The sequence below is a fragment of the Bos javanicus genome, chromosome 17 (genome assembly GCF_032452875.1).
Source record: "Bos javanicus breed banteng chromosome 17, ARS-OSU_banteng_1.0, whole genome shotgun sequence".
Lineage (NCBI taxonomy): Eukaryota > Metazoa > Chordata > Mammalia > Artiodactyla > Bovidae > Bos > Bos javanicus.
Genome location: NC_083884.1, coordinates 55,235,811 through 55,307,113, shown reverse-complemented (window position 1 = coordinate 55,307,113; position 71,303 = coordinate 55,235,811). Strand labels below are relative to the sequence as shown.

Below are 71,303 nucleotides of genomic sequence, written 5' to 3'. Positions count from 1 at the left end.
TAATTTGCTTATTTATTACACTTATCATCTATGATCTCTTATCCCCTACCCTCAGCCAACAGATCAGATCCAGGAGGTAAAAAAATTTTTGCCTATATTTTCCCCTGTTGATTCCCAGAGCCTAGAACGGATTCCCAGGCTTGGAGCAGAGTAGGAGCTCAATAAATACTTGAGGACTGAATGAAATATAAGCAAGCAAATGGTTTTCCTGCACGGATACCTTTGTCCTTGCCCTTCTGATTTTCAGAAATGGTATGGATGAGGCACCACATTCCTGCTCCCCTCACTTGCCTGAGAGCAGAGGTAGCTGCGCTGAGCCCTAACTACCACCGCCCCCTGCCGGGAAGTTTGAAGAACTGCAGAGCTCTGCTGTGACCCCAGACACATTTGAAAAATGATGAAACCTGGGAGTTTGAAGGAAACCAGGCAGAAAAGTTATGGGGTGAAGCCCCCATGTTTTCCTCTGGCAACCAGATAAACCCGTGGAGGCCTTTATTAGGCTGGAAGAGGGGTTGAGAAGGAAACGGGGTTCACTTTCTCAGCAGTGGGGTCCTGAGGAGTCCTGACTCAGGCAGTTTCTCTCTCAGGGTGGAAGGAATGCTCCTGATGAGAAATTTGGCGCGACTTAGCAGCAGCAGACCTTAGTGGATGGGCTTCCCTGGTGGCTCAGTGGTAAAGAATCAGTGCAGGAGATGCAGGTTCGAACCCTGGGTCAGGAAGATCCCCTGGAGAAGGAAATGGCAACCCACTCCAGTATTCTTTCCTGGGAAATCCCATAGACAGAGGAGCCTGGCAAGCTACAGTCCAGGGGGTCGTAAAGATTCAGACACAATTGAGCAACTAAACAATGACGACCTTAGTGGATATCAACCATAATTCAAAGTCAACTCTCAAGGGATCTTTTTTTTTTTTTTTAATTTCTGGCTTTCCTGGAGTTAGTTCAAGTACAGGGTTTTTCTCAGGTTTTGTGTTTACCATGTGTTCTTTTTCTCCACCCCATCCCACAAAAGGAGAATTTTGAATCCAGTTTTTATCCAGACCTTTAAATGAATGCGCAAGTTCAGTTACAGAAAGAGGAAATGGAATGGTCACGTTTGCTTACTGGCTTAGCATTTTTAAGGAGCGGTTACCTCTAGCCAGGCAGGGTTCTAGATGCTGGGAAAAAACAGAAATCTCATCCGTCACAGGGTTGATATTCTGGGGAGGGGACAGATGCTTCACCCAGAAATAAATTCAAATACCTAATTTAAAACTGTGCTAAGTGCTCTGAAAGAGAATATGGTAAAGAAGAGTAATGGGATAGACTTTGATTTTGGGAAATCCACACAAGAACAAGATATTTAAATTTGAATTTTGTTGCCAATAGTCAGGGGCCATCTGGGGGCCTCAGTCTTTCAACCTTGGCAAAATACCTCCCCAGAGAACAATAATTTGCTCATTTTAGTAACTGTTTGCTCCATAGCACAGAGTATCGCACAGTGGTCTAGGATCAGAATCCTGGCTTCAAACCCTGGCTCTGCCCTCTTCTTCTTACCCACCCCTCACCCAGCACCATAGAACAAGGGTATTAGTTCCCTGACCAGGGAATGAACCTATGTCCCTGGAGTGGAAGTGCAGATCTTAACCACTGGACGACCAGGAAAGTCCCTGCCATCTTCTTTAGTTTCTACTTTTTTGGTCCCATAGAGTTGTTATACGGAGAAGGCAATGGCACCCCACTCCAGTACTCTTGCCTGGAAAATCCCATGGACAGAGGAGCCTGGTGGGCTGCAGTCCATGGGGTCGAGAAGAGTGGGGCACGACTGAGCGACTTCACTTTCACTTTTCACTTTCATGCATTGGAGAAGGAAATGGCAACCCACTCCAGTGTTCTTGCCTGGAGAATCCCAGGGACAGGGGAGCCTGGTGGGCTGCCGTCTATGGGGTCGCACAGAGTCAGACACGACTGAAGCGACTTTGCAGCAGCAGCAGCAGCAAAGTTATTATAAGGACTTAATAAGATAGAAATAAAGCAACTGATATAGTACCTGGCAAGTAGTCAGTATTTTAAAAAACACCAATTGTAATTGTTAAAGGCTCTGAGAAGTTCTGCAACTGAGAAACCTTTTTTTTTTTTTAATTTACCACCTTCACTAATTTAAAAAAATATTTATTTAGATATTATTTGGCTGAAGCAGGTCTTCGTTGTGGCACATGGGACCATTTTTTGTTGTTTTTGTTTATATTTACTCTTTTTTAAAAACTTTTTACTTTGTATTGGGGTATAGCTGAATAAGTGTTGTGATAGCCTCAGGTGAACAGCCAAGGGACTCTGCCATACATATACATATTTCCACTCTTCCCCTAACTCTCCTCCTTTTCAGGCTGCCACATAACGTTGAGCAGAGTTCCCTATGCTATACAGTAGATCCTTGTTAGTCATCTATTTTAAATATAGCTGTGTATGTATGTCCATCCCAAACTCCCTACCTATCCCTTCTCCCAGCACCAGGGATCAACCCTGCATTTAGAATGTGGAATCTAAGCCACCAAACCACCAAGAAAGTCCCTAGAAACCTCTTTAACTAGATTCATTCTTCAGCTATAGAAAATTTTTGTTATATTTTATATTCCACTATATATTTTGGGGGAAAACTATTTCAGCTTTTTTGGAAAGAGTGGTAAGCAGACATTCTTCACTGCCTTACCCCAAATCACTTGCCATCTTTTTTCTTGTTAACAAAACTCTAAGTTTAGGATTTGACCAAAGACAAAATAGTCCTCCAATGGTTTAAGCTCCTGCTAATGGTCTTCTGCAACCCAAAGCATACCTCGTGCATCTAGGGGCCCCAGGTCTCTGTTCAGAACTAAGATCAACCTGGTTTTCTCCATTTGTGTTAATACCTGCATGTTCACGCTTAGGACAGTCTCTGGGCATTGTTACAGGCAGAACCAATTCTTTCCCTGAGGCCTGTTCCCTCTGTAAAACCATGACTCACTTCAGAGACTCTCGCTGGCCTCACACCTTCATTCCAGAGTGGATTCCATGATCTATCCCCCTTTGTCTTCCTCATCTCTCCTGTCTATTTTTGTCCTTTGTAAAAAGCCCTGGCCCCTGGCCGGGATACAGAAATATTAGCACACACTCCCCCTTAATCCCGCAGGCTCCTCTTCCCTTGTCCAAAGTCACCCAAGACAAGAGGGCAAACTTAGCTTTCTCTGTCTGACTTTTCCTGGGGAAACAGACGTGCTCCATTGTGGGTCCCACCCTCAAAGTCTCCTATTCTCCTCACGACATGTAACTCAAGGACCTTCTTTCTGTCTCAGAAGATACATACAAAGGATGAATAGCAGATACATGGCACGCAGCATGCATACACAACTCCCTAATCCAGCACCCTAGGCAGACATTGCTAATCAATCACAGTACTCTTTTTTTATTAAGCCAGGATAGCCATGCTCAATTGAAGTTGATAGGTGAGATCCTTAACCCCTCTGACATGGATGGTGGTAAGGGATAAAGAGCAACATCCACACTCAACTCAAATAAGATTCCTCTGATGCCTGTCACTGTGATACTCTTGGTGAGCCAGAAGGGACCCACCTTGCCTGAAGTCTTCCTTTTATTTTTGAAGTCTTTCTTTTAAAAATATTTATTTTTTTTCACTGCAACATGCAGGATCTTTAGTTGTAGAATGTGGGAATCTAGTTCCCTGACCAGGGATTGAATCTGGGGCCCCTGCATTCAGAGCTTGGAGTCTCAGTCACTGGACCAGCAGGGAAGTTCCTGGCCTGAAGTCTTGGACAGGACAGGTGTGGGGACCACAGACTTCAGCCTCCAGAGATACTGCATAGGAAGTCTGTCCAGGCCTTTTACACATGTGTCCTGGACTCACTCTAAGACCATCCTCAGTCCCTTTTGAATTCAGTTCCATAGAACAAGTCTACAGTGATCACCTACTGTGTGCCAGGACTGAGGGCCCTGGGAAGATGAATGAATCCTGGTTTCCGATCTGGAAGGTTCTGGAGAAAGAGAGAGACTAACAGAATGATAAGCCAATAGAGCATTCAGCAAATACTGACTGAGTGCCTACTATGTGCCAGGCACTGTGCTGAGTGCCACAGGAAGATGGTCAGCAAGACAGACACGGTCTCTACGTTGTGGAGCTACAGCCCAGGCAGGGAGGCAGTGCTCATCAAATAATCAGACAGAGGAGTATGAAAAGTGACTGTGATGAGTGAGGGAGAGAGGATTCCAGTGCTAGAAATCTTCACCTGGGCCACTGGGGAAGAAGGAACAAGTTAGTTAAAGAGTAAGTAACTGCTAGGTAGACCAGTGGCTCTCTAATGGACACAATTTTGGGGCCACCCCTAGGGGACACGTGGCAATGTCTGGCAATGTCTTTTTAAGTATCTCTATTTATTTATTTGGCTGTGCTTGGTCTTAGTCACAGCATGTGAGATTTTTGATCTTTGTTGCAGTATGCATAATCTTTAGTTGCAGTATGCCAACTCTTACTTGGGGCATGTAGGATCTAGTTCCCTGCCCAGGGATTAAACCTGGGGCCCTCTGCATTGTGAGCATGGAGTCTTAGCCACTGGACCCTCACAGAAGTCCCATCTGGCAACGTCTTTGATTATTACAACTGGGCGGTATCTAGTGGGAAGAGACCAGGGATGCTACTCAACATCTTCCAACCCACAGGTCAGCCCCCAACAACAAAGAATTATCTGGCCCCAAATGTCAATAGTACTGATGACCTCACGATTCCCCACCTCCAGCCATGGAAGAGAGGTCGAGGGTGTCAGTTCATCTCCCTTGCCATCTCCAACCGAGCATGGCCATCCTGGCTCACTGACAGAGTGCTGTGATTGACTGGCAGTGTCTGCCATGGGCACTGGGTTAGGGAGTGGTGTATGCATGCCATGTGGCATGTATTTGCTAGTCCTGCTTTGCAGGTATCCTCGGAGAACTGAGACAGAAAGTTCCAAGGCCATGCATGGTGACACTGAGAAACTCTGACCTAGATAAAGAGAGATGGGAAGAAGGGTCCAGATAGATGGAAGACTCTTTGTCCTCAGAGAGTAAGCAACAATTTAAAAGAATGAGTGGACATAACTGGCTGTGAAAAGGTTCCCCTTGCTGCCATGTGGCAAGTCTGTGGACGGTCAAGGACAGGAAGCAGGGAGGCTATTGGAGTCATCCAGGTGAGTGGTCGCAGGGATTTGATCGGGACAGCTGTGCACACCCTGCAGGCCTGAGCTGAGGGAAGACAGAAGACTGGACACGAATTCACGGAAGAAGTTTTGAATTCTGGTTTCCATTTGGGGTTAGATATTCTAAATATTGGAGTAAGATTGTCTTTAGGATTAAATGACCATAGGACTGTCTTTTACCTAAAATGAGCAGAAAAGTCATGCACAGAAAACTCAACTTTTCATCCAAGGACGGGCGTAGGTTACCCCAGAAAATAGGATTTAGGAAGACACTGGAAGGCAAAATCCAAGCTGTGTTTTGTTCAGTGTTCTTAATCAAGCTGAACAGCGCCCCATGAGATTGGTGTTCTTACCCACCCATTTCACAGGTGCAAAAAGGGAGGTTCCACAAAGAAGAGCCACTTGCCCTCCAGGAGCCAGGCAGCAAGCGGCAGAAGTGGCGTTCTTCCCTCTTGACTCCAAGTGTCCCTCCTTCCCCACAGCCAGGCCAGGAGACGGCAGGAGGAAAGACAGGATTGGCGGACTTCAGCACTCCGAGGCATCTGCATGCTCTTCACTGGCGGAGAACCCATCTCTCCCAATGTTGTTGTTGATGTTGTTTAGCTGCTAAGTCATGCCCAACTCTTTGTGACCACATGGACTATAGCCCAAAAGACTCCTCTGTCCATGGAATTTCCCAGGCAAGAATACTAGAGTGGGTTGCCATTTCCTTCTCCAAGGGATCTTTCCAACCCAGGGATCAAACCTGTGTCTCCTGCATTGACAGGCAGCTTTCTTACCACTGAGCCACCTGGTAAAGCTCCATCTCTCCTATCTTCATAATAATTCTCAAGATCAGTGGTTCTAACCCTTGTATAATTTCCCCCCACAAGAGGAGAATTGGCTGCATCTGGAGACATTCCTGGTTGTCACAGTCTGGGAAGGGGTTACTCCTGGCATCTACTGAGTGAACACCAGGAACACTGCTCAATGTCCCGCCATGCACAGGACAGCCCCTATCCCATTAAAAAAAAAAAAAAAAAAACTACCTGGCCCCAAATATCAAAAGAGCTGAGGCTCAAGAATCCTGCTCCAGGATCAAAGCCCTGTGAATACCCATGGCTGTGCCGGAAAGGTGCAGGGGCCCCAGCCCTGCAGAGCCCTGTGAGCTGAAGACATGCTGAAAGGTCCTTCACCCGAGAACCCTGGGTGGGATGACTAATGAGCCAGGAGCTCAGCCTTTATACAGCTCCAGAGCGGGGCCTAAGTGACAGGTTCGGCTGTCATGATGCCACGGTTTCAACAAAGGGGACTTGGACAGGCGGGCAGAGGAGTGTGGAAAGGCTGTGGGGGAGGTCAGGGCAGCAGCTGTTACTGGAATCTGGGCCTCACAGAAAGGAACAATGCCCCCAGAATGCCAGGCGTGCCACGGAGACAGCTGAGCCCGCAGGGCGGGCGGGCGTGGGCAACGGGCATCTGAAGGGCACCAGTAAAAATGGAATTGTCTGGGTGCCTTGGTCCCCCCACGCAGGCAAGGCAGATGACTGAGGGCTAAAAATACCAGGAGAGGAGAAGCCACCAGAGGCTTGTCTGGCTGCCTGGGACTGGGTCTGACCTCTAGGCTCCCTGGGGGTGGTAAGAGCTGGGATCCCTAAGCCCCCAGATCGGATAGCAGGGTGAGGAAAACTGCAGTGGTGGAGTCTGGCATGCAGGCTTCAAATGTGCCAGGCACTAGCCCTGGAGAGTGACTGCTCTTCTCTGAGCCTCAGTTTCCCCATCTGGAAAATGTGTCTAATACTAGTACTCTCCTCCCAGGGCTGTGAGAATGAAATAAGATGATGGTTAAAGCTCTCAGGTCAGTGTCTGTCACATGAGCTCTAGATAAACAGGACAATAATGATTTGATTTCTCTGGGGACCTCAGTTTGGGGAGATCATGGGACAGTGGCTGGGAGGTGGTCACGGTGGGCAGGCCTGCTTTCTCCAGGCCTTATTATCTACCCCCAAGAATCCAGCACAGGCTTTAATGTCCCCTCCAGACCCAGCACTTCCCCCTCTTTCGTGTCCTTCCTCCACCAGGAGGCTTCATTTCAGCCACGCAAACATGTCCAAGTGTCACAGCTCACCTTCCCCCAGCACCTCTGCCTGAGGGTGAGGTGGGGGCTGGGGTAGGAAATGAGCTGCAAAGATAACCAGTAGTAACTCCTTTGCGCACGCGTGCACACACACACACAGGTACTCATGGTGCACATACTCTGGGCAAAGCCATTCAAAAGAATTCTATGAGTTACTATGTGGATGGTACTTGGAACAGTACCTGGCACAGAGCAAGCACACAATACATGTTAGTTGCCATCCTTAGCATCTCAATGATCTAGTTTTACTTTTAAAACAATCTTCTAAGGCCAGCTCTATTGTTTTCCTCCATTTATAAGTAAGGAATCTGAGGTTCAGGGTAGTTAAGTCACTTTTCCAGAGCCCTACAATAAAGGAAGTGAAGGAGCTGACCTGGAATCCAGCTTTCAATAATTGTACCACTCTGGTATATCAGGGTCAAGTGGTAAAAGATCTTAACTATTGGACCAAATCGGGGAGCGTTCTTCCTCAGGTAGTAGGGAGCCACTGAAAGTTCTGAAACACGTATAGGTCATCATCAGAACTGGGTATGTCAGGAAGTACTGGAGTTGGGGTATACGGAAGGCATAGGTGGAAAGGCAGGAGAAGAGGGGCCTCAAACAAATCAGGATCTACTACCATATGCCAGACCTAGGACAACATTTAGGAGAAATGATTTGCAAGACATGATAGGGGCAGAACAGACTTATTTGCCAGTGGGACAGAATCAAGAGGACTGAAAATTTTGGTCTGGTCGTTAATAAGCAAAGAGTTTGGTTGAGCGAGAGAAAAGAAAATAAATTCATGTTTGAACATGTTATCTCTTTTACCCCTCTTTTTCCCCTCTCCCTGGACATGGCTGACCTCCAGTGCTCTGGAAAAAGAGCTGACAATTACTGAACACTTATTGTGAGCCCAGAGCATTCCAGCACTTTGCAAGCATGAGTTAACTCATTCAAACCTCACAAGAATGCTTGCAACACTTGGAAATTAGGGTCTCTATTATCCCCATGTCACAGATGAGGAAACTGAGGCTGCTTGATCAACTTGCGCTCACTACACAGAGGGTGCCCCGTCACTGTAGCTGCCCCATCTCCGCTGGGCACAGAGCCTGTCTACCCAGGTCTGACTTGCTGGAGAAGCCAACTTCCCCACCTGGTGGCTCTCACTGACGCCTGGGGGCCCTGACACGGGGAGATAGGCTATCACTTGGTGACGGAGCCCATCACCCACCCGACTTTGGGCTGGCAGGGCCTGGTATGCCTTTGTTCTATTGATGATGGCTGACTTCACCACCCTCCTTAAAGAGGTATTACGCCCAAGGCAAGGCGACCCGCTAGACCGGTTTGTTTTCAATGATAATATGGTGAGCACATATATGTCATTTTCCTGTGCCAGGTTTTGTCCTAAATATTCATGTGCTTAACGCTTTAAATTTAACGCTTTTATTTACTGATATTAATGTACGTATTTGTTAGATCCAGTGAAGTTTTATAAAACAACCACACAGAGAAGAGCTTCCTTTTCACCTTACGAGGAATATAAAGGCTTAGACTTGAATTCCAGGAGCTAAAGAGGAAAAAGTACTTACTAAGGGGATGAGTTAAAAAATACCCCTAGCCAGAGCTGGATTAAAACCTTTAAAAGACTCAAGAAGAGCAAAGACACTAACTCCCACTACCTCATATGAAATGCAAGATAAAAACAGTACGAAACGGTCAGACCAGTGTAAAAACATCTCACGATGTTCTGATTTTTCCCTGCGGTGACTATTTTAGTCCTTTTTAAAAATATATCTAATCTTTTCCCCAAAGAAAGTTTGTCGGGTTTTCCTTTGTTTTGTTCCTGGCACTCCTGCTCAGCTGGTGCTCTGAGTGTGTATTAAGTGTGTCTGCTGCGTGACCTGGCTCTGCCTCCAGCCTCTTGCTCAGTCACAGACAAGTGGACAAGCATCTCATCCCCGTGGGTGAGGAGAGGGTGGATGACGTTTCAAAAGGTTTCAAGGCACATTGTGGAGTAGAAAGGTCCAGGTGGCTGGTGTGTGTGTGTATGTGTGGGTGTGATGATATCATTCATGTGAAAAAGTATATTAGTATGTGCATGATATGATATTAACACAAAAAAGTACAAGTGTGTGTGCCAATAAGAGAGACTGAGAAAGGGAGAGGGGGAAATTGAGATACAATCCTGAAATAGATCCTGGAACAGAAACAAGGGCAATGGTGGAAAAACCAGAGAAACCCAGATGGAGTCTGGAGCTGAGTCAATAGTAATGCACCAACGTCAGTTTCCTGGTTTCGACCAAAGTCCCAATGACAGCATAAGATGTTACCATTAGGGGAAACTGAGTGAGTGGGACCTCTTCAACTCTTCTATAAATCCTAAAGTTAAAATTTTCTTTTAAAAAAGCCTGGAAGGAACTTCCTGAAGTTCTAGAATAGCAGAACTAATCTCCGATTGTTGTGTTCTTTAGTTGCTAAGTTGTATCTGTCTCTTTTCCGATGGACTGTACCCTATGGACTGTAGCCCACCAGGCTCCTCTGTTCATGGGATTTTCCAGGCAAAAATACTGGAGTGGGTTGCCATTTCCTACTCCAGGGGATCTTCTCGACTTGGGGAGCGAACTCGTGTCACCTGCATTGGCAGGCAGATTCTTTACAGGGAAGCCCAATCTCTGGTGCTAAAGGTTAAAAAAAAAACAGTTATTTTTGAGGAATGTTGACTGGGACAGGGCTCTCAGAACTGGGGTGTTTTGGGTCTTGATACCTGGGTGGTGGTGATGTGGTGTGCACATATGAAAAACTCACCTCACTGGGTACTGAAGAGGTATGCACCTTTTTACAGGTGTATCTTGATTTTTAAAAAGCAAAGGAATAAAAATATAGTCTAAAAGACTTTACATCAAGCCACACACACTGGTTTCCTCTGGGGAGGATTTGGCTGGAGTAACAGAAAGGAAGATTTTTAGTCAAATATTTCTGTAGCATTTCAAACTGTTTGATAGCAAGAATGTATTCATTCATATTGTACTAATTTAACTTTTTATAGAGATGCACACAGAAAAGGGCACAGATCATAACACTGCAGCTCGACAAATCTTCCCAAACATAACACAGTTGTGTAGCCAGCACCCAGATCAAGATACAGCACATTCCCAGTGCCCCAAAGATCCCCAATTATTCACTGTGTACTTCAAATTCCAGTTTAATTAGGGATTCTATACATACATGCTAAGTCACTTCAGTTGTGCCTGACTCTTTGTGACCCTATGGACAGTAGCCTGCCAGGCTCCTTGGTCCATTGGATTTTCCAAGCAAGAATACTGGAGTGGGTTGCCATTTCCTTCTTCACTATATGTGTGTGTGTGTGTGTGTGTGTGTGTATTGTTGTTGTTTAATTGCTAAGTTGTGTCCAACTCTTTTAAGACCCCATGGACTGAAGCCCGCCAGGCTCTTCTATCCATGGGATTTCCCCAGGCAAGACTACTGGAGTGGGGTGCCACTTCCTTCTCCAAGGGATCTTCCTGACCCAGGGATCAAACCTGTGTCTCCAGAACTGCAGGCGGATTCATTACCACTGAGCCGTAAGGGAAGCCCTGTGTGTGTGTGTGTGTGTGTGTGTGGGCGCACGCGCGTGCACACACATTTTATTTATTTTTTGCTAAACCTGGTAACCCCAGAGGCCCCTACACTTACAAACTCCCACTGTTCTGACCCCTAACAGCAAGGATTCATTTTACCTGTTTATCCACACACTGTTTTGAAATTTAAAGTCTTAATGTTTACCTTAGAAAAATATCAGAAGCAGTGATCAGCAAAGTGGGAATCACAAGTTTATGTCTCCTTTATCCATCTCCCCTCATTCCAAGCCCCTGAAAACAGTCAACCCAAACAAAGGTGTTGGATCCAAGTTCAAACGGGAACTTTGACTCTGAGATACCCCATGCTCCAAACGGTCAATGGAAAAGAACTGTCCTTCCTTCAAGGATTCCCTCCACCAGGTTAGATCACCTTTCCCAAGCCTGGGAAAAGGTAAAAAACTTCCTGGCCCCAAGTTGGGGTTCCAAGGTCTAACATCTAAGTGCCCCAAAGACAATCACAGTGGCTAACATTTATCGAGGGCTCAAAACACTCTATCCTATTTGATCCTCATGACAACCTTATGAGGCAATGCTATTATTACCTCCATTTTACAGATGTAGAAACTGAGATTTAGAGAGGAGAAAAAAAAAAAACTTCCTGAAATAATACAGCTGGCCTGAATTCAAACCTTGGCTTATTGGATTCCAAAACCCAGAGCAATCACACAAGGCCATCTCGTGAGGAATCAAAAGCAAATACTCCTCCTGTCCTCAGTCTGGCAGATGACCAATTCCTGGGACCTAGGGTCTGGGGTCTGCAGTCCCCTGTTCTCTGGCTCCTCGCTGCCAGCATTGCCAAAGAAAAGTCTGATGCCAATTATACTTTTTCCACAGGAGCTATATTCTTTCTGCCTAGAAATATGTCAGATTTTCTCTTAACCCTGGAAGTTTTTGAATTTTGCCAAGATATACCTTGCTGTGTGTTTTTTCTCCTCATCCATCCAGCATGGAGGAGCTTGGGAGTCCTTTCAATTGGCAGATTTCATTCTCTCCTCGGCTGAAGACAATTTTCTTATGTGTGGTCAGTCATGTCCGACTCTTTGCAACCCCATGGGCTGTAGCCCACCAGGGTCCACTCTCCAGGCTCCTCTGTCCATGCAATTTTCCAAGCAAGAATACTGGAGTAGGTTGCCATTTCCTACTCCAAATTTTCTTGAATTATTTATTTTCGGCCCCTCCTTCTGGAATGTGTATCATTTGCTTCTCTTTATTTTCCTCCAAGATACTCTCTGCGGGTCATCCTCCAGACCACTGTATGGATTGCAATGACGCTCCTTGTTGACAAGTCATCTAGTTAAGTTTTTATTTCAGAAATCAGGTCTTAAAGCTCCAGGAAGTCATTTTTGGATTTCACTGGCATTTCTGTGTGTTTGTTTGTTTCAGTTTTTGTTTTATGTAGTAAGCCAATACATGGGTTCTAAAAAATAATCAAATTAACACACTGCTTCATTTTCAAAACAGAAGACTATTATGCCATAGACAGTTGGACATAAATTCCTACTTTTCTCAAATTGAAGCTTAGTATGTACATCTCTCTCCTTAACCAAACAAAGTTTTACTGACATACATCAAGCCCTAAGAACAGGACCACACACTGAGTGGGGCACCAATAAATATTTAAGTAATTCATGTCCTTTGCAATTGGGGTTGATACCATTCTTGCTTTAAAACAATGTACATCTCTAAGCACTACTTATATTTTTTTCTCTCCTCACGCTTTCTTTTAAAATCATCAATGGGTAATTTTAAAAATTACCATTCGATAATATTGACCTTTTTTCATGTACAGTTCCATGAATTTTAATACACTTAAGTTTTATTGTTGTAATTAATATTACTTGGCTGTTGCTCTGTTTCCTTCTGTGCTCACTAGATGTGGAGGACAGTATAAAACTTCTCGGAAGTGTCCATGTTCCTGTAACTTGTGAGTATGTTACCTTACATGTAAGGTCCCCTGACAAAGGGGACTTTGCAGAGGTGATGAAAAATCTGGAAGTGGGGAGATGATTCCCCCACCGAGATTACTGGATTATCCATGCTGGCCCAACATAATCATGGGGGTCCTCAGAAGATGGAAAGGAAGCAAGAGGATCAGAGAGGTTGAAGCCAAGAGCCTGGAGTGATGTGTCCACGAGCCAAAGAGTGTGGACAGGCCTTAGGAGCTGGAGAAGGCAAGGAATGGATTCTCCGCAAGACCCTCCAGAAGGAATGTTAGCCCTGCATTTTCAATTGATTTCTGACCTCTAGAACCATGAGATGAATAAATTGGTGCTCTCTTAAACCACCAAATTTATGGTAATATTTTTATAGCTGCAATAAGAAACTAATCCAATAGATTCGTTTTTTGATTGTTCTGCCCGATGTTCTTCTCTCTGGCTTCTGTTCAGGTGAGCAGTTATTTTTCTCTTTGGCTCCATGGAACTTAGGTCCGGTTGTTGGATACTTCTTGACCATAGGAATCCCACCAGCAGTGAAAAGCTCTCAGGCCTGGTGGAGCTGCATTCTCAGGCAAGGTGCCTTAGCCGCACCAGCATCAAGGACAGAGAAGCTTCAGCCCACCCATGAAGCTCCCTCCCCTGATATACCCTTGAGGTTGGGGCTGAATCCTACCCCTGAACACCTACACAGATCCAAACCCCAAGTCTTCTCAGACTGCCACTCCCAGGGCTCTAGGGGCTCCCCAGTGCCAGTCCAGCTCATTGAGAAGAGAGGATACTCGGTTCTCCAACAACAGAACCTAAGGTCTAACACAGCCTGTGGGCCCAAGTCCTGGTGGCCACAGGGCACCATAACCTACTCAAGGTGCCATGTTCCCAGGATTTCCCTGACACACATAATCTCACTTAATCCTCTCAACAGCCTTATGAAGGTGTGTGTATTACTATGGTCTCCATTTCCCAGGTGAGGAAACTGAGGCCCTGAGAAACTTATCACCCTGACCAAGACCCGCCCCCGCCCCCCACCTTGAGTTAACAGAGCCAGAACTCTCTCCCCAGCACCTTCTCCCAAAGGCCCAGTTGAATAAAATATGTTCTTAGAGGGTCCAGCTGTGCAGATGCCCCTCTGGAGGGGCCTCAACCAGGGACCTCTACCCCTACCATGCATTCTGTACGTCTCCTGTGGCTGCAACAAACTCTTTGTTTAGCCATTTATAGCTACTGACTGCTCACACAAGCGTTGTAATGGAAATCCATGGTGTGCCTATTAGCTCAGGAAACATTTGTTCTGGTGTTGTCAGAGAATCTTGGGCAGAAAAGCTCTTTTTGATCTGTCTGCGTGCAGGTACATGCGCGTGTTGAGTGTGCATAGATGTGTGTTATTCTGTGCCTCTGCACAAGTGCATGGGTGGGTTTTGTCCGTGTGGGCGGGCATGGGTGTGGGCGCATGTGCCCGCTCGGTGTGTGTACCTGTGCCTGCACACAGACAGGAAAATACATTTTTTGTTATTAAAGATTCTTTAGAATCGGCTCCTGGGTAATTCTAACCCAGATGTGACTGCAGAGAGGAAATAACGTACCCTTTTTTTTTTTGCCATGGCAATAAATGATTCTTGGGTTTGCACCCCCAAAAGTGAAATTTTTTTTCTGAGAAAGAAAGTTGAGTGATTACTGCCATTTACTGAGGACCTGCCTGGGCCTCATAGTTACTCACTCTGGAAAAATCTCATAAGGAAGGTCTTTTATGGTTCTCACTTTATGTGCTCAGAGAGGTAAAGTCACTTGTCCAAGGTCACACAGTGCCCCCACCCCCTGTTCAAGTGCAATTTTGTCTGACCTCCCAGCCTGAGGGCTCAATCACTCCACTCCACTGCCTCAAACTGCCTAAGGTTGAATGAAAACTTTATAACAATCCCTACTCAGGCCCTTGACAAGGAAAGCAAAGTCTGTGTTACTTGTTTCTTTAACTACCTTGTTCTTTCCTAGGGGTCAAGGATCTTCCAATTTTCTCCAGCAATATCCACAGAGGTTTCAGCACATCAGAGCAACTGAGAACATATTGGTAGACTGATTTGGTTGATAGGATCTCGTTTGCTGGCCTTGCTCCCAGTCAGCTTGCCCGTCATGGGCACCCTAGGGGCTGGTTCGACACAGTGTCTCCTGCCAGGAACTCCTTATTACTCCCCTCGTTTCTGGTATGAAATCCAAGGCCAAACCATGCGATCTGCCTTGCACACCTTGCCGTTGCCTCACCTTGTGCCCCTGGCTCCCTCACTCACTCAGCTCAGGTCACATGCTCCTTCTGCTCCTCAAGATTCCCAGTCTGTCCTCCTCTGAGGCTCTGCTGTCCCTGGGGCCAGGAGCACTCTCCCCATCTCTGCTCAGCACTGCTGCCTGGCACTACCCTCTATTTCGTCCCTCTGTCGTATCTGTCACCACTGGAAATTCTCTGCCTTGTGCATTTGTATCTTTTCATCCATCTACCCCTTGCACCGTGTCATGAGGCATGCAGTTGTCGCTAGGCGGCTGTCTCCCCTACACTAGCCCCACGCCTGGCATGTAGCAGGGCTCCACGAGGCGGTGACCACCCACCCAACCATTGACTCTGTGGCCATACCACTGGGGTGGCTGAGGAGATGCTCTGCTTCTTAGAGGCAGATGTTCTGCTTCTTGGACTCTGAAGCCCGTCACCCACAGCCACTGAACAAGGCCACGACTTTATTCCAAGCCCTCCCTTCTCACTCCTTGGATCCCAAGGCTGCCTGCAAGGCCACAGGAGGAAAACCATCCTGAGAGAGATTAACCACCACAGTGCCTTGAGTTCTGAGAGCAAACTACCTTTCCCAAGGCCCTTTAAGAGCCTGGACTCTGGAAGCGAATGGGCCTCAGATCCACTCCCAGCTTCTGTCTGATCCAAGGCATCTCATTTTGCCTCTCAGGTCAGTTTCCTCATCTGTGAAATGGGGACACAGAAAACAAGGGGGTCTCTCCCACACAGGGTGATTAGATTTTAAACAGGAGCACAAAACATATACATAGTTCCTGGCACACAGCAGGCACTTGATGAGAGCTGTTACTTCTTCAGTCAGTTAACAGACTTGCTGAGCAGCTGCTGTGTGCTGGCCAGTCAAGAGCTTGGAGCCGAGGAGAGTGTGGTGAGGACTCACCCTCCTGAGCGGCCCACTGAGAGTGAACAAAATAAGTGAACTGCACGGTATGTTGTTGTTGTCCAGTAGCTCAGTCGTGTCTGACTCTTTGCGACACCATGGTCTGCAGCATGCCAGGCTTTAGGAAGTGGTAAATGCTGGGGAGAAACACAAAGCAGAGAAAGGGCTCTGCAGGGCAGGGGCTAAATGGCTGTTTTTAAAAAATATTTATTTGGCTGCATCAGGTTAGTTGTGGCACTCAAGATCTTCGCTGCGTCATGCAGGATCTTTCATCGCAGTACACAGACTCTCGAGTTACAGGAGCACTCGGTCTCTCTAGTTGTGGCCCACGGGCTCAGTAGTTGCTGCGAGCAGGCTTAGTTGCTCCGCAGCATGCAGAATCTTGGTTCCCTGACCAGGGATTGGACCCATGTCCCCTGCATTGCCAGGCGGATTCTTAACCACTGGACCTCCAGGGAAGTCCCTAAAGGGTTATTTTTAAAATAGCGTGCTGAGGAGGTCTCACTGAGAAGGTGAGCAAAGACCTGAAGGAGGTGAGGGAAGGAGGTTCACAGGTGTCAGATGGAAAAGCATTCCTGGCCGAGGAAACCACAGGTGCGAAGGCCTGAGATGGGACCCGTGACTGATAATGTAAGAGAATTTTAAGTCTGCTCTCCCCGCCATTTTCCTCCTCAAAATTGACAAGCACAAGTGCCGACTGCCCAAGCGCTGCAGCAAGCGAGCAGCATCTCTCCCTGTGCACCAGCCGCCCGGCTCTTTAACCTTGAATGCCTTTCTGGGTCCCACGTGTCACCGGGTGGCGACTGAGCTGCCCTTACTTCAGAAGAACGGCATGGGGTGGGGAGGCCTTAGGTGGTGTCTGCCTCACCTACCACTGCCAAAAGTGGTCATGGGGTTATTTTTAAACGTGGGGAGGAAGTATTTATTGTTCCCAGGCTGAAGAGAGCTGGGCAGACTGTGGGATTCTTCTGGGGGAGCAGTGCTGTGTCCTTTCCACCATGGTGAGTACTCAGGGCCCCCGGAGGAAGTAAGTGATGCTGGGTGGCAAGGAGGGGACACCACCTACAAGCAAAGGACCAGGCGGGAAGGGGAGCACGGCAGCTCTCTGGGGCCCCAGATCCTGGAGGAAAAAGCACTGCTTGCTGCGTGCACACAGAGGAACCCCAATCAATGCCCCCGATAAGCCACAAATAACAGCAGCTCCCGGGGACTCGCAAAAACAAAATAAGAGAGTTGGCTTTTTTATGGCTTGTCTACTGACCTCTTGAGGAATCAATAACTCCCAGGGCTTGCAAAATGGGATTGAACGCTTTTAAGGATCAAATTGTAATTCTTTTCTCTTGTTCAGGCAGCTGGGGAAAAGAATCTTTTTGTTTTCACCTTTTGAACTTGCAAATTTAAAACCTCTCTCCCTGTGTTGTTTAGTTAGGTGTCCCTCTCCAGAAGCAGGAAGCCCCCAAAATCAGGATCAGTGTAAGGCTGTGGTTAGGGGCACAGATTCTAGAGTCAGTCTGCCCGAGTTCAACACTGGCTCTGCCGTTTTGTGACTGTGTGACCTTGGGTAAACAAGCCAACCTCTCTGAGCCTCGGTTGCCTCCCCGGGAAAATGGCAATGGTAATAATAGCATCCACTTGACAGAGCAGTTATCAGGACTGAATGCAATAACATATGCAGTGTTCAAGCGTTTGCTTTAACTCAAGTCAGAAGCAGGTGGGGAAATGTTAACTCACTCCCCTCTGCTCTGTTTGCATGGTGCAAGGACAGAACATTTAGAGAGGAGATGTTGCTGCCATTTGGATCAGGGGAAAATCGAGGGGGACAGAGCAGTTGGGTTTTAACACCCTGAAAATGTGTCATTTCATCTCGCATTCTTCATGGTTTAGTGAGCCTGACTTTTTTTTCGCCTCCAATCAATTCTCCTTCTGTGCATTACTGAACTTTTTTGTGAAATGCATCGGAACAAAAGCAGCTGAGTCCTGCTGGAGCTGATCCGAAAGCCTGGCCTCCATCCCTGGAGACACACCTCTACCTCTCCTAGTTTGCAAAGGAGCTGCTGCAAGGCCCACAGTCTTTTACAATCCATCAGAACCAGGCTGATTTTGAGAAGTCTTATTCCATGTCCTTTTAACTTTTCAGCACCGCCCTTTTGAGATGAGTGTCGGTACCATACCCCCATTTCACAGATGAATGGCTGAGGCTTACCCAGAGATGGAACCTGATCTAGTTTTCTAATTCCCAGCCTCTGACTCTTTTAACTGATGTTTGTTTGTTTGTTTGTTTGTTTACCCTCTAGTCACCTAAGAAAGCCAAGAAGAGAGCAGAGGGAGCCAATTCCAATGTGTTCTCCATGTTTGAACAGACCCAGATCCAGGAATTTAAGGAGGTGGGTGCAACTGGGTGGAGATTCCCACATGCTAGAAGGAGCCTTTCCCTCATTCCATATTCCCTGCAAGGACCTCTCAGTTATGTTGTCTTTGTTTTCATTCTGTTGTTGTTGGCCGTCCCATGCCATGTGTGGGATCTTAGTTTCCCAACCAGGAATCGAACTCACGCCCCTTGCAGTGGAAGTGCAGAGTCTTAACCCTTGGATCAGCAAGGAAGTCCTAGCTTGTCTTTATCCTCTCCAAAACACCCCAAATTCGGTCTGAACATGTGTGTGAATGACTTAAAGAAATTAACTTTTGCTGATCATCAAAACAAAGCCTATGTCTTGTTGAAAATGTAGGAATGAATTTCAGAAATGCATGAAGAATAAAAATGACCTGACTTATATATAATTCTATGACCCAGAGATGATCAGTTAACATTTTGGTATATGCCCTGCCAGTGGTTTTTGTTATGTATGCACATATTTGTTAAACAAAGTGACCATCTTCTATGCACACTAATCTGTACCTGTTATTTTCTCTTGAGCAATTCAGCACCAACATTTTCCATCATTTATTTAAATCACTTCCTATGGTTAGATGTTATGTTTAGAATGTTTTACTATTATAATTAACACCCTTTGCTTGTATCTCTGGTTATTTCCTTGGGGTAAATTCCTAAAAGTGGAACAGTTGGATCGAAGGAACATTTTTTTTTTTTTTTTTACAAAAGGAACTAAAACCAAATACAACCACTGGTCCAAGCTGCCCTCCAGAAATCCTGTGCTCATTCTGACTCCCATCAGCCCCAAGAGGAGAAGGTGCCTTTCCTGCCACATCTCCATCAACACTGGGTGTTAACATCTCAAACATGATTTCTGCCAGTCGGAGAGATGTCTGAGAGTATTTGAGATTTTAATTTTTACCATCTTAATTGTTGACTGCTAGCTGGGTCTGAAACCCTACCCCAGTCTATGGGGATGTGCCTTTGTAAGCAAACCTAAGTATCAATTATGTAAAATTAAACCACTGCTGCAGGCTCAGGATACACTGAATTAATTTTCCAGCCATCCTGATGGCTCACACTGAGTTATCCACTCTCTCACCTGGCCCTTCAGAGGAAAACACTCTAAAGCTATGCCAGAGAGGCCACAGTATTTTATATAAAAGGAGAAACCACTGGGGGCTTCCAATGGGACATGAAGACTTGCCCCTTCTGTCCCCACCAGCATTCAGATCACAGGAACATCACTCCCCACGGGCTGCCAGGGAGAGAGGAATTCCTGGGATGAAATGTCACATCTGAACCTGAAATAGTTCTCTTTCCCGGAGAAGACTACATCCTCCCTGCTCCCTCCCTCTGTCCCAACTTCTGGAATGAGATCAGCTGCTGGGGGCATGACCTGGGGGTGCAAATACTTTCAGGAACCAGTTGTTAAAAGAACTCAAGAAACGCAGATATGATATGTCATTGGTACAATACCTGGGCATTCACAAAGCTCTTGGAATCTCCCTCAGAGCCAGCTGGAAAAGATCACTGGCTTCGTTTTACAGATAATGTGGGCTTGCAAGTTGGTGAGCAGACTCCAGTTTTTAACTCATTTTTTTTTCAACAACAGCTTGATAAAGTTATAATTCACATACCATGTATTCACCCTTTTCAAGTAAGTGTACAATTCAGTGGTTATTTAATATAGTCACAGCATTTTGCAACCATCATCACTTATCTAATTTTAGAACATCTTCATCGCCCCCAAAAGAAACCTCATACCCATTAGCAGTCACTCCCAAGTCCCACCTCCCCCCAGCCCCTCATAACCACTAGTCTATTTTCTGTCTCTAAGGATTTGCCTGTTCTGAATGTTTCATAGAAATGGAATCGTTCCCTATGTGGCCTTCTGTGTCTGGCTTCTTTCACTTAGTATCATGTTTCAGGGTTCATCCATGTTGTAGCATGTGTCCGAATTTCCTTTTTATCGTTGAATGACATTCCATTGTGGGGAGAGACCGCATTTGTTTATCCATTTATCAGTTTGGAGCTGTTGTGAATAGTGCCGATGTGGACGTTCACACACAGGTGTTTGTATGGGTCCATGTTCTCATTTCTCTTGGGAATACACGGGAGCATGAAATTGCTGGGTCCTGTAGTAACTCCAGATCTAATACCTAATATCCCTTGATGCTCCTTGAAAACCCCAGAATCCCACTTCCCCCAGCCCTTGGCACAATCTCTGGGGGCTCCTTCCCACAATTTCTCCTGGGCTGACCAGACAATCGCCTCCCTTTTGCAGGCCTTCACCATCATGGATCAAAACAGGGATGGCTTCATCGACAAGAATGACCTGAGGGACACCTTTGCTGCTCTTGGTACGTCACCCCGCACCACCACCCAACACCAGCTAGGAAGGTCTTCTTATCCCACTCCCGTGAGGGGCAGGAGGTGAGGCTCTCAAAAAGGTCAAGAGCTTGTCATTTTGAAACAGCTCAACCAAGATCGATCTTTAAGGCAAATTTCAGAGGATAGGAAAGAAGTGTTTAGTCTTTGAGTATCTTAACATATATTTTTCTTTTAAAATCATTTTTATATGTTTTTGAATACAATGGCAGTTTACAATAGAAAACTTGGAAAATTCAGAAAAGTATAAAGGAGTAGACAGTGTTGACCACTAGGGCATATTCCACTATTAACATCTGAGCCTCTAATTTTTTTCCTAGGCATCTCGTGTGCGTGCATGCTTAATAGTTAGACTCATTCTATTTTGGATTCACCTTTTAAAATTTAACATCTCGGTAGGGTGATCATGAGCACCTGGAACTGTTTCAAAATATAAGTGTCCAATCTGTCATCTCCTCCTGCATTCCTACCCCCAGACCTCAGGTCCGTGAACAGCTGGGCAGGTTTTGTACTGAGCAGTTATACAGAGTACTATTCGTATTTGTAGCCACTGTAGATTATTACATTTAAAACATAAGTTATCTTAATAAGGGGTGGCTTTTTCTAATTTATACAAACGTACTATATGGGCTTGTGACAGTGGCTAGGACAGGTATATCAGAATCTCCGAGGCTGTGCGGGTTAGAGCAGCTATAATTTGAAAAATTTCCCTCAAATTCTGATCTGTTTCTCCCACCTCCAAGTGAGAAGGGCTAATTTTATAATATGAGGATTTCTTATTTGAGTAAAACATTAAAACATCTGTATAAAATGTTCCAGGTCCTGAAAGCACAGTTTTAAAAATAACTAAACCCTCTGTGAGTTGTTTCCAGTTGTCTGGTTATTATAAATAACACTTTTGAGAACATCTCACGTGAATCTCTGGCCCCGTCTACTGTGTCTCCGATTATTCCTAGACAAGATTCCTTGAAGTAGGATTACAAGGGCAAATGCCAGTGCCCTGACAGCTGTTTCTGTCCCAGCTCAGAATCGCTGAGTGTCTGCCTCCTGCTCTAGGGCGTGTGAACGTGAAAAATGAGGAAATTGATGAAATGCTCAAGGAGGCTCCAGGTCCCATTAACTTTACTGTGTTCCTACAGATGTTCGGGGAGAAACTTAAGGGTAAGTTCATGTGTATTTCTGTTCATCTGTGTCTGTATAGGTATATATCTGTATATGTGTGTGTGTTGGTTTGTGCACCTGTGTGTGTCTGTCTTTATGTGTCTTCATCTTTGGGCATCGATTAAAAGCACTAGGAGAACATACAGGAGTTGGCAGATGAAGGCAAGGTAACATAGGAGAGGGAGAGAATAAAAAGAGCAGTTAATAGTGCTCCAAGGTTGGCCCTCAAACAGACCTCATACCAAGCACTTTAAATGCATTATATGCATCACCTTAGTCGAGGACGTAGCTTCTCTTCTTATCCTCGTCTACAGAAGGGGAACTGAGACTCAGAGACGGAAAGTCACGTGCCTGAAGCCACACAGCTAACAAATGCTGGAGTCAGGATCCAAATCCCAGTCTTTCTAAGTCGAGATCCATGCCTGACCTTGGGTTTGCTCCAGAAATAACTGGATTCTCAGCCCACGCTTTCAAAACACCAAGGCTCGGTGCTCAGAAGTGGTGAGGCCTTTCTTCCTTACCCAAGATTCTCAGCCACCCATGGCACATCAATCCCATTTTCTGTTTCAGGAGCAGATCCCGAGGAGACCATTCTCAACGCGTTCAAAGTGTTTGACCCTGAAGGCAAAGGAGTGCTCAAGGCTGATTAGTGAGTGGGCTGTGAGTGGTGGGAGGGGGACATGAGGGTTCCTTGCTTCTCCCCACAGCCCTCCCCACAAAGCCGGGGTCAATATCTGCTTTTCTCTCTCTGCAGTATCAAGGAGATGCTGACAACGCAGGCGGAGAGGTTTTCCAAAGAGGAGGTAACGGGCCCCTTCAGACACCCTCTGTACCCCAGTTACTGGTCTCACTTACTGGCCTCACTTACTGGCCCCAGTTACTGGAGAGGGACTCCCCCTCTAGACTCCCTTACATAAAATATCCCTGACCCCACACTGAGAGAGAATCTGCTCTGGTTTACTGAGCCCTTATCTCATTTCATTCCTTCAATCACCCTGTGAGGTAGTGACTAGCACTATGGTCATTTTACAGATGGCGAAACTGAGGCTCAGGGAGGCAAAGTTACTAGCCTAAAAGGACAACACTAATGGGAAATGCCGGGTCCTAGATCCAAACCTCTGTCTGACTCCAGGTTCTGCCTTCCTCGTAACACATTGAGACGGTGACAGCATCAATTTCCTGATGGACTGAAAGTGTCATGCAGGGTGACCATGTATTGTTGTGTAGGTTGTACACCGCACAATCCTCCTGGATGCCCTTAATAATATATACTGCAGAGTATATATTCGTTGCAAGTTTTTTCCAGCAGATGGCAGTAAAGTGTCTTGCTATAATTTTCTAAAAATCAGAACACAAGACTTTCTGGCAGGTGGCGGTAATGTGCCTGGAAGAAGGGGCACTATTGTTATCAATAATTCATCAAAGGCCCTGTATGAACAAGCAACTGTCTTGTCAACATTGCCAATTAATCTTAATGAATCTATTTAAAATAGTCCCTTGTCGCCTTTCAGGCCTGATTCCGTGAAGTTTCACATTTTACTAAAAATTTTATTTGAATTTCCTCCTTAAAATTCAAGCAGTTGAAAGAGCCTGCCTTTAAACTCCCACTATCTGTGACTTCGGACAAGCTCCTTAACCTCACTGTGCCTCAATTTCTTCATCTGTAAAGTGGAGACAATAATAGAATCTACTTCATAGTACACATGACGATTAAATGAGTTCAAATGTATAAAGTGCTGATACATGAAAAAGGTAATATGTGTTAGCTATTATTAACCCCAAATTAAAAAAACAATAATTAGCCAATATTCTTTAAGGACTTCCTGGTGGCTCAGTGGTAAAGAATCCTCCTGCCAATGCAGGAGACTCAAGTTTGATCCCTGAATCAGGAAATCCCTTGGAGAAGAAATGGTAACCCACTCCAATATTCTTGCCTGGGAAATCCCGTAGACAGAGGAGGCTGGTGGGCTACATTCCATAGGGTTGCAAAAGAGTCGGACATGACTTAGCAACTAAACAACTAAAAAAATTTTTAATGTAGAAATCACACATTAAAAAAAAATTAAATTTCCCTCGAAGAATCAAATTCCTCAAAGAGTCTGACTCCTTGCCCACATGGCCACAATGGCTGGCCCTGAGGAGTTATAATCTCTGTAGATGGACTATGTCTCCATTTAACCACAGTCCCCAACAGGCCCATCATGCTCTCCTACATAACCTGCCCACCCCTTTGCACACACAATTGAGTTTGCAATCCCTGCTTTCCCCATTGCAGGCTGGGTACCTAGGAACATCCCTGCAGGATGGCCCTTGGGGTCAGCACCTGGGGAAGGAAGCAGGAGGGCAGGGAGGGAGATGCCCATGGCACCCCATATCCTCCAGGCCCCAGCTGCCTCTCCACATGGGCCGCCCTCCCCCCGAAATCCTCAGTATGTCTTGCTGGTTCGTTGCAGATTGACCAGATGTTTGCCGCCTTCCCCCCTGATGTGACTGGCAACTTGGACTATAAGAACCTGGTGCACATCATCACCCACGGAGAAGAGAAGGACTAAGGGAGTGGCTTGCCTTTGGGTGGGCAGATGGGGGCATCCATGCCCTCTTCTCACTTTTCCCAGCAGTGCACCACCCCCAAACCTGGCCAGTTGGTCATGTGGCTGCCTCATTTATCCACCTCCATCTTCTTTGCAGCCTTGGTGCCCTAGAGCTACCACGTGACCACACAGCTGGCAGATGGAAATTCACCCAGAGTCCGTGTTCAAATAAAAAGGAGGTCGTGTATTTGCTCATGGTGTGTCCTTGAGTAAGGAAGACCCTTTGCTAGTTCCCATGAGGCAGTATATGAGTTAGGGATGGCCCTGCTGCTGTTATTATTGAATTTTAGTGACTCTTTACTTAAAACAGATCTTCAGGGACTTGGGACTCTGCTTGTGGTCCAGTGGGGTCACCAGCAGTTCCTGGTTCTTGTCTATCCCTTCAGCAATCCTAGTGGAAAGAGGACACCTCTCTCTCTTTCTCCCAGATCCACACAAATCCCAAAACAGGGCCTGTGCAATACGGGAACCAACCCTGAAACAGGTGCAGTACTCTGACTAACCCCCTCGCACGGGGGTTGAAATCAGCCCCTTCCAAACCTTACATGGCCTGAGGGTGGGAAGGGCCATTCCCAACGGAAAGTCCAGATGTATTTTAGGAGGAAGGGGGAGTAGATGTCAGGTAGTCTAAGTTTTCAAGGGAACCCCAAGAATCTGGGAGCTAGCCAAAGCGAAAGATGTACTGGGAACAAAGAGCTGAAGCTGGGATCAAAGTGGCAGCTGGGGTCACCTAGAGGGAATGAGATGGTCTGGGTAGTTGGAGGAGCCAAAACTGAAGTGAGTCTTTAAGGTTCAAGAACAATAACAGAGACCCCCCAGAGGAGAAACTCAGGGTCTGCTCCAATGACATCACTTGCTGGGAAATGGGGTTCCTTTTGAGCCAACTGAGAAGGCAAGGACTCAGGACCCCATGCCATACCATGATGACCCTTCATGATCCACACCCTGTGATGACCCATGCCCCCCTCACATCCAGAACCTGTGACCTGGGGCTCCTGCAGAGACAAGGCCAGGCCCAGGAGAGGCCCCAGCTCATGGCACTCAATGGAGTTTGTGTTTCAGGACAAGACATCCTGGACACAGCTCTACAGTGACACACTCATCCATGCGCCCCTCCCACACACAGATACAGACACAGGGCCTCCACGGCTCCCGGTTCCCACCTGTGAGTCTGCTGCACCCTATGTGGTTCTAGGACGTGAAATCAGTATTTTGGCTCCCATGTGGCCCCTACACTTCACCTGGTGAGCCGTGATGGAGGGTTACCATCTCAAGGGTTCTCAAGGGCCACGGTGACCTCACACCACTCTTGCCACCTGTGCCAGCTTTGGATCTCCACCCTCCTGCTCCTCTACCCCATCCTGGGGAGGTGCCAGCGCCCCAGTCTCTTAGAAATGAGTGTAAAGAGGCACTGGGGTTACAGAAGACATTTACTCTCTCCAGTTATGTACAAATGGCCAGAGCCGCCTCAGACTGTTACCTTCTTCTTGGACTTCAGCTCGTCCCCTTTTTCAGGCATGCTGTCCCTGTTTCGAGACTCTCTTGTGGCATAGTGGCTGAGCACCATTTGCCGAAGGCTGCTGTGGTCCAGGGGCTGCTCCACTGCACCAAAGACGGGACCCGTGTGAGGAGTTCAAAAATCAAATGCAGCACAGCAGGAGGGTGGGCTTCCTTCCCAGGGCTAGTGCCCCTTTGCCCTGTTCAAGGAACTTCAAGCCTGGTTTGGTGATGCTCCACAGCACTGGGGGTGGGAGTGTGAACATTCTCCAAGTTCAGGGAGAGGGAGGACAGGCAGGGATGTGCTGCTCAGGGATGGCCAGACAATAACTGTCTTTTTCCTCCCAGACGAGGATGTGAAGGTGAGTTGGATTTAATATCAAGGAGATAGGGCTACCACGTGCAGTTGCTCAGGATGTAGACTGCACAAAGATACCTGTTTCTGCAGGACTGAAACCCACGCACCCCCCCCCCCCGCCACACACACACACACACACACACTTGATTGCCAAGCCACGTCTATCCAGCAGGGGTGGCTTTTTCTAATTAATCTGCCTAGAGGGGCTTCCCTCTTCTAATTTATACATGCAAGCTATAGAAGCGAGTGGGCTAAGAAAACCTTTATCAATATTCCCTTGAACAGAAATGAAGATATCATCTGTATATTCCTGACCTTGTGAGGACAGTGTTATCAATGGCTGTTCTCTGACACCCTCCTCATTTAAGAACTCAAAGGGTCAAGGGAAGCTGTGCTAAGGTGGCTGACACCAGCCCTGGTTTTCACTCCTGCTAACTTTCAGTTGCCTTGAATAAGTCAAACAGATGGGTGTACACCTGTGCATCTCTGCATATGCACATATTGGCAATTCCCTCCCTCCATTCTTGGCACACCTGCACACTTGAAATGCTGCTCACAGAAGAGGGGAAACTTTTTTAAAAACCAGTTTTTCCCCTCTGGTTACTGAAATCACACAAGGTCACTGTAAAAGAAATTCTAAGCAATGACAGAATTAACTCAGAAATACAAAGTTCTCTGCAACCCACCACCCAGAAATACCCACTGCAAGTCAGCATATACACCCTCTTCATTATTATATATATAATCAAGACACTTTCCTTCCCTTCTTCCTCCTCCTCCTTCCTTTTCTCTCTCCTCTTCTCTCTCTCTTATGTACCAGATTGTGAAAGGCGGTCTTGTGCACTGTAGGTTTTACACAGCATCCCTGGACACTAGATGCCATATACACACATGTCACGTGTGTATCATACACACATAAACATGTCAGTTCATGTCAGCCCACAGCATTCTTTTTAGTGGCTGCAGAATATTCCATCACACGCATGGGTGAACTGTAACTTATTTAACCAATCTCTAACGGGCGAGCATTTCAGTCATTTCCAGTTTGGCTGCCCTCCTACTTCCACCTTCGACCCTTGAGTAAGTTTTTCTCTGAAGGACCAATCCCCACAATCAAGATTACAGACTCTACGCATGTATCTGAAATCCAGGGTAATTATTAGGTAAGCCCATTTCACCTGTAACCTGCCTTCACTAATCAAGGTCATTTTCTTATTGGTACAAACGTCTTGCTTGTCCTCCAGGCAACATGTAGCCTAAACAATGTGTCTGCCTGAGTTGTTTTCTAGGAGCTTGGGTTCAGCTGTGTCTAGTTCCAGCTGAGCAGGTTAACCCTGGATAGAGCCACAATCCTTCCACTGAGCACACATGAGTGTCGCTGGATGACATCTTGAACACACAGAGGCCCATACTTAGTTACACCTCTACAGAACCAGGATTAGGGCACCACTTTCCAATCGCCTTTCCCCACATGTTCCATGCCTCAGATCACCAGGCATCTTTATTCTTTATCCCATAAACACCAGAGCCCCTTGCTTTCTGGGAGGCGGATCTTGGAGATTTGTCTCCCCATCTCCTCTCCTTGGCTTTGCGGACTTGCGAATGAAGCACCCTGTCTCTGCTGACCCTCCGTGTCTTGGCCTGGCTTGCTGCGCACAGCAAAAATGCAACCTGGCTCAGGAACATAACCACTCCTCAACCTTCCCGAACATGTTGCCAAATTGCCCACCAAACACCATGTGGGGCCAGAATTTACCCCCACCTCCAGAGAGAAGGGCTAGTTCCCTCAACCCCCACAAACCGCAGTACCGCCAGCTTCTGCTTCCAAAAGTAAAGAAGATCCATGTGCCTGCGCCCGCAGGGCTACAGTTTATCTCTGGTGTGAACCAAGCCTCAGCTGCTTCAATCATGGGATAGGGGGACACAGATGGGTTGGGGAAAGGAGATCACAGGTGGAGCGAGACTCAAGAGCATACGGTGAGGGTAGGAAATGGCATCAGGGAATCTCGTCTGCTCATAACTTGCCATCTTGGAAATTTTGGCTACTTTAAGGTTCATGAAATGGTCACAGAGTAGTTGTAATTTTTTAAAGTATCCGAGATAACTAAACTTCAGAATCTGTGGCTTTGTCATCATGCTGTAGAAAGAAAACTCCAGGTAAGAAGAGAACTCACCTTCATCCAACTTGTCGCTAAGGGGGTCAGCCCCCAACACTGGAGGGATGACCTTGATGGGTTCTGCAGGCTTGAGGAGGGCGGAGCCGCTCCAGAAGGGGTTGAGGAAGGATGGCTGGACCTCCGCCTCTGCTACTTCCATTTCCATAAGCCGCTTGTAGGATTCTAACACCAGCAAGTCATTGGTCTTCTTCTCAATGATGGCTGGAAAAAAGGTGTAACCAAGAAGTTTGCCAGAGACCTGGGTCCTAGGGGAACTAGAGGTAGCGCTCCCTGCTGGAGAGGAAGAGAAGTAACAGGACGGGGGCAGGTGATGAATGCCTATAAGGACAAGGGCTTTCTCTTGGGTTACATCATTCATTCCCTAGAGAGCGCAATTTGGTTCTTGAGAGGCAAAACCAATCTGACTCTTTGATGTATAAGGCACGATATACATAAAAAACATGAACAGTTATATGGTATATCAACTGTATGAAAATTCCATAAGGAAGAGCAGGCTCCATAGCGGACAATAATAAAAAGAAGGTTGAGGAACTTTTTTTTAACCCTAAAAATTGGGAGCCGTGGGCAAACTCTGCCTTAAACTACTGATCTTTTCCTCAGTGCTCTGAGTTTGGGGGAGCTGTCCTTCCCACTGTGTTTCACAGCCCCATGGAGTCATCAGAATAATTCATTCATTCATTCATTCATTCATTCCACAAATGATTATTGGATGCTTATCAGACCAGGCACGGTGCCTGAGACGCCACGAGGCATGGAGGGAACACAATGACCATAAACAATAACAGAGACGCAAACCCTGAGGAAGCTCATGAGCTTCAGTGTGAATGGGAAGAAGGAGAGAAGGGCAAGTCAGCAAATAAACACACACACTCCTCACTATCCAGATGCTTGTCATCTGAATTCAGTAACTATTGGGTTTAAGGGTTGTTTTTTTTTTCAATTTTCATATAACACATACCGTTTCTCTTCTCTCTGAAAATCAGGGACCAAAAAGATTCACATCTGAAACTTGCTATTGGTTCTCAAGAACCTCCTCAATTCACACAATGAGAATTACCTGTATATAGAGACAAACTAGGCAAGGATTAAGTAATAGAACTGCTATGAGATTGAGTACCAGACCACCTGACCTGACTCATGAGAAATCTGTATGCAGGTCAGGAAGCAACAGTTAGAACTGACATGAAACAACAAACTGGTTCCAAATAAGGAAAGGAGTACATCAAGGCTGCTTATTTATTGTCACTCTGCTTATTTAACTTATATGCAGAGTACATCATGAGAAACACTGGGCTGGAAGAAGCACAAGCTGAAATCAAAATTGCCAGGAGAAATATCAGTAACCTCAGATATGCAGGTGACACCACCTTATGGCAGAAAGCGAAGAACTAAAGAGCCTCTTGATGAAAGTGAAAGAGGAGAGTGAAACAGTTGGCTTAAAACTCAACATTCAGAAAACTAAGATCATGGCATCTGGTCCCATCACTTAAAGGCAAATAGATGGGGAAACAATGGAAACAGTGACAGACTATTGTGGGGGCTCCAAAATCACTGCAGATGGTGATTACAACCACGAAATTAAAAGATGCTTTCTCCTTGGAAGAAAAGCTATGACCAACCTAGACAGCATATTAAGAAGCAGAGACATCACTTTGCCAACAAAGGTCCATCTAGTCAAGGCTATAGTTTTTCCAGTAGTCATGTATGGATGTGAGAGCTGGACTATAAAGAAACTGAGCACCATAATTGATGCCTTTGAGCTGTGGTATTGGAGAAGACTCTTGAGAGTCCCTTGGACAGCCAGGAGATCCAACCAGTCCATCCTACAGGAAATCAGTACTGAATATTCATTAGAAGGACTGATGCTGAAGTTGAAACTCCAATACTTTGGCCACCTGATGGGAAAAGGTGACTCATGTGAAAAGGCCCTGATGCTGGGAAAGACTGAAGGCAGGAGGAGAAGGGGACGACAGAGGATGAGATGATTGGATGGCATCACTGATTCAATGGATATGAGTTTGGGTAAACTCCGGGAGTAGGCAATGGACAGGGAGGCCTGGCGTGCTGCAGTCCATGGGGTCGCAAAGAGTCAGACACAACTGAGTGACTGAATGTAACTGATGAGAGTGAATAACAGTGGGTACAGCAGGACCAGCCTCAGATGGAGCAGCAGAGAGGGGCCTTGCTGGAGAGAGGACATTTAACCTGAGATCTGAGTATGAGGAACTGGGTGTGGGATAAGTATCCTAGGAACAGCCCATGCAAAGGCCCTGAGGTAGAATTAGTTGGGGGAGAGATTTGGAAATACAGAGAGGAGAACAGTGTGGCCACAGGAGGTGAGCAAAGAGGAAGAGCAGGACAAGAGATGATGAAAAATGTAAGCAAGGGGACTTCCCTGTGGTCCACTGGTTAAGAACCCACCTGCCAATGCAGCGGACACCAGTTCGATCCCTGGTCCAGGAAGATCCCACATGCCTGGGGCAACTCAGCCTGTACACCACAACTACTGGGTCTGAACACCCTAGAGCCTGGGCCCCACAATAAGAGGAGCCATTGCAATGAGAAGCCCGTGAACTGCAATTACGAGTAGCTCCCTGCTCACCACAAGAGGAAGCCTACACACAGCAGTGAAGACCCAGGGCAACCAAAAATCAATAGTAAGTAAATAATTTTTTAAAAAATGTAAGCAGGGGCCAGGCTATAAAGAAGTTGATAGGCTGCGGGTAAGAAAGAGTTAATACAGCAAAGTCTGACTTCTCTCCTTTGAAAAGGTTGCTTAGCAGTTTGGTCCTTGGACAGTATCAGGGAACTTGGATTTCAGGAAGGTCCCCATCACCATTAACTGTTAAGAGAGGCTCATCATGCCTTTGTTGCTGTTTCAGTCCCTCAGTCGTGTCGGACTCTTTGCGACTGAGGACTGAATCACACCAGGCTTCCCTGTCCTTCACTATCTCCCAGAGTCTGCTCAAACTCATGTCCACTGGGTCAGTGATGCCAGCATGCTTAATCTGTCTATTAAAAAATGTAGCTTATGCTATAAATACTTGCTGTTCTTTCTGGGGTCTGGAACTGGGGTATGTGCCAGGCTGGAGGTGCCTGTATAATCGGCCTCCCCACCGCCAAGCGCTGAGTAGACAATGAGCTTCCCTGGTTGACACCATTTCACTTGTGTTGTCACAACTCATGGCTGAGGGGGATTAAGCACATCCTGGGAGACGACCCTTGGAAGCTTGCTCTTGATTTCCTCCATGCTTTCCCCCAAGCTCCTTTTTCCTTTACTGATTTTTCTCTGTACCTCGTGGCTGTAATAAATCATAGCCATGAAAATATGACTATATGCTGAATCCAGGAGCCCTCCTAGTGAATCCCTGAAACTGACGGGAGGGAGGCGTCTTGGGAACCTCCCAAACACAGATGGTATTAAGAACCTTCGATTCTATTCTAAGAGCGGTGGAAGTCATTCATTCTAAACTGGCATGATCTCTGTGGGTGCATCTCCCTCTCTCTCCTGAGCTCAAGGCCTAGAAATGTGTATTACAGTTAATAGGCATTTGCTACATGCCAGGCACTGCTCTGAGCACTTTATTTCTTTCTTCCCAATCTGAATGCTTTTCATTTCCTTTTATTGCCTTACTGCATTATCGAGGACCACCAACATAATACTGAATAGGAGTTGTGAGAGCAGACATCCTTGCCTTGTTCCTGATCTTAGAAGAAAAACATCCAGTTTTGTTTTTTTTTTTTCACCACTAACTATGAGGTTAGCTGCAGGTGTTTCTGGAGATGCCTTTTATCAGGTAGGGAACTTCCCTTCTAGTTCTAGTTTGTTGAGAGTTTTCTTATTATGAATGGATATTGAATTTTGTCAAATACTTCATTCTGTATCTATTCACATGATCATGTAACTATGTCTCTAAGAACTACTTATTTATTTAACCTTCCCAACATTTTTTAGATGAAAAAACTGAGGCACAGAGAGGTTCAGAAGATTTCCCAGATAATTCCCTGATGGTCCAGTGGTTAAGCATCTGCTTTCCAACACAGGGGATGCAGGTTTGATGCCTGTTCAGGGAACCAGGATCCCACATGCCACGGGGCAACTAAATGCTACAACAAAGATCCCAATTGCCGTAACTAAGACCCAATGCGGAGAAGGCAATGGCAACCCACTCCAATACTCTTGCCTGGAAAATCCCATGGGTGGAGGAGCCTGGTGGGCTGCAGTCCATGGGGTCGCTAAGAGTCGGATACGACTGAGCAACTTCACTTTAACGCATCGGAGAAGGAAATGGCAACCCACTCCAGTGTTCTTGCCTGGAGAATCCCGGGGACGGGGGAGCCTGGTGGGCTACCGTCTATGGGGTCGCACAGAGTCGGACACGATTGAAGTGACTTAGCAGCAACAGCAGCAAAACCCAATGCAGCCAATAAAGAAATATGAAACACACACAGACTCAAAAATCCATGTTTAAAAAAAAAAAAAAAACAGTTGCCAAAAGTCATACAGCTAGTAAAAGTAGAACCACGATTTGAACTCAAGCAGGTTGGCTTTAGTGCCAAGGCTTTAGTGCCAGGCTTCACCACCAGGCTCACTACCTCCAAAAGAACAAGTCCTTGTGCCTGCTCATAGAAATCTCTGGAAATGGTTGCTAAGAGTCTAGTGGGCTTGACTCACCAAAGTACTGTGGGAGGTTGATATCCGTGACTTTCCCCGTCTCCCCTAACTGCACCAGGATCTTGGTGGCATCACAATTTATCTTCTTAAACAGGTTCTCCACTGAGTTCTTGAGATACTCCAAGGTCTTGGTGATCTCCCTGTAGTCGTTCTCGTACATGTCTGCCTCCTCCGTGGTCTTCTTCAGTTTCTCCTATGGCAGACCCCCAGTTCCCATCCAGGTCATCCAGGTGGCCACTCTGGCTGGGCTCAGCCCTCATATGTGAGAGTCTGAAACAGGGTCTCCAAACTGCAGGTTTGCAAACCTCTAAGGGGCTTCCCTGGTGGCTCAGACAGTAAAGAATCCACCTGCAGTGCAGGAGATCCAGGTTCGGCCCCTGGGTTGGGAAGATCCCCTGGAAAAGGAAATGGCAACCCACTCCAGTATTCTTGCCTGGAGAATCCCCATGGACAGAGGAGCCTGGCTGGCTACAGTCCATGGAGTCTCAAAGAATCAAACACGACTTAGAGACTGAACTGAACTGAACTGAGCGACTAACACTTTTCATACAAGGGGTTGCAAGAACAATTTAATGGGCCTCAATCCACATTTTTTAAGTGAAATAAAATAGATCAGAAAATAAAGAAAGAGAGGAGAAGATGCTAGTATGCACTGGAAGTAGTGAGGATAGATATTATTTAATGTAAAGATTTGTTTCACTTACATATGTGTATGTGTGTGTCTGCATGTCTACTAGATTGCAGCATTTTTTAAAAGCTGTTGACTCATTTTTTAAAAATGAAGGCCCATGGGAAGAAATATATTTACATTGCAGTCCAATACATTCACACACTGTTGTTCAGTCGCTAAGTTGTGTCCAACTCTTTGTGACCCCATAGACTGGAGCATGCCAGGCTTCCCTGTCCTCCACTGTCTCTCAGAGTTTGCCCAAGTTCATGTGCATTGAATCAGTAATGCCATCCAACTGTCTCATCCTCTGCCGCCTTCTCCTTTTGCCTCCAATTTTACATGTGTGTTGCTGCTGCTAAGTCACGTCAGTCGTATCCGACTCTGTGCGACCCCATAGACGGCAGCCCACCAGGCTCCCGTCCCTGGGATTCTCCAGGCAAGAACACTGGAGTGGGTTGCCATTTCCTTACATGTGTGTATTTATATACATTTATCTAATCAAATGAAATTAAAGTTTCACAAATCAATATTCTTATTGTGTGTTCTAATATTTTCCATTCTGTCTGTTCTATTCCGTCTTGTTATCTTTAAACGCTGTGGCAATCCAACAAACCGATTTCACCATTCAGTTTAAATCACATTACTAGAGACCAGCGGTTCTCAAAGTGGCGTCCCAGGACAAGCAGCAGCAGCTCCATCAGGGAACTTGTCAGAAATGCAGGTTCCTGGGCTCCAGTCCAGACCAACTCAATCAGAGGCTCTAGGTGTAGGCTCAGCAATCTGTGTTTAATGAACCTCCAGATGGTCCTGACACATGGTAAAGTTCGAAAACCTCTGTGAGTCCACTGATCACAATTTCAGTTTCACATTGGTATCACCTGGGAGCATTAAAACATTGGCTGCCCAGACCCCAGCCTCAGACATTCAGACATCCTGGTCTGGAGTGCCGCCTCGGCACTGGGAACTTTAAAGCCTCAAAGGTGATTCTGACTGGCAGCCCAGACTTGAGAATCGCTGCTCTAGGGTAAGTGCTTTGACGGCTTCCCACCTCTCTCCCTGGTTCTCAGCTTGCAAAGGTGAACTGGGCCCTGGAAGGATCAGCCTTGTCCCTACTAGCTCCATATGGACCATTCCAAACAAGGATCCCAGAGGGCCCTACCCACACTCCCATTTCCAGGTGAGGGAACTGAGGTTCTGAGGCAAGGGAGAAGGAAGCCGTGATTTGAACTGTCCCTCAACCACCACACCGGGCAGCTTCCTCTGTCCCAGCCACTGGAATATTCAGTTCCCAGGGCTGAATTTCCTCAGATGTCAGCCAGAGCCCCTCCTCTCATTCTAAAGGTGCAGTAAAAGATCACATGGTTAAAAACGCTTTTTAACAGCCTGATGTGATGTTGATAACACATGTATGTGTGTGCATGCTCAGTCACGCCCAACTCTCTGTGACCCTCTAGATTGTAGCCCACCAGGCTCCTCTGTCTATGGAATTTTCCAGGCAAGAATACTGGAGTAGACTGCCATTTCCTCCTCCAGGGTATCTTCCCGACCCAGGCATCGAACCCTCATCTCTTGTGACTCCGGCATTGGCAGGCAGATTCTTAACTGCTATGTCACCTGGAAGGCTTGGTAACACATGTCCGGCACCTAAAATGTTCCGAGCACTTTACACACACCTTCTTAACTAATCCTCACAATTGCCCCAGTTTCCAGATGAGGAATACTGAAGTCAGAGAAGATAAGTGAACTTGTGCTTACGTCATTTGTGTTGAGTTGTCTAAGAACCTGACCTTGGGCTCTTTATTTAAGCAATTATTTAGTAACAAGATGATGGTGACTTGAGGCTTTATTGACTCACAGGATAAACAACAATAATGATAGTTATGTTTATAGTTCTCTGCCCTGCAGTATGCCAGGCATGTACATGCAGGATTTTATTCAATCTTCACAGCCCTACAAAGTGAGTACAATTATTATTCCCATTTCACAGGTGACAAAACTGAGGTTCAGAGAGGTTAAGTCAACTTTCTCAAAGTACTAACATCAGGAAGTAACTCTTCTGGGAATCATACCCACGCCTTTGTTCCCAGGACCTGGTTGCTTAATTTCTATGCTAAACCTCCGGTGAAAGGACTGATTCCACCACTTCTCTCAGAGGGGACAATGAATGGAAGGTGAGTAGAAAAGGTTCCAAGAGTAAAGGAGATGGGCGTGATCTTTAGTAGGGGGTAAGAAAAGTGGTTCTAAGTGAGCCCATTGCTATTAAAACAAATTCTTTTGCTAAGAGTATTTGCATTTGAAAAGAGGCTCCAGGAAAGCCCAATGAACAAAGAGTTACTGGAGGACTTCAGACAGAGGTTGGGCGATGCTTGGGGTTGTCTGATCAGCCTCTCCAAGCTGTATCCCCCATTAGGCCTTCAAAACCCCACGATGCAGAGCAGCAACAGTCCCAACCCCAAGGAAGCATGTGAACACTGAGTGGCCAAGAGTCAAGGATGTGGGATGCCAAGTATGTGTCCAACTTGAGGGGGGTCTCCTTGAACTTGGGCCCTGCCTGCAAGTCTACTTTCCCCATTCCCGAATCCTGGGAGAAGTTGCTGAGCCTGAGAGGTGCTTTGCTGCCCTCCAGTGGTGCATTAGAGAATGGCAGGGCCGTCCCTGTTCACCACCTGCAATGCCAAGAACAGAAATCAGCTACAGAAAAAGGAAGGGAAATGACCCGTGAGCATAGTTCCTGGGACAGGAACTATTGGATTAGAACAGGGCTTTGCAATCAAACTCTGTGGTTCATATCTTTCTCAGACACTTGCTATCCATTCTCCCCTTATACCTTAATAACAAAATGGTTATCATTTCAGTGTAGCAATGTGCCAACTAAAAGTTGTATTTCCAACCATCCTTTGAAATAGGAATGGCCAGTAAGACACAGATACAGATGCTATTGACTGAAAATTCAAGGAAAGAATTTTTAAGCTGACTAAATCAATTAGCAAGGCCTTTTTTGCCCTCCCTACTTTCTCTCTGCTTGGAATGTATATGTGATGGCTGGACCATAATACAACCATGAGGCATCGTTGGGAATGTAAGCCACACACTAAAGATGGCAAAACTGGAAGGAGAAGCCTGATTTACTGATAACATCATGACCGGCCCTAAAGTGCTAATCTCCAGATTTACATTTTAACAAAGTAAATAAACTTCTATTGCACAGACAGTTATTTTGGGTCCCTATTATTAGCAGCTGAATGCAATGCAAAGCTCATACAGTATTGCAACTCCATGATGATGGGGATTGCTTCTCTGAACCTCAGTTTCCTCATCTGTAAAATAGATCATATCACCTACTTCATAGTGTTGTTGTGAGGATTAAATGAGATAGTGCAAGCCAAGCCCTTAGCCCAGTGTCTTGTGCATAGTAATTGCTCAGGAAATGCTCGTAATTACTATCATTGATTGAGAACAGGCCACAGCTAGGACAAGGGAGAGAGAGAAGTAAAGACAGAGGCAGAGATCTGTTTGGAACTCAGGGATGAAATTACCGGCACAAGGGCCTGGGATAGGCTTCCTGACGTGGGAGAGTCTTTAAAATGGAAAAAGCAAGCCTTTGTCTTTTTTAGGAACAAAAGTTTGCAGCAACATCTGCAGCAGAGGCTGCCTGTGACAAGGGGTCATAACATGTCAAGACATGACTCAGGCCAGTAGTCACAGGACAGACATCTTACTGCTACTGAGAATCAACTGACAGGCCATCAGACAGACAAGAGAGACTCCCAAGCCCTCCCTCCCCAGGCTGGTCTTACCTCCAGCTCTCTCAGGATGGAGTAGCTGTCATCATGGGATGATTTCTGCTGGGATCGCAAGCGCAAGATCTCATTCTGCTCAGGAGAGAACCAGACCATAAGGAAAAGTGGAGTCCCCCTTCCTAGCACACCTCAAAATGAGCCAGTGCCTTGAAGAGTTCATGAGGACTTATTTCATTTTTTAAAAAATATCTAGAATATATTTTAATTTATTTTTAATTGGAGGATAATTGCTTTACAATGCTGTGTTTATTTCTGCTGTACACAATGTGAATCACCTATAAGTACATATATATCCCCTCCCTAGAGAGGATTTCGGAGAAGGCAATGGCACCCCACTCCAGTACTCTTGCCTGGAAAATCCCATGGATGGAGGGCCTGGTGGGCTGTAGTCCATGGGGTCGAAAAGAGTCAGACACGACTGAGCGACTTCACTTTCACTTTTCACTTTCATGCATTGGAGAAGGAAATGGCAACCCACTCCAGTGTTCTTGCCTGGAGAATCCCAGGGACGGGGGAGCCTGGTGGGCCGCCGTCTATGGGGTCGCACAGAGTCGGACACGACTGAAGCAACTTAGCAGCAGCAGCAGCAGTGAGGATTTAAATTATCCATTTCAAGAAACCCCAGAACCCCTGGACCCCTCTTAGGTCAATGGAAGTTTTCTGATGCTTTTTAAATTAAAAGGAGGATGAGGGCATGAGTGGGTGGGTGCTTCTTCCTTTCTGGAGAATTGCCTATAATCAATAGGATTTGCTGCAATGGTGGCAATGTTCTATCTGCACTGTCCAGTACCACAGCCATTAGCCACGCACAGGCACAGAGCTCTTACAATGTGGCTAGGACCAATGAGGAACTTATTTTTGGATTTAATTTAAATTGATTTAAACTAAAATCTCCCATGTTGGTGGCTACGGTAATGGACAGACAGCTCCAGAGCAGGGGTTCTACAACTCTACCGTGAATCAGAATCACCTAGGGGTTTGTGAAAACAGATATCTGGGCTCCACACCAGAGCTTCTGATTAAGTATATCTGAGTGAGGCCCTGTGCTGTGCTATGCCTAGTCGCTCAGTCATGTCCAATTCTTTGCAACCCCATGGACTATAGCCTGCCGGGCTCCTCCATCCATGGGGATCCTCCAAGCAAGAATACTGGAGTGGGTTGCCATCCCCTCTTACAGCAGATCTTCCCAACCCAGGGATTGAACCCAGGTCTCCCGCATTGTAGGTGGATTCTTTACTGTCTGAGCCACCAGGGAAGCCCAAGAATATGGAGCTTATCTCTTCTTCAGGGGAACTTCCTGACCCAGGAAGTTCCTGGGTCTGAGCCACCTACTGTCTGAGCCACCAGGGAAGCCCAAGAATATGGAGCTTATCTCTTCTTCAGGGGAACTTCCTGACCCAGGAATCGAACTGAGATCTCCTGCATTGCAGGTGGATTCTTTACCAGCTGAGCTACCTGGGAAGCCTGGGTGAGGCCCTACAACGCACATTTCTCGCAGGTTCCCAGGAGATGCTGCCACAGTGGTGGCCCGGGGGCCAGATCTGAGAACTCCAGGGCTAGAACAGTGTATCCAAATGTAAAAGGCATGCACTTTTTGATGGGGCAATACCATTTCCAGGAATCTGTCCCAAGAAAATAGTAGGACATGTGGGCAAAGGTGGCCACTCAAGGCTATCCCTTATTATTCATTATCTCCATTAGGAACAACCTGAATGTCTACTGGTTGTTGATTGGTTAAGTAAATAATGGTACATTTATATCATGCAGGGAAAGGGTCTCAAATTAAAATACAATTTAAATGCATATTCCAGGGTTATTTTCAGAGAATCTAGGTTTGTAGGTATGAGACAGGGCCTGAGGAATCTTCTTTTTTAAGAAGCATCTTGTGATATTATTACTACAGAGCATCTAGGGAGCATATAGGGGCTCCAGAAGCCACTATAAAGAACATAGGAATAAAAAGTTTTTTTAAATTATGTAAATTTACTTAAAATACCAGGGGAGAGAACCATAGATGATATTGGGTAAAACTGTTGGAGAAAAAAAGTTTATAAAACAGCAAACTATTTTGTTCGCTGCCACATTACCAGTATCCTTCAAAAACCTTCCCTGCGATACTGGAGATGGCCACCAGAGGGAAGTGGCGAAGCGCCCAAACGGGAGGTGGCACACTCAGGCCACCTGGGCTCCTCTTGCTCGAGACTGGTCTGGTCTCTTCAGAGCAAATGAGACCCCAGCTCCTCTCAGCAAAGGAGGGAGAGTATGGTCTGACCAGTTTATAGGGGCAGTGCACTCAGCTTCCTGTGAGAATGTGGGCTGGAGTTGTCAGATCTGATTTTTCTAGAGAAACCAGAAATCCACATTTTCATGTGGAATATCCTGACTTTTAAATGTTGGCAACTCACTAATTTTAAAATTTGGGTATGAAGGAGGCCAAGCAACAGAACAATGAAGGCTGTATTCATCAGTTTATGACCTCTGACTCCAGCCCTCTAGGTAAGAGTGAAGTCAGATGTTAGAATCCTAAATGTTTTTGACTTAAATCTGAACCCTACTTTGGGCAGAGGTGCCACAAGAGGGCAGAGATAAGGTCTCAAACACCCCCTCCAGTAACCCATCTCACCTCCACCCCCTTCATCCAGAACCACTCCATGTCATCTGTTTTATATACTCATGTTTCCCCATACCCTAGTTTAGAGAAAAACTTTGGTAGCTTTTAAGGAAAGCTTGGAAACTACTACTCCAGTCCGAATATGTCATTCTACAGGTGGGGAAACTGAGGCCCAGAGAAGGCGGGAGTTTGGCCATCTTTCCTCAGACACACTTGTCCTCACAACAGAGACAGGCTGTGTGGCTGAAGAAGAAAGGAGAGTGCCCTCAGGGTGACTGGGAAGGTCAAGGTCAGTTGCTGCTGCCTCCCACTGTGTGCAGGGCAGTCCTGGGCTTTGGGAATGGACAGGGCACCCACGAGGGCGCCTGTCCTCTGGAAGACAGGCCTCCTGTCCCCTTAGCTCTCTGGGCCACCCAGCCAAAGGAGGACCCCAGCTGGACAGTGAAAGGAGAATGAGATTGGGGGTACTTGCCCACCCTCCTGGCAGGTCATTCGTTTGGCTACCGGCCACCAGGAAAGACACACAGACAGCCGTCTCCACATACCTGCCTCCTGGTTCTAGAAACTGCTCCCTCACCTCACCCATTCTGGAGCTCAGCTATGCGATTCTGCACATTCCCTCTTTAATTTCTTTAGACCTTTGTAAATAGTCTCTTTTTTAAAAGCTCACCTCTCTTTACCCATTTTGGGCATGCCATCTGTTTCCTGTGACAGCCCACCTCCGTTTCCACGTGTCAGCTGTACTATTATTATCTATCATTATTACTATCTATTAGAAGCTTTCTTTAAATTGACCAAATTTTGTGTAGTTTGTTTATCACTATTTGTTTACTGTTATTTTTACTACCTGGGCTACCCAGGTGGTGCAGTGGTAAAGAATCCACCTACGAATGCAGGAGACTCAAGAGGGGCAGGTTCGATCCCTGGATCAGGAAGATTCCCTTGCCTGAAGAATCCCATGGACAGAGGAGCCTGGTGGGCTACAATCCACAGGGTCACAAAGAGTTGGACATGACTGAGCAACTGAGCATGCACAGATATTACTACTACTTACCACCCTCAGGAATCCTCTCTATAGAATCACAATGCTCTGCAAGCTGTTCTTTCTAATCCTCATTAAAATTAAATTCATCACTCATTTTGAAAAAATTAAAATGTTTTCCCCTGTCTTCTAGCTACTGTCTACTTGCATGTGGCCCCGCCTTCAGGAAATGGTGACATTGTAAAAGGAAGGGCTCCCCTAGGTTCCCACCCAGCACAGGGACCTCAGAGGGAAGAGTAATGAGTTCTCAGAGGAGGTGACATTTGTCAGGACTAATGGCTGGTATTGCATCAGAAGAAGAGTGGGAGGGGTGGGGAACAGCATGAGGGAAGTTTCAGAGAAGGGAAACAGGGGATGGCTGGGACTGGCAGCTGATGCGAGTGCCTTGAGGGTCGTGATGAGAGCTGAGCCTGCAGGGGCAGGTTGAAGCCAAATTCTGAAAGGACTGGAGTGTCATGCTAAGTTTAGACTCTCTCTGTGCAGAGAGTTCCAAAGGCTGTTTATGTGTGTTCTGGGGAGTAAGCAGCAGTTAAGTTTGGGAAATTACAGGTTCAACAAAGGTAAAGAGTTTCTTTACTGCAGGACTTATCAGAGCCTTTACTATGCTCACATACATCAGTTCTCTCCAAGATCAACTTACCATCTCTCCTCAATTCTACAAAGCTGTTTATTGACAGGGGTCAGCCAGCTCTTAAGGCAAAGGGCCACATAATCAGTATTTTGGATTTTTCAAGCCACCTATGGTCTGTCTTGCATATTTTTTTCTCTTACAACCCTTTAAAAATGTAAAAAACAATCTCAGCTCATGGGCTGTGCAAAAACAGGTCAAAGGCCATATCTGGCTGTGGCTATAGTTTACTGAACTCTGGATTATAAGACATACCATGGATTTTAAATGTCACTTCTCAGGGGTGAGGGGACATGAACCTATTAAGTGTATGTATCAACTGAAAGACAAATACCAGTTTCAGGAAGGCTAAAATGTAGAGGGGAGAACACTGGGGGAATATAGTATTTCCCAAACTTTTTTTGACTTGAAGTTCTTTTTTCTGCAGAGCAGCTCAAAGAGTGTTCTGAGGAACCTGCCTTGGGGAAGGCTACTGCGGGAGCAGGTGGGCCCCTGGGCTGGGAAAGGAGAGGTGCCCCGACCTGGATTCTCTCTATCTTCTTGTGCATCATCTCCATGTCATTGTTGAGCTCTGTGACATATGTGAACCGAGCAAAGTTCTTCTCCTCCTTGGCCAGAAACTCCTCGATGAGCTGATTCAGGTTCCCAGTCTTTGTGAGTTTCAGCAGCCGGAGGTGAGCCACCTCATAGCTCTCAAAACTCGCACCCTTGCTCTTCTTCCCATACTTCTTTGCCTTGAGAGCTAGAAAAGGAAGAACCAGCAGCTGTGAGTCTGAAAGGGAAGCCGCTCAGAGCACAGCCTGGCAGAGGAAAGAGCTGCATAACATTATCACCGTGCCCCAGGGAGGGGGCTAGACTTTCCCAGGACAAGGAGGGGGAAAATGAGAGACGAAGTTTCTCAGAAACACACTTCTAGCCATACAGTGCAAATGAGAAGGTAGAAAGGGACAGAAGGGCTAAAAGACCAAAAATCAAATGCAGCTACACAGGGGGCCCTCTGAAGAGCTCAGATCTCAACCTGTTCAGGACAGAGTTAACATAGCAGCCCTGAGACTGCTCTGCTTAGAAAGGTCTGTTTGCAAGGCTGGCCCTTCACCTTCATCTGGGAACTTAAATGGTGAACATTTCCCTACACTGATATAAAACTGTCTGCAAATGGTTAAGAGTGGCTCCTGTGCCCTGACTGTATGGACAGTGTGGCCGAACACCTGCCCTCCTGCTGGGAGCCTGGAATCTTGGGATGTGCTGGGGAGAGAGGGCCTACACGACCAGCCCCCAGTAAGAATCTTGGGCATCGAGTCTCTAACGAGCTCCCCAAATAGATGACTCTTCACATGTGTTGTCAAAATTAGAGGCTGGAGGAATTAAGCATATCCTGTGTGACTCCACTGGGAGAAGATCCGGGAAGCTTGTGCCCGGTTTCCTCTGGACCTCGCCCCGTGCACCTTTTCTCCCTGATGATGTGTCTACATAATAGCCATGTTTGCAATGATGTGCTGAGTCTCGTGAGTCCTCCTTCAGAATCTCCAAACATGGATAGGGCTGTGGCAACCTCCAATAAAACAAGTTGCTCCTCTAAATAATAGAAGCAGAGCCACAAGGTGAGGACATACCCTGTAGGTTAGGGATGGTGGATAAAATCCAACTCATCTAGCTAAATTTGAATTTCAGACAAACAATGTATTTTTTTTTACATAATTCTACATATTTATTTATTTATTTTTAATTTTATTTTTAAACTTTACAATATTGTATTGGTTTTGCCAAATATCGAAATGAATCCGCCACAGTATACATGTGTTTCCCATCCTAAACCCTCCTCCCTCCTCCCTCCCCATACCATCCCTCTGGGTCTTCCCATTGCACCAGCCCCAAGCATCCAGTATCGTGCATTGAACCTGGACTGGCGACTCGTTTAATACATAATATTATACATGTTTCAATGCCATTCTCCCAAATCTTCCCACCCTCTCCCTCTCCCACAGAGTCCATAAGACTGTTCTATACATCAGTGTCTCTTTTGCTGTCTCATATACAGGGTTACAAACAATGTATTTTTAAAAGTATAAATATGTCCTAGTTGTAGATAAACCACAAATAATTCTTTAGTGTAAGTGTCTTTCAAATATTGCATGGGACTAAAATTTTATTCTTTGTGTATCTGCAACTTAAATTTAATGGTGTCTTGTATTTTCCTTTGCTAAATTTGGCAACCTTGCTACAAGGAGACTTGGGCACCTTCAGTTGAGAGAAAGAGGTATTCGGTGGAGAGAGAGATATACCTTCTTCCTTTTTGGACTGCTCCTCGAATTCAAGACGATCATTCAGCTTGATGAGCAAGAAGGATTTGAGCTTGGTTTCATGATCGTAGACACGCTCCAGCTCTCGGATCTCCAGGTTGTACTGAGAGATGTCCTTCTGCTGGCGGTCCTTCATGGCAGCCATTCGAGCCATGGCTTCCAGCCTGGGTGGGGGGAGGGGAGCACAACAGAGTCTGAGTGTCCAGAGGCTCCTTCCTTCTCCCCCACTTCTCCCTACCAGTCCAGACGGACTTCATTCCTGGGCAGTGATCATCCCTTCTTTTAATCATGGAGATTCCTGGGAGTAGAGGAACCACCTTCCTCACCTGAATGACAGGAGCTCACAAGTCTAGACCACCGTCAGGAAATGATTTTCTATCGTCATCTCTGTCACCATCCTTATCATCATCACTACCACCACTGCCGTCAGCACCACCATCAGCATCACCATCACCCCATCACCACTACCAACACCATCACATCACCACCATCAGCATCATCAAACATCACCATTATCACTATCACCATCATCATCACCCCTTGTCAAGTAGAATACTATGCCCCAGCCACTCCCTTATATACTCATATGTTTTAATATTTATTTATTTGGGCTGCCCCAGGTCTTAGTTGTCACACGTAGGATCTTCGATCTTCATCGTGGCATGCAGGATCTTCTTAGCTGCAGCAAGCAAACTCTTAGTCTCGGCATATGGGATCTAGTTCCCTGGCCAGGGATTGAACCTGGCTCGCTGCATTGGGAGTGTGAAGTCTTAGCCACTGGACCACCAGGGAATTCCCTATACTAATACTATTTAATCCTCACTTCCACCCAAAGAAGTCCTACAATAAATTAGTGGTGATGCAGCCAGGGTTCAAACCCAGATCTCTCTGGCTCCAAAACCTGCACTCTTCACATGTGAACTGCATGCCTATTGCCCCTCCGGGGGTGAAGCTGGAAAACAGTCCAGACTGAGAGGGATCCCTAGGACTACAGGCAGGGACACCTGGTGGAGATGATACAGAATAGGGGTTTAAATCTCAGCTCCACCACATCTGCCACTTACCTGGATCTCAGGTAAGCATTTTGACATCTCTAAGCCTCCATTCCCTGGCCTGTAAAATGGGGATAATAACTCCTAGGGTTGTGGTGAGGGTTGAAATACTACCCAGAGCATCTAGCATCATGCTTGGCAGACACACAACCAGGGCTCGGACTTACGATGATGATGGTTTCAGGTTCCTCAACGCATAAGCACAGCAGGTAGAGGGGTAAGAAGCCCAACAGGTGGCTGAGACATCTCTGCCCCCAAGAGTCTCTCCCCCAGCCTACCTCTGCTCGTAGGCCTGCGCAGACTGCTCGATGGCCACATTCATTGTTTTCTTCTTTGTCAACAGGCGCCGACGAAGATGCTGGTAGACGTTGTCGTAAGCAGCCTTCTCATGCCTCAGGTCCTCGATCTCCTTCCGGAGCTTCGCGTTGGTGGTCAGCATCTGGTCAAAGTGTACAGTGACCTGCGAGGAGGGCTGCGCTTCAAAACGAGGCTCACTCCTGGGGCGCGAGACAAGCTTCCAGAAGGCAGCCGGAGCGTTGAAGCGTCTTCCCCACACCTCCCACCCCAGGCCCACAGAACCACGGTTGGAGCACTGCCTGGTCTGTGTGTACACCATCGTTCACCTTCTCCTGACTCAACCAATGAAATGTATGCCTGCTAATGGCTTCACGGACATCATTCTTTCCTTCTCCCAAGGGAGGGAGAGCTGTTTGCAGAGATTTTGTTTGGCCGCATTGCACCATGTGGGATCTTAATTCCCCATGTCCCGAGTGCATTCATGCACATGTGCTGTTGTGTCCAACTCTGTGCAACCTTATGGACTACAGTCCACCAGGCTCCTCTGTCCATGGGATTTCCCAGGCAAGAATACTGGGAAATACTGGGGTGGGTTGCAAAGTCATTTCTCCAGGGAATCTTCCCGACCTAGGGATCGAACGCATATCTCCTGCACTATAGGTGGATTCTTTACCACTGAACCATAGGGAAAGCCCTTAGTTTCTCAACCAGGGATCAAACCTGTGCCCCCTGCAGTGGAAGCAGGGAGTCCTAACCATTGGACAGCCAGAGAATTCCCCCAGAAGACACCTTACGTACAAGATTCAAACGGGTTTCCAAAATGTGGATCTGTTTTTGCAATTTCCGGGGGTTATTGGCCTCCTGTATTTTTGTGAAGATCTGTCTTTGGTTTACAATTTTTTTCTCCATCTGAACAATCTGAAAAAAAGAGAGAGAGGGAAAAACCCAGCTGTGTTAACATCTGTATGGGGACAAATGCAATAGTTCACTAACTCAAGCATGCTAAAACAAAAACTACCATGTTATTTCTTTTCCTATGAATAGAATTTGAATTTCTCTCTTGGATGTGGACTCAGTCAGTTTGGGACAAAATGAGCAACTAAGAGTTTTTATTCTCACTTGTGCATGTAAATTTTACTCACATATGGGCAAAAATTTCACCTGATCCTAAAGCCACTGTTTTCCTGGAGAAATGGCATTGATTCTCTCAAGAAGCCTTCTGTAACCTTGTTTTTGTTTGGTTGGCAGGTTTTTTGTTTGTTTCTTTTTCTGACTCTTACAATAATGGGGATGCTAGCGACCCTTAAAGAGCAGGTCATGAGGTGTCAGACACCCTGCAACATGTAAGACAGCACCAGACATCCAAAAAATTGACCCCCATCCCTTGTGACTGTTCAGTGCACCTTGGATGTCAGGCAGGTGAAAATCCTCTCTATAATCTATAATCTGTACCTAGAATCAAATTGTCTTTTGCATATACACACACAACATTTTTCATTCTTTTTTTTTTTTTTTAACTTTTGGCTGTGCTGGGTCTTTGTTGCTGTGCATGGGCTTTCTCTAGTTGCAGAAAGCAGGGGCTACTCTCTAGTTGCGGTGCACAGGCTTCTCATTGCTGTGACTTCTGTTGCTGCAGAGCACAGGCTCTACAGTGCACATGCTTCAGTGGTTGGGGCTCCTGGGCTGTAGAGCACAGGCTCAACAGTTGAGGAGCATGGGCTTAGCTGCTCCGCAGCAGGTGGGATCTTTTCCAGCCAGGGGTGAAGCCCACGTCTCCTGCATTGGCAGATGGACTCTTTACCACTGGACCACCAGGGAAGTCCTTTCATTCAGTTTTAATAGGCAAGTATCCAGGAATGGAGTCACTGTATAAATCAAGAGAATGTTCATTGATTTGTCTGGAACTTAACCAAGAGTTGGCCATCATTTTGGAAATCTTGACACCAGCACAACCTGGATCATCTTCTGGTTTTTGTTTGGCCATGCTGTGAGGCTTGTGGGCCTCTTGGTTCCCTGACCATGGATTGAACCTGGGCCACTGCAGTGAACACAGCAACTGCTAACCACTGGACGGCCAGGGAATTCCCAAGGATCGTCTTCTTTGAGTTGTGGATACAGCAAGCCCAAATCAGTGTGCAGTGTGGAATCTGGCCCACTGCCTGTTCTCATAAAGTCTTACTGGCACACAGCCATGCCCATTCTTTGCATTGTCTATGGCTGCTTTCAGGCTATGAAGGCAGAATGGAATAGCTGCAGCACAGACCACGTGGCATGTAAAGCCAGAATATTTACTATCAGGCCCTCTGTGGAGCAATTTGCCAGCCCTGTTCTAGATAAGTCAGGCCAAAACATGAACATATCGAAATACATATAATTTAAGTATAAATAGCTTTCCTTTATGTTTCCTTTATATTATAGTTATAGCATCATATTGATTTAAAAGAAGAAGGGTAAAGGATTATATCATCTATAAATTTTACTTCAGGATTTTAAAGGAGGTATTATAAAATATTTGCTGTTAAAAAGAGGTGCTGGCAGTTGAGTGATTCATAATTTCAAGTGTCAATGACTAGAAAATGATTAAGTTCATTTAGGCTCAGGACTTGTTAAAAATATGCTTTCCTCAGAAGAACTTCCTCTGCTTTTATGGGCACAGATCTCAGCAGCCTCCCTTAAGGGGTAGCAGCTTGTATCAATTAGGAACACATGCAACAACAAATTACAGAAAGCCTGGCTAAATAGTGGTTTAAACAAATTATGGTTTATCTTTCTCTCATAATACATTGATGGCTTAGGTTCAGTAACATAAGGATGTAAGGACAAGATCTGTATAATTCACCTGACTTCTCCCTCAAAACATGGCTGCCACAGCACCAGCCTTCACAGTTATGTTCCATGGAGGAAAACAGAGGAAGAAATACAGATGAAGGATAAGACCTATATCTAAGACGTTTGCTCCTTCGAAGAAAAGCTATGAAAAATCTAGATATTATACTCAAAAGCAGAGACATCACTTTGCCAACCAAGGTCTGTCTAGTCAAAGCTATGGTTTTTCCAGTAGTCGTGTATGGATGTTAGACAATAAGGAAGGCTGAGCGCTGAAGAACTGAGACTTTCAAAGTTGAGAGTCCCTTGTACAGCAAGGAGATCAAACCAGTCAACCTAAAGGAAATCAACCCTGAGTATTCATTAGAAGGACATATACTGAAGCTGGAGCTCCAATACTTGGCCACCTGATGCAAAGAGCTGACAATGGAAAAGACCTTGATGCTAGGAAAGACTGGATCTCACACAAAGGAAAAGTGGATCTCACACAAAACTGGCAAGGTATAGAAATGCTGCTTATGACTGACATCAGCCAGGTTTTGGACTTTAGCTGGAACACACTGTCTCCCTCCCCCACAAATTCCCTCAGAGCAAAATCAAATTGCTTCATCAGTGCTGACAAAGTCAGGTTCAAGTCAAGCCAGGTTCCTTTTCCACTTGGCTCTCCTTTCCTGTTCTATGCACCAGGCAACATCCTCAACACAAACCCACTCCAGCTCTCTTCTGATATAAAACAAATGACTTGCTTTGATTTATGGGAGGGTAGCGTCCTCCCCCATATATCAGGTGTGGCCTCTGCAGCTCTGAAGGGCTGCCTGTCCCTGCCTGAGCTGACCCCTAGAGTCCTCAGGTTCCAGCTCCTTGCCAAAGAAGTTATGGCATCAGCTCTTGTGACTAAATTCAGAGCTGTATTCCCTTTGGCAACTTTATGTCAGACACTGCTTTTGTGATGCTGAAAGTAATTAGGCTTCAGCCCAATGGGAGACATTACCCAAGCCTGTAGGTGAAGGGGAAGTGCACTGCTACACGAGATGCCCAGCAGGAAGGCATCAGCTTATTAATTATTCTGTGAGGCCAAGCAGGGCCCAGTGGTATCCTTGCCTCCAGTGACCCCTTGAAAGGACAAAGTTCTGGACACTGTGTGGTGGACACAGCAGGAGGGGATCCTGGGAGCTGGGATGGAATTAGACCAAGAGGGTTTTTGTGCTGGGCAGTGAGTGCCATACTCTTTGGAGGATTAGCAAACTAAATCGCCTTTTCTAATGTTTCTGAGAATCCACATCCCTGTTTCTTTTTTCAATTTTTCTTTGTTCACTTTTTGAAGCATTTTTTTCCTTTGATGTGCACCATTTTTAAAGTCTTTATTGAATTTGTTACAATATTATGGGTTTTTTTTAATGTTTTGGTTTTTTGACCACAAGGCATGTGGGATTTTAGCTCCCCAACCAGGGATCGAACCTGCACCGTCTGCATTGGAAAGCAAAGTCTTAATCACTGGACCACCAGGGAAGTTCCCTCTTTGTTCACGTTTATTGCCTTTTTCTCATACATTCATATATTCATTCATTCACTCATTCATCAATGTTTATCAAACCGCCGCTTGATGCCAGACAACAGGGGTATGACGGTATGCAAGACAGAGTGGCCCCTGCCCTCAGGGAACCTACAGTCTAAGACTGGAAACAACCCAGGAAGCATGTTGAGTCCTAGAAGAGGGGAGACAGAAGATAATTTGGACACACACAGAAGGGGCACATAGCAGAGAAAAATGAAGGGACAATTATCCTGCATAAACAGCATTTGAGCTGAGACCTAAAGGATGAATAAGACTCCTGCAAGCAGAAAGGATGAGGCCCAGCACTCCAGGCAGAGGGAACAGCATGTGCAAAGGCAGAGATGAGACACAGCAGTGTGGGTCCATAAAGGCAGCCAGTGTGGATGGAGCACAGAGGACAAGGGAGGTGGGGGTATTTACTTCAGGTTCCAGAGTGCCCTACTTCTCTGAGTACCCCCACTGAGTGTGCTATTTGTTCCTGGCCAGGAACCTAATACCAGGGGGATATACTTTAAATTGGAAAGAGGCCATAGAGAAGGCCTCCCTGAGACCTGAGAAAGTCACCTTTAGGCTGAGAAACGGAGAAGGCAAATGGCAACCTACTCCAGTACTCTTGCTTGGAAAACCCCATGGACGGAGGAGCCTGGTAGGCTGCAGTCCATGGAGTTGTGAAGAGTCGGACACGACTGAGCAACTTCACTTTCACTTTTCACTTTCATGCATTGGAGGAGGAAATGGCAACCCACTCCAGTGTTCTTGCCTGGAGAATCCCAGGGACGGGGGAGCCTTGTGGGCTGCCATCTCTGGGGTCGCACCGAGTCGGACACGACTGAAGCGACTTAGCAGCAGCAGCAGCAAGCTGAGAAAAAGATAAGCAACTAGGGTGAGGCATTTGGGGGCAGCATATACAAAGGCCCTGAAGTGAGAAAAGACAGCATTATTTGCGGGGCGGGGGCGGGGGAGGGGTGGAGAGAAAGTCTTTTGCAGCTGGAGTGAGAAGACTTAAGGAAGGAATAACATGGGATGAGCCTAGAGGGGTAGGCAGGGGCTAGATCACATAGGGACTTTCAAACCACAGTAAGGGATGAATGCTGTCCAGCAAATGTCTCTAGCTCTTTGTTTTCTGGATCCATGAGGACTGCACTTCCTAGGCCCTTTTGTGAATGGGTAGAGTTGACTATTTTTGGATGGGTATGGGCTCTGGGGGTATTTATGGGTTCTGTAGACTGTCTTGAGTCAATGGGTCATGAGCAGACGTGACACACTGGAGCACTCAATTGCCAGGGTGAGACCCTCAGGATCTCATTTTTTTCTACCACAACCCCTGGCAATGTCCAAGATGGGGGCTAACCCATCAGGCTGGCCGCAGGATGAGAGGATTTAAGAGCCCCTAGCCAATCCACAATAGACCATAAATCATGTACGAAAAAGAAGCCTTTGTTGTTTTAAACCACTGAGTTGGGGAGAGGGAGTGTTTGTTACTGCAGCATACCTAACCTCTCCTGACTGATACAGTAAGGATTTGGGAGTTTATTCTAAGTGTAATAGGGAGGCACTGGAGACCACAGTGGGGAAATGGATCAACAGAACTGAGAGACTAGGGGTTACAATGGTGGTAGAGACAGGTTTAGAAAGGCCAGCAGTGCAGCGTGTGGTGGGGAGCACACCTTCCCCTTGCTCAGTGTTCTGGTTAACCCTTTAAGAGAAAGACCACACCTTCTCATCCAGTTCAGCCAACAGCAGTTTCATTGATTTAATCAGGGCCTCGTAGTCCTCCTTAGTTTGCAGCAGGAAACGCAGTTCCAAGTAGTTTTTCTCATTGAGATCCAGGTTCCTGGAGGACTTGATGAGATTCAAAAGCAGGGTGATCTCATCCTGCTCCTCCTGCAGGGTCTTGATTTCCTTGCTGTTGGGAAAGCAGCACATGATTAACTCTGAACCCCTGGCTTTGCCTGGATTGGACACTCCAGGCCCCTTGACCCTGAAAGGACACTCAGAGAGGTACTTCCCAACCCAGAGAGTTGGAAGGAACTCACACAAGGTCTCTAGTCCAGGTCCTGAACTTACATCCCCTCTGACCCAGTTCACTGCAACTTCCACTGCTCTGTGCCCTTCTCTGAGTGATACATTTTTTTTTCTCCTCAGAACAATTTGCAGCTGTGCCTGTCAAAACCCATTACCTAGACATGGTGGGAGCCCCCAAGTTTTCTTTCGCCAGCAGCTCACTGGCATCTGTCTGATGTTGCAGACCTTCTTTTCCAGCTTTCCAGCCAATTATCTCTGGTAATGACAGGCAAAGCCATCAGACAGGATCTTTCGACTGTGCATCAACACAGAGCTGCACAGGAACCTCTAACCCCCACCAGCTCCTCTACTCGGGGGCTAATGATTTACGAAATTGGCTGACATGAGTCTTCTTTCTCTCCCTTGTCTACTCCGGAGAAGAAAGGGGGTCGAGGACATGGGCAAATGCAGACTTTGAAAAGAAAAGAAGGCTCGGGCAACTGCACAGCAATTGAACAATGTGAAATGGCACAGAGGCCGAATTTCTTGCAAAGTCCTTGCAGCCTATTCCTACTTTTCAGTGCGATTTGCAGGCTTGCTGCCTCAACGTCCTTTGGAAGCTTGGAGAAATGCAGCATTTCAGGTCCCAACCCAGGACCTACTGAATCAGAATCTGTTTTGCAACAAGATCCTCAGGTGACTTCTATGCACTTTAAAGTTTTGGAAGCACCACTCTAGAACAGTAAAGAACATTCAAGGGCAAAAGGTCTGCAAAGACTTTTCTATTAATGATAAAAAGTAAATATTTTAGGTTTTGTGGGCCAGAGGACCTCTGTTGCATCTACTCAACAGAGCAACCATATGAAACACAACAATGAATAGGTGTGGCTATGTGCCAATAAAACTTCATAAAAACAGGCAGCCAGTAAGACTTGGCTCATTAGCCACTACTGCTCTAAAGCAGCACTGTCCAGTAGATTATTCTGCAGTGATGGAAATGTTCTCTAGTTGCTCTGTCTGATAGCATCCACCAGGCACATGTGGCTACTGAGCACCTGAAATGTGGCTGGTGAAACTGAAGAACTGAATTTCTAATTTTATTAACTGTAACTAATTACCAATGTAAATGGTCACATGCTGCTAGGGACCACCAGAGAGCACACCTAGTTCTAGAGCATCTTGGCTTCTAAACCTGGCCCTTGGGACTTCTCTGCCCCTCTTAAGCCCCTCATGGGAGGGGTTTTTGTAAAGCTACAGAGAAAAAAGAGAGAGAGCAGGATAATCCATCAAAGACAGGCTTTCAGGGTGTAGTAAGGTCAGAAAAAAAGCAAAACAAAGGTTTGTCCATCTTTAGGCAGGGCTGGGAGTGCAGTGAGGGGAGTGAGGTGCTTCAAAAATGAAGGAGATCTTCACTTTCAGGGTGGTATACGTGCAAGGTCAGCACTGGGGAAAAACACTTCCTTAAATATTGTACCCTAACTACGTCACTTAGCTCAACCCAGTTTTCCTCCTATTTGGGGGTGTTTATGTCTACTCTTTCACTCCCCTCCCCCGCTCCAGTTCCATCACAGTGAAACCAGATCAAATGGGCTGGGGTAGGGTAGAGTAGGATGCAGAAGAGTAAGAAAGATTCAAGAAAAACTGAAGACACACCAGGAAGCAGGCATTCCCTGATGCCCACACCAAGGACAGACTGTGAATCAAGGTCTCCAGGCACAGAAGTGCAGGCTGTGGACTGCACAGCCCAAGGGAGCACCATCTACTTGAAAACATATCACCGATTTGCTGATTTATTGTACTTTTCTAAGAGACAGTTCAGCTCAGTCGTTCAGTCATGTTCAACTCTTTGCGATCCCATGAACCGAAGCATGCCAGGCCTCCCTGTCCATCACCAACTCCTGGAGTCCACCCAAACCCATGTCCATTGAATCGATGATGCCATCCAACCATCTCATCCTCTGTCGTCCCCTTCTCCTCCTGCCCCCAGTCCCTCCCAGCATCAGAGTCTTTTCAAATGAGTCAGCTCTTCGCATCAGGTGGCCAAAGTATTGGAGTTTCAGCTTCAACATCAGTCCTTCCAATGAATATTCGGACTGATTTCTTTTAGATGGACTGGTTGGATCTCCTTGCAGTCCAAGGGACTCTTAAGAGTCTTCTCCAACACCACAGTTCAAAAGCATCAATTCTTCAGTGCTCAGCTTTCCTTAGAGTCCAACTCTCACATCCATACATGACCACTGGAAAAACCATAGCCTTGACTAGACAGACCTTTGTTGGCGAAGTAATGTCTCTGCTATTCAATATGCTGTCTAGGTTGGTCATAACTTTCCTTCCAAGGAGTAAGCATCTTTGGTCATGTTTTAACAAAATCTCTTCATAACAATGATGTTTCCAACAGATGGCAGTAAAGAATCTTGAGAAAAGGGTGCATTTTTCTAATTCACATAGTGATCCCATATTGACTAGCAGTGGCTCTGAGTAAGCAAATCCATGGAAAATCTAAAGAACTCCTCTAGCCTCTGAACTTCGAACATCATCTAACAGTCAAATTTTCTTTCTAACAACAGGCAGTTACTGCCTGTATAAACATTTTACATGTAGTTAAGGAATCACCTTTCCTTGGACAGAATCTAAGAATGCCTGTTTAACGTTTGTTTCTTCAATCCCTGAGAACACCTTTCTGTTGCCCAAGGAAAACTATACATAATTTCTCGGGCAACTCAATTTCAAATATTCAGTCTTGAAGATCCCAAAGGGCCACACAAGCAGGAAACATCCTGTGGGGTATCCACTGCCGGGTGATTTCCCCTTCTCTGGGAACTCCCCACCTTCACTGCTAGAACCGCTGGGGATACCCACAGCTATTTTCCATCCTATAGTTCAACCCCCAGACTACAGCTGATTGGGCCAGAAGCAGACACCAGACCCAAGCTGAGACAATCAGATTCTCCCTCTCCTGAGAATTCTGGGATGGATTCTCAGAATTCTGGAATTGATTAAGGACAGTCTCTCTTTGTGGCCCTTGGTAGCTCAAGAATTGGAGGAAGCCATCTACCACCAGCCACAGCCGAGATTCAAGAGAAGGAAGAACAAAACCCATGTATTGAAAGAAACAGGAACCAGAAATGGCTTCTAGTTTGGATCCTTCCCTGAAACATGGGTGCTCTGCTCCCCTTGGGGTCCCCGAGACACCCTGAACTCTAAGAATATATCTCCTTTCCTCACTGAAGCTATCCCAGATGGGTCCATGCCCCAGAGGCCACATCAGAAGGCAAGCCCCATGAAACCAAAACCTCAAATTTTCTCTGACCATCACTTACCGCTGGTTCGTGATCTTCTGCTGGGAGCGGAAGTTAAAGGACTTCCGACTGTCCACCATCTTCCGGAACTGCTGCCTCAGCTTCCGAAGCTCCCCCTCAACCAGCTGCTCTTTGGTCTTCTCTGAAGGTTCCTGTGGACTTTCAGGGTCTTTTCTCCTGTGCTTTTTCTGGGTGATACAGGGTGGGTATTAAGCAACAGATTAGGTGACTAGAAAAGCCCACATTTCAACTCAAGGATGGAGGGCAAGAAGGGTGCTTGAGGCAGAGCTAGAGTTGAAAGACCACCCTTGGGTGATGTCAACTGCTTGTGTGTTACATGGAAAACCTGCCCTGGGTTGCTGGGGTGCAGAGGAGACTGGGTCTCATTATTACATACTGAAGAGGTGGCCTTGCTGTGTGACCTTGGGTGAGTCACTTGACATCTCTGAGTCTCCAGTCTTTCATCTATAAAATGGGTGCACACAGATTTGCTGTCAAGATCCCATAAGCTAATATGTATTTAGTGGACAACACAATGCCTAACCCCACAGTAAACCCTCTATATATAGGAGCTATTATTACCCACCGTTGGCATCTTGAAGGAATTGTGCTTTTCCTCTGTTCAGACACCGTACCCAAGGGAGCTCAAAGCCAGCAAGTGCTCCTTTCTCTCTCTGCAATGCCCTGTCCACAGTGGCAAAACAAAGAAAACTTGTGAGCCACCCCTGCTGGTGGTGCTGGACCCAGCAGCACCCTCTCCCTCCTCCCACAGTTTGGCACCAGAGGAGGACACGACAGATGGCTGCCCGGGTGTGAGAAGAGGCCTTTTTTTTTTTTTTTTTTTTTAAGCAATGTTTTCCTGAAACCTGTTCCTCTCACAATTTATTATTAGGAGCCAGGCAGATGGTTCTGGCATGTTGGTTACCCTCTTGCTCCCTGTGTTCCCAAAGAAGAGGGGCGAAATGGCATCAAGGCAGTGTGTCCTCTGATGGGGTTACATCGAAATTCACCCAGCTTCAGCCGTGAGGACAACCGTCCCTTGCTTTTAAAAGCAGGAGCCAGTGGTACGGAGAGGCATTAGGTATTCAGAGGCAGGAACAATGCTAATACTACGAGCCCATAGGGCTGTAAGATCCACTGCACCCCAACTTCCAGACTTCAGGAACTAAATTCCTAAACTAGAAACTCTGAGCTCTGCCACCCACTGAAGGTTCCTACAGTGCAGTGGTTTAAAGCATTGCTGTATCAACCATCAAATCTCAGCAAAAATTCCTCCGTGGCCACTTGTTAATTTGGACAAGTCATTTCAGTTTTCTGGGCCTTGGTTTCCTCATCTGGGAAATAGGAGAAATTCTAGAAGCCATTTCAGGTTGTTCAGCATGTAAGGCACTAAACCAGGCACAAAGTAAGAATGCAGTAAATGATACCTGTTATGATATGGTGTGATATGGGTCTTTTCATATGATGACAGTTCAGCATAAAAAATAGTTATGTGGGCTTATGGGGCATCCAGCATTCCTCTGTCTCCTGTAGCAATACATGGAATTTCCAGTAGGAAGCCACACCCTCCCTCACTCCTGGTCATTACCGGATTGGAACCTGTGACTCTGGATGGGCCAATCATAGTGCCAGAACCCTGGCCAATCTGCATAATCTCAGGGCCCTGGCCTGAGTGATCAATTCCATGATCAGTCCATGACCCCAAGCAGAGTAAATGGTGGAATTTAAGCTTGCACATTCAGGAAGGGAGAAATTCTGTTTCCCACTGCACTTTAACCTATGTGAATGAGGTTGCGAGTGGCTGGCAACCATCTTGCCTCTTCAGGGAGCCTAAGAATAAAGCTATCTTGGAGGACAGAAGACAAACTCAAGAGAAATTTAACCTTGGGGGAATCATCTGAGACCCTGGATATAGCTAAGCCTGAAGATACTCTGGGTCATGTCCAATTACATAATCAGCATATTCACTTAAAGTAATCCAAGATGAGTTTTCTGTTGCTTGCAACCAAATGAGTTCTCATGCCTGAAGTAACTAAATCTCTTCAGCACACAAACTAAGAGGCTGCTGCTGCTGCTGCTAAGTCACTTCAGTCATGTCCAACTCTGTGTGACCCCATAGATGGCAGCCCACCAGGCTCCTCATCCCTGGGATTCTCCAGGCAAGGACACTGGAGTGGGTTGCCATTTCCTTTTCCAAAACTAAGAGGCTACTGTGTGCTAAAAACATTGTAGGGAATTGAGGTGTAAGTCAACCTTCAAGGTGCTATGAACCCTGCCCTAGGTAAAATAGTGGGAAAAGGTGCACAAAGAAGATGATTTTCAATTTGGGTTTTGAAGGATTAATAGGAGTTCACCATGCAGAGAAGAAAAGTGGGGAAGAAACTGGGGGTAAAGAGAACTGCCTAGGCAAAGGCTGAGCAGCAAGTTAATAAGAGGAGTGTTCAGAGACAGGTGTGTGCTCTAGTATAGATCGCAGCACCCACTGGGAATAGCCAAGAGGTTTGGAAAAGCCAGGATGTTCCTTAAAAGCAGGGGGGTAATATCAGCCTTTAAGAGATGAGGCAATTGTCTCCCAACAACGACTTCTCCTTCATGAAGAATTGTTGCCACGGTAGCTGCCTGACCAGGGCTTATACTTCCCAACTCCTCCTGAATCCATGCAGGCCTATGAATTCTCACCCATGGGATGTGAGCACAGAGATGTGTCCCTTCCAGACCATGACTTTAACAAGTGGATGTGACATTTCCATCTTCTCTCCCCAACTCTGACATTTATGGGAAGTGCAACCACAGACGGGCAGAGCCACAAGACAGGTCCCCTAAACCAACTTCTGGAAGAAGTCACCTGCCAACCGTGAACATCCTCATTGGACTGTTACCAAAAAAAGAAATTAATTTCTATTATGTTAAGCCAATGAAATGTGGGAATGTTATAGCTAGCATGACTCTTAGAACAGCCTAAGTTCTTCTTAACAGGACTCATTTTGTCCTTCCTCAATGTGCCCAGTTCTAGAGGATGAATCATGATTGGTTCCCACTAATCCTAGTAACCCTATTTCCCTTTGTCAATGATTGGTCAAAAGATGAGCATGTGACCCAGATCTGGCCAATGAGACTTCAGAAAAAGTCTATTCCTATTCCTTTATGACAAAAAGAGCTTGTCCATATTCTCCTTTCTTTTGCTTTTGGAAATTATTGTGAAAGAATGATAGTTGGTGCTGGAGCAACCATCCTGTGACCATGAGGAGAAATATCACTGTCACACTAAAGAGAGAGAAGAAGAAATATGGGGGGAAATTTAGGTCCTCCCTGACACTGTTTGCCACTGCCCCATTCTTAGAACAGCCTACCTCTTGGCTTCTTGTTAAGTGAAATAGTTAAGTGTCACTACTGTTTAAGGTACCCTTATCGAGTATTTTCTTCACTGCAGCCGACAGCATTCCTGCCTTACATGACCCACTACCTTGAAAATGATTCTCTAGCTGCTGGGTGACAGGACAGTAGTGACTGAGACTATAGGACCTTTGACATTTCCCTAATATGTTCTAGGGGGTTTCTAGAGGGTTTGGAGACTAACCGAATTTTGGTAAATCACAGCTGAAGGAAAACATCTATTTGTGGAAAATTTCCACATACAGGGAAGTAGAGTAAAGACTAAAGTTCTATAGCTTGGTTATTTCTGGAACAGCTCTCAAGGTAGGCCTAGAGGCTATAGCAGGATTTATTAGACTGAAAAGATTTGGCTAAAGGACACTCACTTTAGATCAGATCAGATCAGGTCAGATCAGTCGCTCAGTCATGTCTGATCTTCGCGACCCCATGAATCGCAGCACGCCAGGCCTCCCTGACCATTACCAACTCCCGGAGTTCACTAAGACTCACGTCCATTGAGTCAGTGATGCCATCCAGCCATCTCATCCTCTGTCGTCCCCTTCTCCTCTTGCCCCCAATCCCTCCCAGCATCAGAGTCTTTTCCAATGAGTCAACTCTTCACATGAGGTGGCCAAAGTACTGGAGTTTCAGCTTTAGCATCATTCCTTCCAAAGAAATCCCAGGGCTGATCTCCTTCAGAATGGACTGGTTGGATCTCCTTGCAGTCCAAGGGACTCTCAGGAGTCTTCTCCAACACCACAGTTCAAAAGCATCAATTCTTCGACGCTCAGCCTTCTTCACAGTCCAACTCTCACATCCATACATGACCACAGGAAAAACCATAGCCTTGACTAGACGAACCTTTGTTGGCAAAGTAATGTCTCTGCTTTTGAATATGCTATCTAGGTTGGTCATAACTTTCCTTCCAAGCGGTAAGCGTCTTCTAATTTCATGGCTGCAGTCACCATCTGCAGTGATTTTGGAGCCCAGAAAAATAAAGTCTGACACTGTTTCCACTGTTTCCCCATCTATTTCCCATGAAGTGATGGGACTGGATGCCATGATCTTCATTTTCTGAATGTTGAGCTCTAAGCCAACTTTTTCACTCTACACTTAAGAGGCTTTTTAGTTCCTCTTCACTTTCTGCCATAAGGGTGGTGTCATCTGCATATCTGAGGTTATTGATATTTCTCCCGGCAATCTTGATTCCAGCTTGTGTTTCTTCCAGTCCAGCGTTTCTCATGATGTACTCTGCATATAAGTTAAATAAACAGGGTGATGATACACAGCCTTGACATACTCCTTTTCCTATTTGGAAGCAGTCTGTTGTTCCATGTCCAGTTCTAACTGTTGCTTCCTGACCTGCATACAGGTTTCTCAAGAGGCAGGTCAGGTGGTCTGGTATTCCTATCTCTTTCAGAATTTTCCACAGTTTATTGTGACCCACACAGTCAAAGGCTTTGGCTAGTCAATAAAGCAGAAATAGATGTTTTTCTGGAACTCTCTGCTTTTTCCATGATCCAGCGGACGTTGGCAATTTGATCTCTGGTTCCTCTGCCAGCTTGAACATCAGGAAGTTCACGGTTCACATATTGCTGAAGCCTGGCTTGGAGAATTTTGAGCATTACTTTACTAGCGTGTGAGAGGAGTGCAATTGTGCAGTAGTTTGAGCATTCTTTGGCTTTGCCTTTCTTTGGGATTGGAATGAAAACTGACCTTTTCCAGTCCTGTGGCCACTGCTGAGTTTTCCAAATTTGCTGACATATTGAGTGCAGCACTTTCACAGCATCATCTTTCAGGATTTGGAATAGCCCAACTGGAATTCTATCACCTCCACTAGCTTTGTTCGTAGTGATGCTTTCTTAGGCCCACTGGACTTCACATTCAGGATGTCTGGCTCTAGGTCAGTGATCACACCATCGTGATTATCTGGGTCGTGAAGATCTTTTTTGTACAGTTCTTCCGTGTATTCTTGCCATCTCTTCCTAATATCTTCTGCTTCTGTTAGGTCCATACCATTTCTGTCCTTTATCGAGCCCATCTTTGCATGAAATGTTCCTTTGGTATCTCTGATTTTCTTGAAGAGATCTCTAGTCTTTCCCATTCTGTTGTTTTCCTCTATTTCTTTGCATTGATCGCTGAAGAAGGCTTTCTTATCTCTCCTTGCTATTCTTTGGAACTCTGCATTCAGATGTTTATATCTTTCCTTTCCTCCTTTGCTTTTCGCTTCTCTTCTTTTCACAGCTATTTGTAAGGCCTCCCCAGACAGCCATTTTGCTTTTTTGCATTTCTTTTCCACGGGGATGGTCTTGATCCCTGTCTCCTGTACAATGTCACGAACCTCATTCCATAGCTCATCAGGCACTCTATCTATCAGATCTTAAATCTATTTCTCACTTCCACTGTATAATCATAAGGGATTTGATTTAGGTCATATCTGAATGGTCTAGTGGTTTTCCTTACTTTCTTCAATTTAAGTCTGAATTTGGCAATAAGGAGTTCATGGTCTGAGCCACAGTCAGCTCTTGTTTTTGCTGACTGTATAGAGCTTCTCCACCTTTGGCTGCAAAGAATATAATCAATCTGATTTCGGTGTTGACCATCTGGTGATGTCCATGTATAGAGTCTTCTCTTGTCTTGTTGGAAGAGGGTGTTTGCTATGACCAGTGCATTTTCTTGGCAAAACTCTATTAGTCTTTGCCCTGCTTCATTCCGTATTCCAAAGCCAAATTTGCCTGTTACTCCAGGTGTTTCTTGACTTCCTACTTTTGCATTCCAGTCCCCTATAATGAAAAGGACATCTTTTTTGGGTGTTAGTTCTAAAACGTCTTGTAGGTCTTCACAGAACCGTTCAACTTCAGCTTCTTCAGCGTTACTGGTTGGGGCATAGACTTGGATTACTGTGATATTGAATGGTTTGCCTTGGAAACGAACAGAGATCATTGTACATCGCACCTTGCTTCTATTGCCAGTCACATCCACAGCTGGGTATTCTTTTTGCTTTGGCTCCATCCCGTCATTCTTTCTGGAGTTATTTCTCCACTGATCTCCAGTAGCATATTGGGCACCTACTGACTTGGGGAGTTTCTCTTTCAGTATCCTATCATTTTGCCTTTTCATACTGTTTATGGGGTTCTCAGGGCAAGAATACTGAAGTGATTTGCTATTCCCTTCTCCAGTGGACCACATTCTGTCAGATCTCTCCACCATGACCCGCCCATCTTGGGTTGCCCCACGGGCATGGCTTAGTTTCATTGAGTTAGACAAGGCTGTGGTCCTAGTGTGATTAGATTGACTAGTTTTCTGTGAGTATGGTTTCAGTTTAGGACTTCTTTAAATTATAGAATTTTGTACAGCTCCAATTTCATATGGTCCAGGAGCTTTTCTATATCTAAAGACTTTTGATCCTAAGTGGATCTGTAATGCACTTTCTAAAAGTATGACTAAAAAATATCTGACATTCACTGACAATGTGATTTCTCTCTCTGATCTTCAGTCTTCTCATCTGTCAAATGGAGATACTCATCCACATGCTCAGTACAAAATAATGTATATAAAGCTCTTTGCGCAGAGCCTAGCACATAATAGCTGCCTGATGAAGGTACTTGTCTGTGAATCACGATTTTTAAGTATCAGTTTATCTTGCCCTTGAGCTAATTGGCTGTGTTGTGTGTTTTCCCCCAAGAACTGGAGACTCCATCAACTTCTACCTTTTTGCTGATACACACACACACACACACACACACACACACACAGAACCAGGCTCCTCCTGGGACACTGGCTTTTCTCCAGCTTCTAGACGCCAACACAGACCTTTCTGTGCCCTCTGGGCTGGGCCCATTCTGTTCCCTGGGAAGAGATCCACCCTCATTCACACAGCTTGGACTTCAGAGAGCCCTGCAGGGTGTCCTGGCCCCTGGCACACCACCCTCTTGGTCAGGGCTCTCAAACTCAAGGCCCAAGGGGCAAATTCAACCTCCTTCAGTTCTGGTTAGCAGGCAGTGTTTTTAAATGTGAATGTGGGTCATGCTCTCTCTCTCCTGGCTACAGGCTCTATTCCTCCCCCTTGCCTAACTCCTCCTCCCCTCAATTCCCACATTTCCTGTATTGGGAGCCAGCAAGAATTTGAGAATGCAGTTCTTGGGAGGAATCTCAACGCTGCCCATGCAATGGAAAGTGTTAGCAAATCCAGAGGTCTGGGTCAAGGAGCATCATGAACGTGCCTCCAGCTCCCTGGACCTCAGTCTACCCACTACAGTATCTGTAATCCTGGGCACATGATTAGCTCTTAGCAAATACTATTGGAATGAATGAAGTCTCCTAGTGGGTGGAGACTTTATTGTCTAATATTTAATTAGTTGAGGTAGAGGGGGCAGACTCCTCCTCTGTTGCTGAATTTTAACAATCTGCCCTTAAAAGAAAATCCTGACACCACCCCCCGCCCCAAAAGGGCTCTGCAGGGCCCCTCAGACAGTCTACTATGTGGATTATAAATGCCAAGTCTGAGAGAGAAGGATCCTACCAAAATTAAGTCAAGGCTGCATAACCTGGTGGAATGTTAAAACATATGCTTGCAGCACTAAGCGGGGTGCAGAACACAAATTTTTAAAAATTGGGACAGTTTCGGGGGTGGAGTGAAAGTTTCTTGGGCTTTCTTGGAGTTATTTTACACACTGTAATTTATTTACGTTTAATTGAGGGGGGCCAGGATATTTTCCAAGTTTAGGGGCAGCTAAACCTCTGAAGTCGGGGGCCAGGGGCAGCCACCAGGTATCTGGTTTCCCCAGCAGGGAGCGCTGTGACGCAGCAGGCGCGGCTGCAAGCGCAGAGAAACTCACCAGCGGCGGCCCTCAGGACCGCTCCCACCGCGTGTCCGACGTCGGCCACAGCTGCGTGTCGGACGGCTCTGGGAGAACCGCTAGCTGCACCGCTGCGCCGGGCCGCGCCGACCCCCAGCCCCAGGTCCGGGCGTTCTCGGACCCCTGGAACGGCGCCTTTGTGACTCGCACAGACGGACGTTCTCCCCTGGAAGGTGCTGGGAGGGTGCAGGGCCCTTAAGTGAGAAGCAGAACAGCAGATCAGAGGAAGGGGATTTTGGGGGAGGGCAAGAAGGGTAGCGACACTCTCCTCGGAGACACCCCTTACAGACTAACTGAACCCTCACAGCACTACTTGACTCAGTGACCGCTATCCTTCCGTGACTTGGCCACTCACACCGCCATTCAAGCTCCAATGTGCTCTTATTCACACGAATCTTCTCCCGCCTCACATTCGACGTCCTTACAGCAATCCTACTGGGTGCATACTTTACATACACAAACGCAAAGGAACCCAGATCTTCCTGCTTTGAAAACAAATACCCACAGGTGCAGGGGAATTTGTCCGTCAATTTTCTTAAGGAGCACCCACCCTCATTCTCTGTGAGCTTAACATGGGGCACCCCAGTCTGATCCTGTTTACCTATGACCAGCACCATAGGTGATCAGCATTTTTCACGGGCCTAACTGCGTTTGATTGTTTAAAGATAAACATTTCTTCATACAAATAGCCCTGAAATACAAGCCAACCACTTCCTCTGAGGCTAAACTCAAGAAGCAGCCACATTGCTGAAGGGAACCGATGACTGGTTTTAGTGTAATTTTGATGCCTGTGATTTCCACCTTACCTCCAGCCACCTGAATAAATGGTAGCTCAGTCTCATTTAGCTCTCCATTCTCTTATCCCTAAACTCTTGGGACAAGATGTGTTTTAGAAGTTACTATGTTTGGGGTTTCAGAAAGGTGCTTTGGTGCACAAGGAAGCATGTTGCCTCTGATGTTGCTGGCAACCATGTAACCGTGAGGGAAGTTAGTGGGACAGTGTGATTTACAAATGAGATTTGGGCAACATGTCAAAGTCTAACACACTGACATTTCTGCAAGAAAACATGAATAAGAAGTAGAATAAATAAAGATCATAAGCAGCTTCATGTTAGGCCTTGATGACTCACACAATGTGTTTGGGGACAAGTGTTACCAGTCTCATTTTACAGATGAGGAATCTGAGGCTCCCAGAAACAGAGTGACTTTTACAGTTAGTGGAGGATCCAGGATTTGAACCCAGAGCTGTCTCTAGAGACTCATGCTTCATCACAATTCTGATTGAATCCACAGCTCCAAGCCTGAGAAGTTCTGGTAGCTGGTATCTACCATCTCTCTGATATTTAAAGGGCTGCTCTAGCCCTCGGCTCCATATATAGCCCAATGACTCATAATTTCAAGTGTCAACGACTGAAAAATGATTAAGTTCAATTAGGTTCAGGACTTGTTAAAAATAGGCTTTCCTCAGAAGAATTTACTCTCTCTGCCTTTATGGGCACAGATTTCAGCAGCCTCCATGCAGAGAAGTGCAAGGCTTTTTAAATTAGAACATGCCAGAATCAATTCTGCTAAAGGGATCTTCAGCTCCATCAGCGGGGCTTGGAGCAGAGTGAGATGCCAACTTGCCAAAATGATGAGCCAGCGGTGAGAAGTGTTGGCGAGAGCAGCATCTACAGAATGGAGGAGGAAATTTAGAATCAGGCTGCAGAGGGGCTAGGCAAAGGCATTTGGCCACGGACCAGGAAGCTGATTGTCCAAATGACTCTTTGACAAGGGATCAGAAACCCACCTGAAATAACTCAAAATGATTTTTTTTTTCTCTCCAGCATCTGTTCCCCTTCCTCCCTCCAAAAAGATCCCAATTTGTTCAGGTAACCATCCCTCTCCCATTCAGCCTATGTGGCCAGGAGAAATTGATTTTCGCACACATCTCCAGGATCACTCTCAATTACTCTTAGCCCGTCACAGCTATCCCATCCTCCTTGCCAATGATTGGACCTGGAAGCTAATTTTAAGCCAGTTTGTGCATAGCATTCTCCTGGAGATTGCAACTGGCCCAGGAATCGGCACATAACTGACAGTGGCCGAGTCAGACAGAAAGGAAGAACTTACAGGCCAGGGCTGGAGAGGAGATGCTTTTTTTCTAGCTCCACAGATGGGAACAAGGAAGCATGTTGCCCTGCTGTTGCTGGCAGCCCTTCTGTAACCATAAGGGAAGGAAATGTGAGATCAAAGCCAACACGTTATACAGGGGGGAGCCTAAAGAGAATTGCAGAACAGTATAACTGGAACTCCAATCATACCATACCTGAAATCTACCTTGGTTCCACACTTCGTGTTTTTGGTGGGTTGTTTTCTTTTTTTTGGCCATCCCACAAGGCATGTGTGATCTTAGTTCCCTAACCAAGGATCAAACCTGTGCCCCCTGTCCTGGGAACTCAAAGTCTTAACCACTGGACCACCAGGGAAGAGCCACACTTCTTGTTAAAGAAGTTAACACATTTTTTTTTTATTGTTTAAGCCAATCCGGATTTCGATTTCTTCTAGCCAAAAGTATACTAAATTATATGAATATCATGGTTATTGCATATAAACCGAAGGCAGATCCCCACGAGGAATAAGAATCAAGAACTAGAAAGCTGTCAGAAATCAAAATAGCTCCTCTCTCCAGCTCTCTCTCTCTTTTGAATCACCTGATCTCTCAACTTGGTCTTATTTTTAAAGACAAATTTTTCCTCCCCTCAGCTTGCTTCTTATGAATTCCCATTTTAAAGTCCACATTAAAAGAAATCAAGGTCTTCTTAATTTCAGCTTCCCAGAAAAGAGAACCCAAATCCAAACCCAGTCTGGATTTGCTGTCCACTGCTGTGGCCAGGGAGCCACCATCAGGTGACACAACTGTCCTTCCACAAGGACTGTGAAAATGATTCTCAAAACAGGTGAGGGCACAGTCATATAGTGGAGAGAACTCTGGACCAGGGGTTATGATATCCAGATTCTAGTCCTAGCTCTGCCACTGAAGTGTGGTGTGCTCTTAGGAAAGTCAGTTGACCTCTCTGAGCCTTAATTTCTTCAGCCTGCCAGGGCCAAGTTGAGAATTTTAAAGCCTGAAAAGACTGTAAAATATTTTCATCCCACTTAGAGCATTGAAAATAAAAACAGTACTAATCCATAAGATAAGGGTCAAGTAGTCTGATAGGATTCTGACTTCTGCCATGATGCTTTTTCAAATAAAATGATGAGTCGTTTTGGGGAAAAGTAATTTGGGTGTCCCTGCTTTACTGGTGCCCTTGGTACTGCTTTCATTTGTCTCTGGGTAACTCAGCAAAGGGTACTCCCTCCAGCCCAGCACTGCTGAGCAGCCTAATGGCCTTGTTAGCAGCATGTGGCATCACCCAGCCCTGCCTTCTGCTGTGACGGACTGGACAAGAACCCCTCGCCCAAGTTAGACAGAATTTAGACCCAAAAAAGTCCCTGGGAAACAAAAGACTGATGAATAGGTATGGGGTGCCAGAGCCAGGAGACTGTGTGAAGTCAGGGCTGGGGCAGCCAGTTTTTCCCAAGTGTATGTACTTCTCGCAAAGAGTCGGACATGACTGAAGTGACTTAGTGTGCGTGTGCACATGCACCTGCACTCACACGCACGCACACACATGCACTGCTCAGAGGCTGATACACACAAAGCCCTTCCCTCACTTGCTGATAAAATCCTGATTTGTATTCCAGAATTGAGTACGGAACACTGAACATACAGAAGGTGAACCCACTGAAATCTTGGGGGCAGCCAGTGAGATGTGAGGGAGAGTCCACTGGGAAGTTTGGGACAGATCCAAATGCCAGCTGAACCTCCACTGCACAGAGGTGTGAGCTGAAGTGCCGGGCCCAGGGGTAGAGGGATCTGAACTATATTCCTGCTGCAGAGCTGTAAACCCACCCGAGACTCCACGGACTGCCTAATTGCCTGTAATAATCTCCATGTCTGCACATACCAGCTGCTGTCATTTGCAGTCAGAAACATCATCTACCAAGAGATTGGGCATTATTGGTATTTAAAAGCTTCAAATTATTCTCTAATGGCATCCAGAACTGCCCCACTCCTGGCCTCCCTTTCACTGAAGCCAGAGTTGCCGATTATTATCTCAGTGGCAGACTTCTGAGATAAGGAATCTGTACACCCTACAGAAAGTAATGCAGTCTCATACAGCAAGAGTGATAAACATGTTTATACTCTTCAACCCAGGAAACCTAAACCTGGAGATTCATCCTAAGAAAATAAGCCAATGGCAAAAAAAAAAAAAAAAAAGTTTAAAGAAAAATCCATAGACACAAAGATGCTCATTGTAACATTATCTCTACAGGAGAATGAACCTGTGCTTTTGGGGTCAGAATCCAGGCTCTTTGGTGAAGGAGAGTTGGAGCAGTGATAACTGGAGGGGACTCAAGAGGCTTCTGGAGTGCTGGGAAAAATCTGTTTCTTGATCTGGTTACATGGAACCTTGTGAAAATTCATCAAGCTGTGTACTTCTGACATGTCCCTTTTATATACGTATGAAAGTGAAAGTTGCTCAATCTTGTCCAAGTCTTTGTGACCCCATGGACTATACAACCCACAGAATTCTCCAGGCCAGAATACTGGAGAGGGTAGCCTTTCCCTTCTCCAAGGGATCTTCCCAACCCAGGGATTGAACTGAGATCTCCTGCATTGCAGGCAGATTCTTTACCACCTGAGTTATCAGGGAAGTTCTGTGAAAGTCACTCAGTCGTGTCTGACTCTTTGCAACCCTATGGGCTGTACAGTCCATGGAATTCTCCAGGCCAGAATACTGGAGTGGGTAGTCTTTCCCTTCTCCAGGGGATCTTCCCCACCCAGGGATCAAACCCACGTCTCCCGCATTGCAGGCAGAGTCTTTACCAGCTAAGCCACAAGGGAAGCCCAAGAATACTGGAATGGGTAGCCTATCCCTTCTCCATCAGATCTTCCTGACCCAGGAATCGAATCAGGGTCTCCTGCATTGTAGGCCGATTCTTTACCAACTGAGCTATCACGGAAGCCCCAATATATATGTATGCTGCACTTCAATGGGCTTCCCTGATGGCTTAGCGGGTAAAGAATCCGCCTGCAATGCAGGAGACACAGGAGATTTGGGTTCAATCGATCACTGGTTGGGAAGATCCCCTGGAGGAGGAAATGGCAATCTACTCCAGTATTCTTGCCTGAAAAATCCCACAGAAAGAGGAGCTTGGCGGGCTACAATCCAAGGGTTGCAGAGTCAGACATGACTGAGCACACACACACACACATACATACATACATACATAAACACTTCAATAAAACAGCTCTCTACAGAGAAGAACAACAGGAGGATTTTTTCGGGGTAGGGGGAGGTGGTGACCACACTAGTTCCTTGTCTGGCTTTTTCCTGCCTTTCTGTAGTAATGGTTTCCCTCTGATGCTAATCTCTCAGGGCTTCTACCTCCCTTCTCCGATCCCCTGACCCTGAACACTCTGACAGTAGTCCCTTCTTTAAAGCCCCTTGAGCATCTGAACCGGTTTCAGTTTTCTTGCAGGACTCTGTTGCAGGCCGCCTGCCCCATCCCCTGTGACAAGCAAGTGACCTTCCTGGATTCAATGCTGCAGAAACTGCCCTCCAGAGAGGATGGGAACCAGCCCGGGAGTGAAGCCAGCATTAATTTCAATTTGGCACCAGGAGCCGTGCCAAACCTTTCTATCTTTTTGAAAAAGTGAATAACTGGACTCTCCCTGCTTCCCATATGTGCTCTCATCCTCTCCCTGCCATGGTCCCACCCCCGTGGGCGAGGCACTGAACAGGTAGAAGGCATGCTGAGCTAGGAGAGAGACAGAGAGGGAAAGAGGACACTGGATGCCACTACATTACGCTGGTGCCCCAGCAGCATACGCACCCAGCATGTCTCTCAGCCGCTCTAAGGAAAGATAGTCTCTGTCTGGTCTCGTCTTCATGGGGAAACTGAAGCTTCACTGTGCGAGACACTGACGTTTATTTCCCCTATATCTACTCTTTCTCCTTCTTTCCATTTCTTTTTTTTTTTTTTTTTACAAGTTTTTATTTATTTATTTTTGGCTGTGCTGGGTCTTCTTTGGCTTTCTCTAATTGCAGTGAGCACAAGCTACTCTCTACTTACGGTGCTCAGTAGTTGTGGCACACGGGCTTAGTTGCCCCAAGGCATGCATGTGGAATCATCCCGGACCAGGGATCGAACTCTTGTCCCTTGCATTGGCAGGTGGATTCCTAACCAGTGGACCACCAGGGAAGTCCTCCTTCCTTCCTTTTCTTACTTTTAGTGGGGTAACGGCTCCCCTTGAATGGGAGCTGGGTTTGTGACTTGATTTGATCCATAGAATGCCACAGAGTGATACTGCGCCAGTTCTAGGCATAGGCCTTAAGAAGGCCTGGCAGCCTCCACTTTTGCCCCAGAAGATGTGAAAGACACTTAGTTACTCAGAGACCACCATGCTGTGAGGAAGCCCAAGCTAGCCACATGAAGAGGTCACACGGAAGAGCACCAAGGCCCTAGACATGTGAGTGAAGCTTTCTTGGATCTGCCAGCCTGGCTCATTTGCCAGCTGAATGCAATAATATTGTACAGAAGATATAAAAGACACAGTTCAGCCCTCTAAGGGCTTATATTCTAATTAGGGAAATCTGCTGGAACAAGACTCAAGTGGCTTTGCTCCAAGCACAGCCTAGTGTCCCCTTAATGTCAAGGGTTACACAGCCCTGGGTAAGCTCAGGGTCATGGGCTCCCAGACCCTGGGTGTTGTCTCTCCTACTGGGAATGCTCTCTGGGCAGATCCTGAGCCAGCCTAGGGCTGACTGGGGTGCAGGGTGAGGCAACTAGAAGCTGAAAACCAAATGCCAAAGTCAGCAGTAGGACCGGCCAGAGAAGTGGGCTCCTGGGGCAGAATCTGGGGTTTTTTCCCAGATTGCTGAGCTCCAGAACTGGGCTGCCCTCCAGAGAGCCTGCAACTTTGAGTGGGAGACAGGGTCTCCCAGTAGAAGGGGCTGAGCCAGTTTAAATATCTGCTTTTCCTTATCTGCCCCACCTTGGGTTTCTGGAACAGGAGCAAGAAAGGCCACCCCACAGGGTACACAGATGATAAATTTAGGCTTCAATCTGACAGGATCAAGTGCAAATCTCAGCTTTGCCTCTTACAGCTCTATAATGTGAGGCAAGTCCCGTCCCCTCTCTGAGCCTCAGTTTCTCTTCTGAGAAACAGGAATAATAACTATACCTACCCATGAACTCTCTGGAAATCATGCCTTAGGCTAGCACATAGTAAATGCACAATAACTTGCTGGTTATTATTATTCAAGAAAATCTAATTAGGGACCTGATGAGGGTTGACTGTGGGGAAGGAGAGCAGAGTATAGTTTCTGGGTCTTTCCAAGGACACACCAGTAGATTGTACTACTGGCCATAAACATTCACTGCCCATCCCGCGTTGAACTCAGACGTGGTCATGTGACTTACTTTGGCCAATGAAATCTGGACAGAAGTGATGCATTACTTCTGGGCAGAAGCTTTAAGAGCTGGTGTGTGGTCCAGCAGGCTCTCTCCCCTCTGCCACAACACCCGACAACTTCCAGGTGGGCTGCTCCCTTACTCTGGGTCTCAGAGTAGGCATGGAGTGTGTGGGTCAGGGTGGCTGACAGAGAAACAGAAACCATAGCAGTCATTTTAACAGAATTAGAA

General features: G+C 46.2%; 2 protein-coding genes across 3 annotated transcripts; one reads left to right on the top strand and one right to left on the bottom strand.

Annotated features, from left to right (window-relative positions):
* Positions 1 to 16,925: 16,925 nt before the first annotated feature.
* On the top strand, positions 16,926 to 24,734 carry MYL2 (myosin light chain 2). Of its 2 annotated transcripts, XM_061384788.1 has the most exons (8): positions 16,926 to 17,034; positions 18,328 to 18,417; positions 20,692 to 20,767; positions 21,852 to 21,956; positions 22,527 to 22,605; positions 22,711 to 22,759; positions 24,410 to 24,527; positions 24,645 to 24,734. In XM_061384788.1, the coding sequence occupies exons 1-7, from the start codon at positions 17,032 to 17,034 to the stop codon at positions 24,506 to 24,508; spliced, it is 501 nt and encodes a 166-aa protein (XP_061240772.1). In that variant the 5' UTR covers positions 16,926 to 17,031; the 3' UTR covers positions 24,509 to 24,527; positions 24,645 to 24,734. The 2 variants fall into 2 exon arrangements, with proteins under 2 accessions (XP_061240772.1, XP_061240771.1); XM_061384787.1 differs by having other exon boundaries at positions 24,410 to 24,734.
* On the bottom strand, positions 24,563 to 63,706 carry CCDC63 (coiled-coil domain containing 63). The gene is made up of 12 exons (XM_061384786.1): positions 63,549 to 63,706; positions 55,925 to 56,022; positions 55,360 to 55,526; positions 51,752 to 51,941; positions 46,453 to 46,572; positions 45,636 to 45,817; positions 44,288 to 44,469; positions 42,527 to 42,747; positions 37,722 to 37,796; positions 33,255 to 33,447; positions 28,577 to 28,780; positions 24,563 to 26,149 (listed from the first exon to the last, which is right to left on the bottom strand). Exons 2-12 carry the CDS (start codon positions 55,931 to 55,933, stop codon positions 26,016 to 26,018), a joined length of 1,677 nt encoding a protein of 558 aa, XP_061240770.1. The 5' UTR covers positions 55,934 to 56,022; positions 63,549 to 63,706; the 3' UTR covers positions 24,563 to 26,015.
* Between the last annotated feature and the right edge of the window lie 7,597 nt (positions 63,707 to 71,303).

What these genes read in the sequence shown, in the direction of transcription:
- MYL2 (XM_061384788.1), top strand. An exon ending in AGATCCAGGAATTTAAGGAG is followed by an intron (nt 18,418 to 20,691) that starts GTGGGTGCAACT and finishes TCCCTTTTGCAG; the next exon opens with GCCTTCACCATCATGGATCA. An exon ending in AGAGGTTTTCCAAAGAGGAG is followed by an intron (nt 22,760 to 24,409) that starts GTAACGGGCCCC and finishes GGTTCGTTGCAG; the next exon opens with ATTGACCAGATGTTTGCCGC.
- CCDC63 (XM_061384786.1), bottom strand. An exon ending in TGGAAACCCGTTTGAATCTT is followed by an intron (nt 45,818 to 46,452) that starts GTACGTAAGGTG and finishes CCCTCCTCGCAG; the next exon opens with GTCACTGTACACTTTGACCA. An exon ending in GCGCAGGCCTACGAGCAGAG is followed by an intron (nt 44,470 to 45,635) that starts GTAGGCTGGGGG and finishes CCCCCCACCCAG; the next exon opens with GCTGGAAGCCATGGCTCGAA.